The 72,089-nt window shown below is 41.5% G+C and overlaps 4 protein-coding genes and 1 pseudogene across 4 annotated transcripts in view; 3 read left to right on the top strand and 2 right to left on the bottom strand.

Annotated features, from left to right (window-relative positions):
• LOC139406505 (gastrula zinc finger protein XlCGF48.2-like) overlaps positions 1-5,739 on the top strand; it is an 8,101-nt gene extending 2,362 nt beyond the window's left edge. The window contains exon 2 of the mRNA XM_071149157.1: positions 3,901-5,739. Within this exon, the coding sequence (XP_071005258.1) occupies positions 3,901-4,922 (1,022 nt within the window). The 3' untranslated portion in view covers positions 4,923-5,739. The remainder of the gene's footprint in view (positions 1-3,900) is intronic.
• A 6,045-nt stretch (positions 5,740-11,784) lies between these two features.
• Positions 11,785-23,792, top strand: LOC139406501 (zinc finger protein ZFP2-like). Its single transcript, XM_071149152.1, has 2 exons — positions 11,785-12,042; positions 18,874-23,792. The coding sequence occupies exons 1-2, from the start codon at positions 11,871-11,873 to the stop codon at positions 20,136-20,138; spliced, it is 1,437 nt and encodes a 478-aa protein (XP_071005253.1). The 5' UTR covers positions 11,785-11,870; the 3' UTR covers positions 20,139-23,792.
• Positions 23,793-28,818: 5,026 nt separating this feature from the next.
• On the top strand, positions 28,819-30,771 carry LOC139407505 (gastrula zinc finger protein XlCGF48.2-like; annotated as a pseudogene).
• Positions 30,772-40,064: 9,293 nt separating this feature from the next.
• LOC139406502 (zinc finger protein 300-like) lies at positions 40,065-49,143 on the bottom strand. The gene is made up of 2 exons (XM_071149153.1): positions 48,889-49,143; positions 40,065-41,948 (listed from the first exon to the last, which is right to left on the bottom strand). Exons 1-2 carry the CDS (start codon positions 49,064-49,066, stop codon positions 40,708-40,710), a joined length of 1,419 nt encoding a protein of 472 aa, XP_071005254.1. The 5' UTR covers positions 49,067-49,143; the 3' UTR covers positions 40,065-40,707.
• Positions 49,144-64,027: 14,884 nt separating this feature from the next.
• The window catches only part of LOC139406503 (zinc finger protein ZFP2-like), a 19,417-nt gene continuing 11,355 nt past the window's right edge, over positions 64,028-72,089 (bottom strand). Inside the window, exon 2 of the mRNA XM_071149155.1 lies at positions 64,028-65,581. Coding sequence (XP_071005256.1) covers positions 64,455-65,581 — 1,127 coding nt within the window. The 3' untranslated portion in view covers positions 64,028-64,454. The remainder of the gene's footprint in view (positions 65,582-72,089) is intronic.

Below are 72,089 nucleotides of genomic sequence, written 5' to 3'. Positions count from 1 at the left end.
AGGGCAGAAATGTGTCAAACTGACTTGTTGGAAAGGTGGCATCCTATGATGGTGCCACGTTGAAAGTCACTGAACTCTTCAGTAAGACCATTCTACTGCCAAATATTTCTCTATGGAGATTGCATGGCTGTGTGCTCAATGTTATACACCTGTCAGCAACGGGTGTGACTGAAATAGCTGATTCCACTAAGTTGATGGGGTGTCCACATACTTTTGTGTGTTTATTTGTTTTTAATTATCAATGGAAATCAAATTTATCAAACCATGGAGATCTGGATTTGGAGTCACACTCAAAATTAAAGTGGAAAACCACACTACAGGCTGATCCAACTTTGATGTAATGTCCTTAAAAAAAGTCAAAATGCGGCTCAGTAGTGTGTGTGGCCTCCACGTGCCTGTATGACCTCCCTACAACGCATGGGCATGCTCCTGATGAGGTGGCGGATGGTCTCCTGAGGGATCTCCTCCCAGACCTGGACTAAAGCATCCGCCAACTCCTGGACAGTCTGTGGTGCAACGTGGCGTTGGAAGATGGAGCGAGACATGATGTCCCAGATGTGCTCAATTGGATTCAGGTCTGGGGAACAGGTGGGCCAGTCCATAGCATCAATGCCTTCTTCTTGCAGGAACTGGTGACACACTCCAGCCACGTGAGGTCTAGCATTGTCTTGCATTAGGAGGAACCCAGGGCCAACCGCACCAGCATATGATCTCACAAGGAGTCTGAGGATCTCATCTCGGTACCTAATGGCAGTCAGGCTACCTCTGGCGAGCACATGGAGAAATGCCACCCCACACCATGACTGATCCACCGCCAAACCGGTCATGCTGGAGGATGTTGCAGGCAGCAGAACGTTCTCCACGGCTTCTCCAGACTCTGTCACGTGCTCAGTGTGAACCTGCTTTCATCTGTGAAGAGCACATGGCGCCAGTGGTGAATTTGCCAATCTTGGTGTTCTCTGGCAAATGCCAAACGTCCTGCACGGTGTTGGGCTGTAAGCACAACCCCCACCTGTGGACGTCGGGCCCTCGTACCACCCTCATGGAGTCTGTTTCTGACCGTTTGAGCAGACACATGCATATTTGTGGCCTGCTGGAGGTAATTTTGCAGGGCTCTGGCAGTGCTCCTCCTGCTCCTTCTTGCACAAAGGCGGAGGTAGCAGTCCTGCTGCTGGGTTGTTGCCCTCCTACGGCCTCCTCCACGTCTCCTGATGTACTGGCCTGTCTCCTGGTAGCGCCTCCATGCTCTGCACACTACGCTGACAGACACAGCAAAACTTCTTGCCACATCTCGCTTTGGTGTTCCATCCTGGATGAGCTGCACTACCTGAGCCACTTGTGTGGGTTGTAGACTCCGTCTCATGCTACCACTAGAGTGAAAGCACCGGCAGCATTCAAAAGTGACCAAAAAATCAGCCAGGAAGCATAGGAACTGAGAAGTGGTCTGTGGTCCCCACCTGCAGAACCACTCCTTTATTGGGGGTGTCTTGCTAATTGCCTATAATTTCCACCTGTTGTCTATTCCATTTGCACAACAGCATGTGAAATTTATTGTCAATCAGTGTTGCTTCCTAAGTGGACAGTTTGATTTCACAGAAGTGTGATTGACTTGGAGTTACATTGTGTTGTTTAAATGTTCCCTTTATTTTTTTGAGCAGTGTACTTCCCTCTGTAGCGCCTTGCACTCAGATGCCAAGCAGTTGCCATACCAAGCAGTGATGCAGCCAGTCAAGAGCAGTCAATGGTACAACTGTAGAACATTGAGGATCTGAGGGCCTATGGCAAATCTTTTCAGCCTCCTGAGGGGGGGGAGGCATTGTCGTGCCTTCTTCACTTATGTGTTGGTGTGTGTGGACCATAATAATTCATTAGTGATGTGGACACCAAGGAACTTGAAGCTCTTGACCCACTCCACTACAGCCCCGTTGATGTGGATGATGGGCGTGCTCGGCCCTCCATTTTCTGTAGATCACGATCAGCTCCTTTGTCTTACTGACGTTGAGGGAGAGGATGTTTTCCTGGCGTCACTGACCTCCATATATGCAGTCTCGTCGTCCGTGATAAGGCCAATCACTGTCATGTCGTCAGCAGACTTAATGATGGTGTTGGAGTCGTGCGCAGCCAAGCAGTCGTGGGTGAACAGGGAATACAGGAGGGGATTAAGCACGCACCCCTGAGGGGCCCCCGTGTTAAGGTTCAGCATGGCGGACGTGTTGTTGCCTACCCTCACCACCTGAGGGCGGCCCGTCAGGAAGTCCAGGGTCTAGTTGCAGAGGGAGGTGTTCAGACCCAGGGCCATGAGCATGGAGGCACTATGGTTTTGACAATAGCTCAGAATTAAATGAACAGCATTCTCATTTAGGTGTTCCTCTTGTCCAGCAGTGTGGAGTGCAATAGAGATTGTGTCATCTGTGTATCTGTTGGGGTGGTATATACGAATTGGGTCTGATGGTGTTGATGTGAGCCATGACCAGCCTTTCAAAGCTTTTCATGGCTACAGATGAGTGCTATGGGGTGGTAGTCATTTAGACAGGTTAGCTTGGCGCTCTTGGGCACACAGACTATGGTGGTCTGCTTGAAATATGTAGGTATTACAGACTGGGTCAGGCTTGTGAATGTTGACCTGTTTAAAGGTCTTACTCACATCTGCTTTGGAGAGCATGATCACACAGTCGTTCGGAACAGCTGGTGCTCTCATGAATGGTTCAGTGTTGCTTCCCTCGAAGCCAGCATAGAAGGAATTTAGCTCATCTGGTAGGCTCGTGTCACTGGGCAGCTCGCTGCTGGGTTTCCCTTTGTAATCCGTGATAGTTTGCAAGCCCTGCCACATCCGACAAGTGTCAGAGCTGGCGTAGTATGATTCAATCTTAGTCCTGTATTGACGTTTTGACTGATGGTTCTTCTGAGGTCGTAGCAGGATTTCTTATAAGCGTCCAGATTAGTGTCCTGCTCCTTGAAAACGGCACCTCTAGCCTTTAGCTCAATGCGGATGTTGCCTGTAGTCCATGGCTTCTGGTTGGGATATTTATGCATGGTCACTCCGGGGACGACTTTGTCGATGCACTTATTCAGCTAGTTTATGCTAGCTGGCAACAACAGCAGCATGGCACTAGTTAAAACTTGTGATGTAAATTTCAATGGGTGAGGGAGAAATAACTTGTAGTATTGGTCAACATCTGGATGTCACCGTGACATGACAATTAGCTAACATAACGACAAGCCGGTGTGAATGACCAGTGCAACGGTGTTGTATCGAGTTGCTTGCCACTGTTGGTTCCCACTGGGCAGCAGTTGCTTCATCAGGCAGCTATATCACTACCCGCTAGCTAACGTAGCCAATTTGTTCCATCCCACTGATTTTATATTTTGAGTAGGATAGCTGCCTACATGAGAAATCATTAGTAATATTGCAAATCTTCTGGATGTCACCGTGATACAGTCTAACGCTCAGTGGGGAGAGTTTGAGCTGCAACCTGGCAACACAACAACACGCGGCACAGTGTGTCCTTCGCTCCTGCTTGCCGGCTGCTGTCCTGCAGTAAGGAGAGGGAAGTAGCTAGTGTAGCCAATATCAAGCCAGGGTGACAGCTAAAATACATTTTATTGTAGTGATTTTCAAAGAACATGTACAATTACTCTGGTAAAACCGGAATGATTCTGAACCATCCCAAGTCCCAACTTCGGCAGACGGGGCGGACACACGACTACGATGACTACTTCTACTACTACTACATTATTCAAAATACACACATACAGGAACTTCCAGTACAAAGCTCTCACCTGTTCAGGACTATGGGGTGCTTTTATACATTTCCCAAGTTGATCACTAATTAGGGTCCCACATGAAACACTGACCAATACTTTGATGTCGTTAAATTTTCCGTCTTATCCTTCTTCCAGACTTCCAGCAGCTCACTCTCTCTGTCTCTGAAGCGGAGATCCCCCCGGAGCAGCAGCACTATGAGCAGGAGTGGAGCCCCAATCTGGGGCAGGAGGACCCAGAAACCATACAATTTAAAGATGAAGAGGAGGAACTCCGGACCAGTCAGGAGGAAGAGCAGATTCAACGGATTGAGACTGTTACTAAAGATTACATATTCACTCCTGCCTGTGTAAAAAGTGACTGTGTGGAGTACCCAACTCGGCTCTCAAATATCTATCAAGCCCAAAAGGAAGGAAACAAAGAGAGAGACATTCTACCCAGTACTACAACGGAACAGATCAAAACAGAACCTGATGGAGAGGACTATAGGGAATCAGAACCAACCAGTGTCTCTCAGCCCCTCTCTACAGGAAATCCAGTCTGTTCTGCAGTTCAAATTGGTATGGAGAATAAAAGACTTCCATCAGGTTTTAAGCAAGTCAAATCAAAGAGAACAGAGATGGTAAAAGGACAAAGGTCCCGTATCAACACTAAGGGTAAGAAATCTACTCAGTTGTCCCTCCTGAAATCACCCAGTCAAGGTCATGCTACTCCTTGTTGTAAGGTGTGCGGTAAGTATTTTCATTACATGGGCTCATTGATGAAACATGTTCAAACTCATACAAAGGATAAAGAAACACTTTGTGGGGTGTGTGGAAAGCATATGGAGTCCACAGAAGGTATGAAAGAGCACCTCCAAACTCACATTGCAGCTAGGTTGTGTTGTCATGTTTGTGGTAAGTGGTTCAGCAAGAACAGTAAGCTGACAGTGCACATGAGGAGCCACACAGGGGAGAAACCTTTTTCCTGCCCTGTTTGTGGTACATGCTTCATGCAGACTGGAGATCTGAAAAGACACATGAGGACCCATACTGGGGAGAAACCATATCTCTGTCCTGATTGTGGAAAAGGATTCAGCGTTGCCAGTAATCTGTCAGTGCACATAAAGATTCACACAGGAGAGAAAGGAGAACCAGATTCAGCACTGGCACCAATCTGAAAGTGCACATGAGGACTCACAGGGGAGAGACCATACTAATGTCAAAGTAGAAAATGCATTTCCCAATCAGGTACATTAAATAACAATCAAATACATATCAAGGCACCACTGTATAGGTGCAATGATTGCAGGAGTTCTCAGAATGATAGAACTACAAAGTTACATAAACAATCATGACAAAGGAGAAAACATAATGTGCTGTTTGGGAAAGGTCTGGAGACAGAATACTGAGAGTCATGTTCTAACTTCCATGTGTGAGAGGAGATGTCTCTCAGAACACAACTCTTGGGTGAATAAGATATGACTGAATTACTGCTTAAACATACGAACTCTCCATCTCTATCTAACAGAGCAGCTAGTGGATTTTTGAGCAACAGCAGTTCCTGCTCATTACTTATAGGATGACACAGACATTTGAACCTATGTCCTCCATCTGTACATAAAACATGTTTTAGAGTTAAATGTGTTGTTAAATGTTGAAATCTGCTAATTTATATCTTGTTTGATGTTGTTAAAGTAGTTTTCACAATAACAGTTGATTTTTGTTAGTCTCAGGAGCTGAAGGAATCTTACCATTTTTGATATTACCGATGTTTGATGCCTATATCCACTCTTTGAAGGGAAAATATTTGTATCTATTTTGTTTTCCATGTTTTGACAATTAAGAAAATGTGTTGTAATATGTTCATGTAGACCCATTCATATGAATGAAGCTTGAGAAACGTGTTTTTCCAGAGATTGTACATTTTATCTGCCTTTTGTATAACAGAATAAATGTTGATAACACATGTATATCGTGATGTGTCTTTTACCTGCACATTTGTCTTTCCTCTGACTTCTCTTTCCTCCAGCCACCCTAGTCATACTGTTCTCTCTGCTACCGCACGGCAAGCAGTACTAGAGTGCCAAATCCTGGTCCAAGAGGCTTCTAAACAGCTTCTACCCCAAAGCCATAAGACTCCTGAACACCTAATCAAATGGCTACCCAGACTATTTCCATTGTCGTCGTCCCCAGAGAGTTGTACGGTTTGTAAAAATATATATATATATATATGTTTTTACATCAATGATTTTTGTTTGACACATTTTAACATGAAAATAATCTCACTTTAAAAAGAGTCTGTATAATTCCATTACCATGGAATTGCCCGAATACAAATACATCTTCAAAAGACAAACACTGTAAGGGAGGGCTCTTCCAATAAATCACTTGGACCTTGAAGCCAGCAAAGCCTCTCTAATGAAACCAACTGAAAACATATTTACATACTGTACACATTAAATATTGTCAAACATCAAACTCACTGCTGGCCAAACAACGCATACCTTTTCATAAACAATGGACCACACCCTAAACATTTATTCTCAAACAGTATCTCTGAGGAACGCACAGAGGAACTTCCAGTACCAAACTCTCACCGGAGAAGGACTATGGGCAAAGATGATCTATTACATTGACAATATAGTTGAGTGACCGCTCCAACAATATATGGACATGTCCTCAAAGATGGAAGGCAGGCGGGAGGAGGAGCCAAGATCAGGTGATACCATTCTAGCCAATGAGAGGTCAGATGCACGTGTGAACAGGCTCTGATGTAAGTTGCCAAAATGCTACATTTGTCTACTTATACTGTATCAGTGTTTTTGTAACATCCTAACCATTATGAAACTTCTATTCAATCAAATAACCTTTATTTTTTTCTATTTTTGTTTTTAGTCTGTATACATACAATAAGTACATAAATAGACAATGATAACATATGCTAGGGGGTACATCAAATTACAGATTATACAAAGACCTTAAAAGAAACGCACATATTGATTGTTTTAACAGCTTTCTTATTAGAATCATGTAGAATGGTCTTAATGTACTGCTCGAATTCCTTATAGAAAACAAAAGTCATCAGGAATATTAACAATTATAAAACTGTGAATATCTTTCCATAATTGTTTTACATATAGACAATGCCAAAATGAATGCAACATTTTCTGGATGTTTAACACAAAAAGTATAATCAATGTTAATGTATTTTTTGAGTTTCTTCAGGGTAGTACTTATGGATCATTCTGAAAGAGACCTTGACCGTGTTAACAAGTATTTGTGTGGTAATAACCAGACTTTTTTCCCAACAGATATTAGTGACCAATGTATTCCAGTAAGTTGTGACATAAGGAATGGATACAATATCCCTTTGAAATAAAGCATGTATAGATCTGTTGTTCTGAGGGAGCAAGGAGAAACATATTTACCCTATTGAAGAGTCAACTGGATTAATTGAGGGTAGGTCAAGAAGGTGAGGTCTGGCTACACCACTAAATAACATGAGAGTTTGAGATGGAATAGCATCAAAGACTATGGCGAACTCTCTAGGTGTTACAGGGATATTGTAACAAGATAAAAAATTCCTCATAATTGAGTAACAATCATTCTGCATTAAAAAGTTGACTCACCAGCAGGATATGATCATTGAACCAGTTCTTAAAAAAGAAAGACTTGTTTCTATACAAAATATTCCTTATTGTTCCAAATTAAATACCTATGCGAGGAAAAATTATGTTTATATATTAACGACCATGCTATGAATACTTGTTTATGAAAAGCAGATAATTTTGCAGGAGTCTTATCAATGTTACAGTTACAAAATGGGAGAAGATATAATGCGGGATGAAATTCCAAATTGAAGTTGGATTCTTTTAAAAATTCCCCAAAACCACATTTCTCAGGGGAGAGAAATAGAAACTCACGTTCCACTGTTTCGAAGGCTTTATAAAAGTCTATGAAGACAATAAAACTATCTTTGAAGATTAAATCAGAATAGTCAGTATGGTTTAACACCAGTCGGATATTATTAGATATATGTCTATTCCTCATGAAGCCAGATTGGGTCTCTTCTATAATTGAGTCCAATAGTGCCTTCATTCTTTTTGCAAATATAGAGGCTAATATTTTGTAGTCATTATTGAGCAGACAGATTGGACGCCAATTATCAAGTAGAAGGAAGTCTTTCTTGGGCTTAGGCATTAATGTAATCAGACCTTGAGTCAAACTGGGAGGGAGAGCATTATTTGTAATGCTTTCAGAAAAGACCTCCAACAGAAATGGGGCCAACTGTTGAAAAAAAGTTTTGTAAAACAGCAGATATACCATCAGTCCCAGGCGACTTCTTATTTTGAAGGTGTTCAATAGAATAAATGATCTCTTCAACTATAATAGGGTCATCACACTGTTCCCTCTCAGCCTCCCCAATTGTTTTCACATCCCCCAGAGAGTCAAAAAACGAGTTGAGGAAATCTCACAATACTTAGAACTATATAAATTCCTACAACTAAAGTTAGAGATTCATTTGAGATCATCTGTGATTTGACCATTAATATTTAATTGTTGAATTGTATTATTTTTAGAGTGGTATTTTCCTAACCTGAAAAAATAAGATGAATGTTGTTCACCCTACTCTAGCCACGTCTTCCTAGATCTGACAAAGGCTCCCTCTGCTTTCAGTTTATACATATCATCCAACCTGTGTTACAGCTCAAACAGAACAGACTTGTCCTCCTCTGAGAGACTTTCAACAGGCTTTTGAACAAGAAAGGTGATCTTTGTAATTACACTTTCTTTTTCAGCTCTCCTTGTCTTGGCAAGACAAGTCCCATATTTTCTTAAATATTTTCCAACCTCATATTTAAAAAGCTCCCAGTTATTACTGCGTGAACATTATTTCTTAACCCCCTAGCACAGAGTGAAACTATAAAATTTGATTTGATTTGATTTAGATAACGACAAAGTGGAATATAGAACAAAGTACTATGAGCTAAGCAACAATCACAAATCGATAAAGAATGAAAGGAAACCTAAATCAAATAACCCTCATGCAGTTGGGACACAAAATGACAGGTCACCACTGCTCTCACGTAGCAAATTAGCAATTACATTTTTTTGTTTGCAGAATTTCAACACTAATTGACCTCCGTAAAAAAATATGAAATTCGTGGTCAGATTTTGGGAGGAGTAAACCCTTGCACTGCTTCCTTTCTTTTTATTTGTTTTTTTAATCTATATTTTTTTATATTTTTATAATTTTGTTTTTAGTGTTAATTATTATTATATATTTTTTTATTATTGAACAGTAACATGCAAAACACAAAAAACAGAACAGCCAGAGGGATTACACAAAGAAATAAGGAAGAGAAAAAAATACAAATCCACACAATATCAAATCAAATCTTTAAATATTTTGTTTTGCATATGTTTTAATGATTCTAAATAGTTTTCCAAATCAGATGTTTTTAAATTCTTCTTAAATTTAGATTTGCGTATGAAACATTTTCCTAATAAAATAAAGATTTATGACATACTGACGTTCAATTGTGGAATCAGTGTAGTAAAATAATGTCCACATTTGATATTTCAATGGCTGTATGCATTTTGTTGCCAAGATATAGTTTCACAACAGTTCAGAACACCTCACTATGTAAACAATTACAAAACAGGTGTTCAATAGATTCCGTTTCTAGTTCACAAAAACTGAATTCACTGGTAACATCAGGTAAATATTTAGAAATAAAGCTATTACACAGTTAGAATCTATGGATAATCTTAAAGGAGATCTCCTTTACTTTATTGGTCACCATAAATGTGTGTGTAGTGAGCCAAGCACGGCGCCAGTCTACATAAATCGATGAAGCCCAAGAAAATATAGCAGAAAGAATAGAATTGCGGTTGCGGGCGGTGCAGTTGCCATACCAGGCAGTGATACAGCCCGACAGGATGCTCTCAATTGTGCATCTGTAAAGGGGTTGAGGAGGTGCTGTTGCACCTTCACCACACTGTCTGTGTGGGTGGACCATTTCAGTTTGTCAGTGATGTATACACTGAGGAACTTGAAGCGTTCCACCTTCTCCACTGCGGTCCCGTCGATGTGGATAGGGGGGGTGCTCCCTCTGCTGTTTCCGGAAGTCCACAATCATCTCCTTTGTTTTGTTGATGTTGAGGGAGAGGTTATTTTCCTGGCACTACACTCCCAGAGCCCTCACCTCCTCCCTGTAGGCTCTCTCGTCATTGTTGGTAATCAAGCCTACTACTGTTGTATCAACTGTTGTGACTCAGGACCAGACAGGAGGAAGAGCAGTTTAAGGGGATTGAGATTGATACTAAAGACTCCATTTTGAATCTGGTCTTTTTGGTCTGAAATTCTCCATGTTATACAGGACACCACAGGTATTACTGTTCAACCAGACTCATGTGATCTCCTTCTAGGTATTGTCCCTGTGGATACACTCCAATCCTTTCCACTTAAATGGATAGATTATCTTTTAGCAGCAGCAAGGAAATGTGTAACAAAATCCTGGAAAAATGAACATGCACCCTCAAAAGATATGTGGTGAGGTCTATGTGGGGAACTTGCTGACATGGAGAGAATTACATCAACCTTGCAACATAGACAGCATAGGTATGAAGGTGTCTGGTCGGCGTTCTTTTTTTGTTGTTTTTCTGAGGCTTTATCTGTGGCTTTATCTTATTCGGGCTCTTGAAATGCTCTATACAGCCAAAATGTACCCTTAACGTGTGAATGTAGTTTTGCTCCTTTGTAAAGACAGAAAATATATGTTGTGTATGTATGGTACATGTTCTTTATGTGCGCTTAAATAAAAATGTATAAAAAATGTTTGTTTTTTTAAAACTCAATTTTGACTTCTGCTTGTGTGAAAAGTGACTGATGAGGACCAAGCTCTCATATCTCCATCAAGCTCAAAAGGAAGGAAACAGAGAGAGAGAGAGAGATTATATCCAGTACTACAACTGAACAGATCACAACAGAACCTGATGGAGAGGACTATAGGGAATCAGAACCAACCAGTGTCTCTCAGCCCCTCTCTGCAGTCAACCCAGTCTGTTCTGCAGTTCAAAGTGGTATGGAGAATGGTTTAAAGCCAGTAAAATCAAAGAGAGAAGAGATCATAAAAGGACAAAGGTCACATATCAATGCTAAGGGTAAGAAATCACTAACTTTCACCTGTGAGAGGAGATGCACCTCAGGAAACAACTCTTGGGTGAATAAGATATGACTGTATTACTGCTTGAACATAAGATCTCCACATCACTGTCTAACAGAGAGCAGTTAGTGGATTTCTGAGCAACAGTAGTTCCTACTCATTAGTTATAGGATGACGCAACAGACATTTGAACCTATGTCCTCTATCTGTACATAAAACATGTTTTTTGTTTCGAGAGTCAAAATTCTCAATATGTTGAAATCTGCTACATTATATCTCTTGATGTTGTTAAAGTAGTGTTCACAATGCTGGTTATTTTGTGCTTATGTGCCCTCTGGTGTCCACAGGAGTTGAGAGAATCCTAAACACATTGTATTTGTCATATTTTCTAAGGGTTAGTTTTAAAATAAAATGGTCAGAGAAATTGTAAAAATTGGCGGGGTTTATGACTTTGTGGTGTGGAAGCTGGTGATGATAGTGATGATCTTTTGTCGCAGATGCCGCACATGATTAAAACAGAACAGCTAGATGGCTAATCAACGTGCATGATCTAAAAATGCCTAAAATAGAGTTGAGGAGTTATCAACAAAAGATGAACAGCTGCTGCTGAGGAGATATTTGGGGTCATTGAAAAAGCGATAGGAGAGTATCAGGAGGAAGTTGTCCGTCTACAGAGGCTGCTCGACATTGTTCTTCAACCTGAGATAAAGCTACACAGTGCATGTTTCTTACTCAACGTTAATATAACTTAACCAATCTTCATTTTGTAGGACAGAGAAATGCCATGTTGCACTCCAGTCCAGCAGGTGGCTATAGCGCAACAATGTAATAACTTGAACGTGCACTAACAGTGGAGTTTTTTTTTTAAGTAGAGCCCGGATTCTGTTGATGACGCACGGACAGGGATAACAACTAAAATAAAAACGCAGCTAGCTAATCAACTTGAATTATCAAAGAATGTCTCAAATACAGTTGTTGAGGGTTTTTCTGAACGATAGATTAACAGCTGCTGCTGAGGAGATATTCGGGGTCGTTGAAAAAACGGTAGCAGAGTATCAGGAGGAAGTTGTCCGTCTACAGAGGCTGCTCGACATTGTTCTTCAACCTGAGATAAACCTACACAGAGCAGGTAGGCTAACTCGGGGGTTCCCAAAACTTTTTTTGCGCCGGGTACCCCTTTTGTGGTAGAAAATTCATCAGGCACTTCCTTGAATATCAGAACACAACCCCTACTTCAGAGTGCGACGAAAATAGCATAAAAGTTGCAGTTTAACTGAGAGTCGTTCCATGTTTGAACAAGCCATGGCGATCTCTGATCGTTCTGAAGTCGTTTATGTAGTTAGAAACAGATACTATTAACATTCATACAACATGATTTTGTTTTACATTTTATTTGATCTCAGAAATTAAGCTAATGGATTGCACCCAAATTGGCCCTTTTCATTTATACAGGATTGACAAAATATCCATTAAACAGGGTTTGGGAGTAGTGAACTACACTGAACAAAAATATAAATACAACGTGAGCTGAAATAAAAGCTTCCAGAAATGTTCCATTCTTGCAAATTTTGTGCATACATTTGTTTACATCCATGTTTGTTGGCATTTCTCCATTGTCAAGATAATCCATCCAACTGACCGGTGTGGCATATCAAGAAGCTGATTAAACAGCATGGTCATTACACAGGTGCACCTTGTGCTGGGCACGATAAAAAGCCACTCTAAAATGTGCAGTTTTGTCACACAACACCACAAATGTTTTGAAGGAGTGCGCAATTGGCATGCTGACTGCAGGAATGTCCACCAGAGCTGTTTACAGAAAATGTAATGTTAATTTCTCTACCATAATCTGCCTCCAATGTTATTTTTGAGAATTTGGCAGTATGTCCAATCGGCCTCACAACTGCAGACCACATGTAAGGTGTCGTGTGGGCGAGCGGTTTGCTGATGTCAACGTTGTGAACAGAGTGCTCCGTGGTGGTGGAGTTGTGGTATGGGCAGGCATAAGCTACGAACAACAACACAATTGCATTTTATCGATGGCAATTTGAATGCAAAGAGATACCGTGATGAGATCCTGAGGCCCATTGTCGTGCCATTCATCCACCTCCATCACCTCATGTTTCAGCATGATAATGCACAGCCCCATGTCACAAGAATCTGTACACAATTCCTGGAAGCTGAAAATCTTCCAGTTCTTCCATGTCCTGCATACTCACCAGACATGTTACCCATTGAGCATGTTTGGAATGCTCTGAATCGACGTGTACGACAGCGTGTTCCAGTTCCCACCAATATCCAGGAACTTTGCACAGCCATTGAAGAGTAGTGGGATCAACATTACGCAGGCCACAATTAACAACCTGATCAACTGTATGTGAAGGAGATGTGTCACCCTGCCTGAGGCAAATGGTGGTCACATCAGATACTGACTGGTTTTCTGATCCACGCCCCTACCTTTTTAAAAAAAAAATTGGTGTTCCCAGTCATGTGAAGAAATCCATAGATTAGGGCCTAATGCATTTATTTAAATTGACTGATTTCCTTATATGACCTGTAACTCAGTAAAGTCTGAAATTGCTGCATGTTTTATATTTTGGTTCATTATAGAAGGACTGAGAAGCTCGGTTCTGGTGACTTTTTGAAAGGACATTCTACTCCAAAATGAATGGGGGGGGGGAAATGATGCTGACATCTAAAATATAATTTCCACTTCCAGAAGTGAGCCCAATAACATATTGATAAAATGATGTATTATTTTAACCTGTTGGACCATGCGTATAGCCTATGCATGGTCCATATTATCAGGTATGCTATTAGCTAGCATTCGAAAATTAGCCAGTTTTCAGCCATTAACTTCACCCACGACTGACTCATGCAAACTACAAGCCCGACGTATTTTAACATTTAAAACATGTCAATAATCATTGCTTGCAATACGGCTTTAAAAAAATGGCCTTTATCTTTAATCAGCGAGAAAGAATCTTAAATATATGTTTTAAAATGAGCACAGATTCATACAGCTGTGTGCTTCGATCTGACGAAGCTACACTACCCAAGTTACACTAACACACAGAATACTTCCAAAATGCTTCCAAAACCGTACCGAAGCAACGGGTGTTAATGTTCAGATTGGGTGTCAGGGCTATTAAAAAAACTCCCCCGTACAGAAGACACCTTCGTCCAATGACTCTTATGTGTAATGTAATGGAACTGATCATGACTCTCAATGGCTAGATACAGTGCCTTGCGAAAGTATTCGGCTCCCTTGAACTTTGCGAGCTTTTGCCACATTTCAGGCTTCAAACATAAAGATATAAAACTGTATTTTTTTGTGAAGAATCAATAACAAGTGGGACACAATCATGAAGTGGAACAACATTTATTGGATATTTCAAACTTTTTTAACAAATCAAAAACGGAAAAATTGGGCGTGCAAAATTATTCAGCCCCCTTAAGTTAATACTTTGTAGCGCCACCTTTTGCTGCGATTACAGCTGTAAGTCGCTTGGGGTATGTCTCTATCAGTTTTGCACATCGAGAGACTGACATTTTTTCCCATTCCTCCTTGCAAAACAGCTCGAGCTCAGTGAGGTTGGATGGAGAGCATTTGTGAACAGCAGTTTTCAGTTCTTTCCACAGATTCTCGATTGGATTCAGGTCTGGACTTTGACTTGGCCATTCTAACACCTGGATATGTTTATTTTTGAACCATTCCATTGTAGATTTTGCTTTATGTTTTGGATCATTGTCTTGTTGGAAGACAAATCTCCGTCCCAATCTCAGGTCTTTTGCAGACTCCATCAGGTTTTCTTCCAGAATGGTCCTGTATTTGGCTCCATCCATCTTCCCATCAATTTTAACCATCTTCCCTGTCCCTGCTGAAGAAAAGCAGGCCCAAACCATGATGCTGCCACCACCATGTTTGACAGTGGGGATGGTGTGTTCAGCTGTGTTGCTTTTACGCCAAACATAACATTTTGCATTGTTGCCAAAAAGTTCAATTTTGGTTTAATCTGACCAGAGCACCTTCTTCCACATGTTTGGTGTGTCTCCCAGGTGGCTTGTGGCAAACTTTAAACGACACTTTTTATGGATATCTTTAAGAAATGGCTTTCTTGCCACTCTTCCATAAAGGCCAGATTTGTGCAATATACGACTGATTGTTGTCCTATGGACAGAGTCTCCCACCTCAGCTGTAGATCTCTGCAGTTCATCCAGAGTGATCATGGGCCTCTTGGCTGCATCTCTGATCAGTCTTCTCCTTGTATGAGCTGAAAGTTTAGAGGGACGGCCAGGTCTTGGTAGATTTGCAGTAGTCTGATACTCCTTCCATTTCAATATTATTGCTTGCACAGTGCTCCTTGGGATGTTTAAAGCTTGGGAAATATTTTTGTATCCAAATCCGGCTTTAAACTTCTTCACAACAGTATCTCGGACCTGCCTGGTGTGTTCCTTGTTCTTCATGATGCTCTCTGCGCTTTTAACGGACCTCTGAGACTATCACAGTGCAGGTGCATTTATACGGAGACTTGATTATACACAGGTGGATTGTATTTATCATCATTAGTCATTTAGGTCAACATTGGATCATTCAGAGATCCTCACTTAACTTCTGGAGAGAGTTTGCTGCACTGAAAGTAAAGGGGCTGAATAATTTTGCACGCCCAATTTTTCAGTTTTTGATTTGTTAAAAAAGTTTGAAATATCCAATAAATGTCATTCCACTTCATGATTGTGTCCCACTTGTTGTTGATTCTTCACAAAAAATACAGTTTTATATCTTCATGTTTGAAGCCTGAAATGTGGCAAAAGGTCGCAAAGTTCAAGGGGGCCGAATACTTTCGCAAGGCACTGTATAAGCATCATCACCTGTAGCCGAACTGATGCAGAATATTGGCTATTAATAAATAGGCAATCCCATGTTTCAGCCTATCGCCATTTACCCTATTGCCTTCAAACTCAACTCTGGACCTCGAAGCCCGTTCCACTGCGTTTTTTCATTGTTCCCCTCTAAATCAGGGATTGATTTAGACCTGTGACACCAGGTGGGTGCAGTTAATTATCAGGTAGAAGAGAGAACCAGCAGGCTCCGGACCTCTTAGGGTAAGAGTTGAATACCCTGCCTTATTGGTCTAATCATTACCCAGATCCCAAATGGGATATTTTAACTAACTATTTAGCAGAAAACATGCATAAACACAGTGAATGGGGCAGCAGGTAGCCTAGTGGTTAGAGCGTTTCGGTTACTGGATCGAATTCCCGAGCTGACAAGGTAGAAATCTATCGTTCTGCCCCTGGCAGTTAGCAAGGCAGTTAACCCACTGTTCCCCGGGCACCGAAGACGTGGATGTCGATTTAAGGCAGCCCCCCGCACCTCTCTGTTTCAGAGGGGGTGGGTTAAATGCGGAAGACACATTTCAGTTGAATACATTGTTGGACAACTGACCTAGGTCCCCTTTCCCTGGAATATGTTAGGGTAACTTGGGTTAACCCGCCACCCGGGGTAACACTCCCCCTGACTTTACTTGTCACAGAAACTACTTGTCAGTTCCCCCCCCCCCCCCCCCAACACTGTCCCTGGTTGCCACTACTCTTGCTCAACTAAAAATGTAATGTTTCATCACAATTTTAAGTCACTCCCAAAAAACTATTTTGAGGTAGGGTGGTGTTTTACCCCAAGTTACCTTACAATTGACCCGTGTTAAATTCAGCGCCACTCTCCCATATGCACTCACAGGGAATTGCTGAGCAGTAACTTGCTTAATTAACCATGCCGCTGCTAGAAACTCTTGAGTTTAAAATGGTGCAGTCCGCACATATTTATCAGTTAAAAAATAAATAAAGTAGCAATGGAAAGCTGGGATCCCCCTTTTTTTAACAAAGGACATTAAAACTGCTGTTTTCCCCTACGATTGCAAGAATTGTTGAGCATTGTTTCCCTCCCTACTGCACTTGTAACTTGAGTGCACCTCGAGAGAAACATTTCTCTCGCATAGAACAACAAGCCGACTAGTTAAAAACAAACTATTCTGCTATGGGGTTGTCAGATTTTTCTAGTCATTAGTTGTTTTGTTTGCAAGGAAAAAGTAAACATGGACTGTTCTAGAATCTTCAAAGTGCATCTCGGCAGAAATATATTTTTTAATGTTCCATAGTTTTGGGACGGTGGCAACAATGATTTAGCTGTGGCGCAGTGCCAAGGCTAGATGACTGCAGCAAAAACACTGCTGTTAACATTTGACCCCAAATTGATCTCTTCTATGACATTTCAGATTTACATATGATAATGTTTTACAAAGTAGTTTGGATGTACTTTTAAGTAACTTTAGTAAACTATATTTTTGTTAAGGGTAGCTTTAGTGCTGCTTAACTTCTTCCAGTGTGAAGTATTTGGCAGGTTGGTAAACTATCTTTTCAGAGTAGCTTCCCAACACTGTCAATACATATAGTACGCAACATCTGATTTGGACCATAATTCTTCCCACCGTTAATTAATAAAATGGTCAAAAGTCACCCATGATCCCCCACACCAATCCCACTCCAACCACCAGTACAAAGTATCACTTCTCTATGTTTGACAAGTAGTGAATCAGATGTATATTTTCTTCCCCAGTTCAGAGAAAATAGTCATTGACGTTTCTTCCCGTATTTACAATAAATTGTGAAAGTACCAGGTTTTGCATCCTAGATGCTGCTGTTTTTGCTGTTGCCACACTCTTTTATAAGTGTTGTTGGTCTCTTGTGTTTATTACATTTATCATAACATTTTCTTTGCAACTTTGAGTAGAAAACCAGGAGCTTTTGCTCATGATGAAAATAACTTATGGTCATCCTCACAACAAGCCAAGCCTGTCCTTCATGAAAGTAATTCAGTTGGTCCTTCTCTAGGCCAGGGTTTCCCAAACTGAGTCAGCTGTGTAGTGCTAAGGCAAAAAATAAAATGTGCACCCAGGTGGGGCCCCAGGACCGAGTTTGGGAAACCCATCTCTAGGCAACCTAATGCTTAAACCTATCTCTCCTTGAATACTGCAACAAATGGCAGCTCTCGGAGGAAGAAACCATAGTCTAAGCCACAGCTCCATAATACTTGTGAGACACAGAGAACTGACAGTGTATAGCAGTTGTTGGGTTGAGACTGGCGTGGGGGTGTGAGGGATCCATTGGTGGCTTTTTTCTTCTTTTAAATGTTTTTTTACCCCCTTTTTCTCCCCAATTTAATGGTATCCAATTGTTAGCAGTTACTATCTTGTCTCATCGCTACAACTCCCGTACGGGCTCGGGAGAGACGAAGGTCGAAAGCCATGAGTCCTCCGAAACACAACCCAACCAAGCCGCACTTCTTCTTGACACAATGCCCATCCAACCCGGAAGCCAGCTGCACCAATGTGTCGGAGGAAACACCGTGCACCCGGCGACCTGGTCAGCGTGCACTGCGCCCGGCCCGCCGCAGGAGTCGCTAGTGCGCGATGAGACAAGGATATCCCTAGGCCAATTGTGCGTCGCCCCATGGACCTCCTGGTCGCGGCCGGCTGCGACAGAGCCTGGGCTCGGTCATTGGTGGCTTTTGATCATTTTATTGGATTCCTCATGTCTTACTCATTGTTAGATGGAACTATATTTATTGAAGAGTATATCAACACTATAAATTAAAAGGGCCAATTTGAGTACAATCAATTAGATCAAATTATACTTCAAAATAATGTTTTAGGAATGCAAATATATGTTTCAGTAACACTTTATTTGGATAGTCCATCAGTAAAATTCCATCTATCTACTAACCCTAACCTTAACCCTTAACCTAAACCTTATTCTAATCCTAACTGTTTAGGATTAAAAGTTTAGGATTACAGTTAATTTATATTTGACTAGTAGAAGTTAATTATTGCAGGCGTACCAGACAGGAGGTAGGTCTACATGTCATTGAGTTTTCTGTTTTATCCTTTCTCCTTTCCTCCAGACCTCCAGCAGCGTACTCTTTCTTTCTCTGAAGAGGAGGTTCCCCCTGAGCAGCAGCAGTGTGAGCAGGAGTGGAGCCCCAGTCTGGGACAGGAGGACCCAGAGCCCATACAGATTAAAGAAGAGCAGGAGGAACTCAGGACCAGTCAGGAGGAACCACAGCTTAAAGGGCTTGAGGCAGAGACCATAGAGTTCATATTCAATCCTGTCTGTGTGAAAAGTGATCGTGATGAAGACCCAACTCAGCCCTCACATCTCTATCAAGCCCAAAAGGAAGACAACGGAGAGAGAGACACTCTACCCAGTACTAAAACTGAAAAGATCAAAACAGAACCTGATGGAGACATCTATGTAGAATCAGAACCAACTAGTCTCTCTCAGCCTTTCTCTACAGTAAATTCAGACTGTTCTGCAGCTCAGAGTGAAAACAGTCAAAGTGTCAGTGGTATGGAGACTGGAGGACCTCCTTCAGGTTTTAACCCAGTCAAATCAAAGAGAACAAAGATGATGAAAGGACAAAGCTCCTGTGTCAAGAAATCTACACAGTTGTCCCTCCTGAAATCACCCAGTCAAAGTCATGATACTCCCTGTTGTTGTAAGGTGTGTGACAAGTCTTTTCATCACATGGGTTCATTACTTAAACATGTGAAAACTCATAGAAAGGATAAAGAAGGTATTTGTGGTGTGTGTGGAAAATGTATGGAGTTCACAGAAAGTATGAAAGATCACCTCCAAACCCACATCGCAGCTAGATTTTGTTGTGATGTTTGTAGTAAATGGTTCAGCACAAACAGTAAGCTGACAGTGCACATGAGGAGCCACACAGGGGAGAAACCTTTTTCCTGCCCTGTTTGTGGTACATGCTTCATGCAGAATGGAGGTCTGAAAATACACATGAGAATCCACACAGGGGAGAAGCCATATCGTTGTTATTGTTGTGGACAAGGATTCAGCACTGGCAGTGCTATGAAAAGGCACATTAGGATTCACACAGGGGAGAAGCCATTTTGCTGCCCTGATTGTGGCAAATCATTCACTCGTAAGGGACATCTAAAAATACACATGATGACCCACACAGGGGAGAAACCACATAGCTGTCCTGATTGTGGCAAAGGTTTCAGCATTGCCAGTAATCTGTCAGTGCATATGAGGAGGATTCACACAGGAGAGAAAAGTCAAAGGATTCAGCAGTGGCACCAATCTGAAAGTGCACACGGGGACTCACAGGGGAGAGACCATACTGATGTCCCTATAGTAGAAGATTAATTTTCCAATCGGGTACATTGAATAGCAATAGGCACCATCTATGGCCACCAGACTATATCCAGCTGATCTGTCAATAAACCATCAATACGCATTAAAATCACCCGCACAGCTGATCTCAATTGCAACCATTGTTGGCCACCGATTTACCGCTCCTTTAACGCAGATGTCGAGCTTCTTTTAGTTCTGATTGCAACCAACATTTTTCAAGATGATTTTGCCCAATGGTGGGTATTATCATAGTAAAAATATAATCCTGCAATTTTAAATTGACTAAGGGCCATTTATCTATTTGACTATTTCCGTACAACTGATTTCCTCGTTTACCAAGGCAAATATACAATGCAATGTAGCTTACATTTTATGAATTTAAAAATTATGGTGTAGGAGTATTTATTTGTTTCCAATTGATGTAATCAATTAATGGTTTTACTTGTCTTAATAGAATATGACTATTTATGACTAAGCGGGGAAAAATGTATTCTCCTTAAAGGGGACGTTTTTTATAACCAAATCTCTATTTTTGGTGTAAATGGCGTGTTATGAAAATTATTGCAACCAATAGAATGTTATATACAGTACCAGTCAAAAGTTTGGACACAGCTACTCATTCAAGGGTTTTTCTTCATTTTTTACATTGTAGAATAACATCCACATTGTAGAATAATAGTGAAGACATCAAAACTATGAAATAACACATATGGAATAATGTAGTAACCAAAAAAGTGTAAAAAATCTAAATATATTTTAGATTCTTGAAAGTAGCCACCCTTTGCATTGATGACAGCTTGGCACACTCTTTGCATTCTCTCAACCAGCTTCATGAGGAATGCTTTTCCAGTCTTGAAGGAGTTCCCACATGCTGGCTGCTTTTCCTTCGCTCTGCAGTCCAACTCATCCCAAACCATCTCAAGTTGATGTTGAGATGTCTGTTACTTGAACGTGAAACATTTATTTGGGCTGCCATTTCTGGGGCTGGTAACTCTAACTGATTTTCTGCAGCAGAGGTAACTCTGGGTCTTCCTTTCCTGTGGCGGTCCTCATGAGAGCCAGTTTCATCATAGCGCTTGATGGTTTTTGCGACTGCACTTGAAGAACCGTTCAAAGTTCTTGACATTTTCCGGATTGACTGACCTTCATGTCTAAAATGAATTATGGACTGTCGTTTCTCGTTGCTTATTTGAGCTGTTCTTGCCATAATATGGACTTGGTCTTTTACCAAATAGGGCCATCTTCTGTATACCACCCCTACCTTGTCACAACACAATTGATTGGCTCAACTGTTTCCACAAATGAACTTTTAACAAGGCACACCTGTTAATTGAAATGCATTCCAGGTGACTACCTCATGACGCTGGTTTAGGGAATGGCAAGAGTGTGCAAAGCTGTCATCAAGGCAAAGAGTGGCTACTTATATATCTCAAATCTAAAATATTTTGATATGTTTAACACTTTTTTTGGTTACTACATGATTCCATATGTGTTATTGCATAGTCTTGATGTCTTCACTGTTATTCTACAATGTAGAAAATAGTACAAATAAACAAAAACCCTGGAATGAGCATGTGTCCAAACTTTTGACTGATACTGTATATGGGGGGGGGGGGATACAACCATCCCAGTACTGCAGATTTTGCTGCGAAGAGACAGAATAATTTGATCACTTGTTTTGGTACTGCACATATGTATATAGCTTGTTTTTGCTCGCAGGTTCAGGAATGGCTGAAGAATTGCAACATTTACCTGGAGCTAACTGCAAAAACCACTGCTGGTTGACTTGAAAAGCCATAGTCAATTGATCAGTAATATAGTAGTACTTTTAGTAAAAATATTCATCTTTAATATACAATCTGTAGAAACTATGAGAATAGAAAGGTACGGGAACTTTTGTGAAACATTACAGCACAATTGAAAAATATGGCAATTAGAAATGAAAACTGTATGGTTTTCAGAGATTGATAGGAGGGGTTGAGGGTAACTGAAGGGCGGGGCTAAAAACTAACAAACAAAGATAACTAATGTAAAATATACCGTGTCATAAAATGTATATAGTATGTATAAGCTGTAAGTAGAAGCCTAAGTATTGTAGTCAATTATTTTACTCCAATTAGGGGAGGGGTGGTAGAATTAGGGTAAAATAATAAAGGCAAAAAAAAATATATATATATATATATATATGGGATTGGAAATTATGCAGACAATTACATTGATATAATCCACAATCTATCTGCAGTATTAAAGCTGATCTACCCCCCCAAAAAAAGAAATCAGATTTAGTCAACAAATACAATAGTCAGTTTAAAATAGGTTAAGGGTACAAGACTGTACATATGTCTGTTGGTAAAATCACAACATATCTCATCGAGCCAAGCAGGGAGAGGCTGCCCGTTGTCCCCTTTCCAAGACCAGTCAGAAATGTCAAAGTAACCCTACGCTAATGACGCAGGTGGATCTCAAAACTCAACTTGTATCCGTGGTGTCTTTCTTTCATGATTATATAACTAGCAAATGAGTTTTAAAGTTGAGGGTGAAGTATTTTTGGAGTTTTGCAATGAGGACATAAACAAGCATTGTTCAGCTAGTTTAGCCGGGTAAAACAAGCTAGGATCTAGCTATGCGCACTAGGCTAATTCAGGAGACCGATTTGTAGTTTGTATGCTCTATCAGGAGCTGGCTGTGGAAAGTTTGATTAAACAATTCAGAGACAAACGAATATGTCAGATGACAAATATTTAAGGAGAGCGAATCGATATACTATCCTGAAATCAGCTGTAGTTGTCAATAGTATAACAACGCTTAAAACTATGTTTGAGTGAACCCTGAATCCAGAAATGAATGATGGAGTCTTCCGGACACGGTACACGACGACTCCTCACCACGCTATTTTAAGACACTTTATGTTGGTGTTTCCTTTATTTTGGCTGTTACCTGTATGTCCTCCCTTATGTACATAAAACATGTTTTACGTGTAGATGTCTTGTCGATGTAAACATTTTCCACATTACATCTGTTTTGATGTTGCTAAAGGGAAATTACATGGTAACGGAATTATGCTGAGACACTTTTAAAATGTATACCAAACAAAAACCATTGATTCCAAAGTTTAATAAACCATTTTCTATTCACAATGACTACTTTTAACAATCTTCGCAAAGTTTTACAAAAACACATTTACAGGAAGAACTGTGCCGGTACAAAGTTTAATAACAATTCACCTGAGGGAGATTTTACCTTAATGTGTTACCAAACTTTGTTTTTACAGTAAATTCTATATTTTAAATTGTTCAAATCAGTCATTGTGCATAGAGTTGTACTGTTTGTTAAAATGTTTAATCAATGTCTCTTGTTTGGCATACATTTTAAAGTGAAATTCAGTCTCAGTGTAATTCTGTTACCGTGGAATTGTCCTACAGTAGTTTTCACAATATCAGTTACTCTGTGCTTATGTTTCCAGTTTCCACAGGATCTGAATAATTCTTATTGTGTTTGTTGTTACCTCTGAGCTTGATGCCAATATCCACTCTGAGGAATTATCATTTTTTTTATCTATCAAGTGTTCCCATTCATATAAATGAACCTTCTGAAACATGTTTGTTTAATCTAGGAATGTATATATTTAATCTGCCTTTGTATAACAGAATAAATGTTGATAACGCATGTTTATTGTGAGGTGCCTTTACCTGCACAATTATTTTTCCTCTGTGTTAATTGCACTTATTTCAGAATATTTAGGAAAGTTAGCTGGCTAACTCATTGATTCTGCTTTGTAGTATACCCCTCAAGCCGACTGTCCAAGTCCGACAGTAAACTAACTTAATAATGAAATACAAATGTCTAACACCTACAAATTCAGAGAGAGAGAGATTCTACAGCAGCAAAGTGCAGTGATAAAATGGGAAAAGTTATACTGTCACAAAATATGGAGAAATAAGTGTTCAGTATATTACATTATGTTTGTACATTTTACTCATTTAGTAGACACTCTTATCCAGAGCTATCAGCAAAGTCAGTGTTTTGTAGGAAAAGACAAGTGCAAAAAGGTGGTGTAACTGAGAAGTCTTTTTTAAGAAGAGGTAGGGTTTCAGATGTTTTCGGAAGATGGACCATGGTCAGCGGGTCGGACACCAGGAGCTCGGCACAGGAATATGTGCAAATAGCTTATTGCACAAAGAAGAAAGGAAGAATATAAATAGAAAGCCCTGAATGTGTTTTCATTAAAGGACTCACCCTGAAAGTAGTCTATGGAGCAGGAGAAACTGTAATCACTTATTCAGTTTTCTTTAAACAGCCATTGAACAACAGCTGACTTTAGCCACCGCTAGCTAAACATCTATGGAAGAGATGGGGCCATGTGAGCATGTTGTTTTTTTTAAATGGTAAAAATCACCTTTAAGTAACATGCTCACATGCCCCCATCACTTTCATTGATTGAGTTTGTTTTCAAAGAACAACAGAGCTAGATTGTTGACATGCAGTCAGCATGCAAGATTGGATGGATGTTTGGATATGGCCTGTAGTGGAGAAGGGTCTCTCAACACTACAAGTCATAGAAGGGGTGATGATGGCCCTTAGTAGTCTATTGATGTTATGGAAAATGTCAAGGTTGTAGCTATCCAAAACTTCAATATGGGATGGGAACCGTCGACACGGTTGGCTAGCTATGTTCCAGAGTGAACAACAGTAGAAGATGGGAAAGAGGAGACCCCTTTCGGACAATCTGAGCCATACAAGCTTGCCGCTGAAAGGCCAACAACCTTCCTAAGGAGGGCTGGTTCCGAAAGAGATAAACGGCGAACAAAGGCACTCACACGTAAATACATTCTTGATTTCTTATTCCAAACAGTAATCATATAGTAAAACTTAGTAGTCATATATCATATAGTAAAACCAAATGATTACTGTGAGAATAGTTTTGAAAATGTATCGGCGATAAGTGTCTTTTTCTCTTTTACCCTCTCGATGTCGTTGTGTAAAAGCCATATTGTCTCAGTCTGCTAGGGATCTTTGTCTCATGTAGTAAGTAGGTATGTTTATTCTGTGTTATTTAGTTAGCAAGTAAATAAATAATTAAACAAATTTGTGTAGTACTGAATCATGAGGAAGGCCAGGGTTTTTGCAGATTCAAGAAGGTTACCACTGTTCAAAATGACAAGAGGTAATGATTAATAAGGTGACTGTTTATTGATGTAATAGATGTATACCTTAGAGCATGGGTGTCAAACTCTGGCCCGTGGGCCAAATTTGGCCCGCGGGGTAATTATATTTGGCCCGCGAGACAATACCAAATTACTACTAGAGCTGGCCCGCCGGTATTATACAGCGCATTCACCACTAATACTACGAATCCCATAATGCTCTGCTGTTTTCGCGCGCCAATCAGGACAGGACCCAGAAACGCTCTCTCCTCTGTGACAGTAGTCATAGCAACATAGACGCTACAACTGTCAGCGAGCTAACCCTTCCCAAAAATGGCGAAAAGAAAGGCAGAAAACAGGAGCTTTCTGGACAAGTGGGAGGCAGAATATCTGTTTACATATGTAAAAGACAAACCTGTTTGTCTTGTTTGTGGAGTCAACGTGGCTGTAAGTAAGGAGTACAACATTAGACGACACTATGAAACGAAACACCACCATGACAAATACAAGGACCTGGACATGACTCAAAGGAGCCAGAAAGTAGAGGAGATGAAAAGAAGTTTGGTTTCACAACAGAATATGTTTAAAAAAGCCACATCACAAAGCGAGGCTGCTGTAAAGGCTAGTTATATAGTGGCAGCAGAGATCGCAAAATCAGCCCGGCCCTTTAATGAGGGAGAGTTCATGAAAAAGTGCATGATGAAGGTTTGTGACCTCGTATGCCCAGAGAAAAAACAAGCATTTTCAAACGTGAGCCTGAGCAGGAACACAGTAGCTGATCGCACATGTGATCTTGCCACCAATCTGTATGACCAGCTGATGGAAAAGGGAAAAGATTTTGTTGTGTTCTCCCTCGCTGTGGATGAGAGCTGCGACGCATCTGATACTGCTCAGCTGTCAGTCTTCATTTTTTTTTATTTTTTTTTATTTTACCTTTATTTAACCAGGCAAGTCAGTTAAGAACAAATTCTTATTTTCAATGACGGCCTGGGAACAGTGGGTTAACTGCCTGTTCAGGGGCAGAACGACAGATTTGTACCTTGTCAGCTCGGGGGTTTGAACTCGCAACCTTCCGGTTATTAGTCCAACGCTCTAACCACTAGGCTACCCTGCCGCCCCTGCCGTTCATCCGTGGAGTGGACTCAAATCTGTGTGTTACGGAGGAGCTATTAGGATTCAAATCAATGCATGGCACAACCACAGGAAAGGAAATCTTTGAGGAGGTTTCCAAATGTGTAACTGAAATAAAGCTGCCGTGGGATAAACTCGTTGGATTAACGACAGATGGTGCGCCAGCGATGTGCGGTAAAAAGAGTGGACTGGTGGGCATGGTTCGGGAGAAGATGCGGGAAGAGAACTGTGCAGGTGAGCTAACTGTTTACCACTGCATCATACATCAGGAAGCACTGTGTGCCAAAGCCCTAAAGATGGAACATGTTATGACCACAGTAACACAGGTAGTTAACTTTATAAGAGCCAAAGGTCTAAATCACCGCCAGTTTAAATCTTTTCTGGAGGAGTGTGGTTCGGAATACGCAGACGTGCCGTATCACACAGAGGTGAGATGGCTAAGCAGAGGAAAAGTACTGAACAGATGTTTCGAGCTGCGTGAGGAAATATGTCAATTCCTGGAAACCAAAGGGAAGGATACAGCAGAGCTCCGGGAGCAAAAGTTCCTGTGTGAGCTGGCCTTTCTCTGTGACATCTTGAGCCATCTCGATGCGCTGAACCTGCAGCTTCAGGGGCGGGGGCGCATCATCACAGACATGTACGCTGCAGTGAGGGCCTTCAAAACTAAACTGTGCCTGTGGGAGAATCAGATGCTGCAAGGAAACCCTTGCCATTTTCCCTGCTGCCAATTCATAAAAGCGCAGATCTCTACCGCCGTGTTCCCATGCGCACAGTTTGCTGAAAAACTCAGTGTTCTCGCCGCTGAGTTTAGCCGGCGATTTGCCGACTTCGATGCCCAGAAATGCAAGTTTGAACTGCTTAGTAATCCCTTCGCAGTTGATGTGGAAAATGCACCAACCAACATCCAAATGGAGCTGATTGAACTCCAGTGCAACGACACGCTGAAGTCAAAGTATGATGCTGTGGGCGCCGCACAGTTTCCACGGTTCATCCCTGACACAATGCCTCAGCTCCGCACCCAAGCTGCTCAGATGCTCTCCGTGTTCGGCAGCACTTATCTATGCGAGCAACTTTTCTCCTCGATGAAGATGACCAAAACAACTCACAGGAGACGTCTGACTGATGAACATCTTCGCTCGATACTGAGGATTTCTTCAGCTCAGAGCTTGAGCCCAGACATTGATGAACTAGCATCCAAGAAGAGATGCCAGGTATCTGGCTTGGGCACATCAGATTAGACCAGTGTGCAATAATTAAAGTTTTCTTTATGCACTTTTTCTTGCTACAAGGCATGGGCTTGAATGGTTGATTGATTTATTATCATTTTATTTGTAAAATTATTAGCCAGTGGAAAAAGTTTATTTTGGTATTTAAATCAGAAGGCTGCAAATAGAAAAGAGGCATACAATTTTTATTTAAATTTTATTTATTTAATAAATGAATGCCATTGATGTGTTTTTTCATTTGAAATTCGATTTTGCATGTCTCCACTATTAAATTATATATTGTATGGTAATAAGCGATGCTTGTTTCATATTCAATGTTAAAGCAAAACTTGTTTGGGTCCATATTAAAAGGTTAATTTGTTCAATGTTGGCCCGTGACTTTGTTCAGGTTTTACATTTTGGCCCACTGGGTATTTGAGTTTGACACCCCTGCCTTAGAGTTTAATTTGGGGGATGGTAACTCTTTAAAACTTCTTGTGGCTGGGGGCAGTATTGAGTAGCTTGGATGAATAAGGTGCCCAGAGTAAACTGCCTGCTACTCAGTCCCAGAAGTTAAGATATGCATATTATCAATATATTTGGATAGAAAACACTCTGAAGTTTCTAAAACTGTTTGAATGATATCTGTGAGTATAAGAGAACTCATATGGCAGGCAAAAACCTGAGAAAAAATCCAACCAGGAAGTGGGAAATCTGAGGTTTGTTGTTTTTCAACTCTTGGCCTATCAAATACACAGTGGGATATTGGTCATATTGTACTTCCTATGGCTTCCACTAGATGTTAACAGTCTTTGGAGCCTTGTTTGATGCTTCTACTGTGAAGTGGAGGCGATTGAGAGGGGAATGGGTCAGGGCTTTGGCAGAGTGCCATGAGTTGACCACGCTCGTTCACGTGAGAGCGAGCTCTGTTCCATTGCATTTCTACAGACAAAGGAATTCTCCGGTTTGAACATTATCGAAGATTTATGTTAAAAACATCCTAAAGATGGATTCTATACATCGTTTGACATGTTTCTACGGACTGTAACGGAACTTTTTGACTTTTTGTCTGCTCCTAATGAACGCGTGTCCTGAATTTTGATTTGTGAACTGAACGCGCTAACAAAAGGAGGTATTTGGACATAAATGATGTACATTATCGAACAAAACAAACATTTATTGTGGAACTGGGATTCCTGGGAGTGCATTCTGATGAAGATCATCACAGGTAAGTTAATATTTATAATGTCTGACTTTTACTGACACCACAACGTGGCGGGTATCTGTTTGGGTTGTTTTGGTCTCTGAGCGCCGTACTCAAATTATAGCATGGTGTGCTTCTTCCGTAAAGTTCTTTTGAAATCTGACACAGCGGTTGCATTAAGGAGAAGTGTATCTATAACTCTGTGCATAATAGTTGTATCTTTTATCAATGTTTATTAAGAGTATTTCTGTAAATTGATGTGGCTCTGCAAAATCACCGGATGTTTTGGAACTACTGAACGTAACGCGCCAATGTAAACAGATTTTTTTATATAAATATTAACTTTATCAAACAAAACATACATGTATTGTGTAACATGAAGTCCTATGAGTGTCATCTGATGAAGATCATCAAAGGTTAGTGATTAATTTCATCTATATTTCTGCTTTTTGTGACTCCTCTCTTTAGCTGGAAAAATGGCTGTGTTTTTCTGTGACTTGGCTCTGACCTAACATAATCGTTTGTTTTGCTTTCGCTGTAAAGCCTTTTTGAAATTTGGACACGGTGGTGGGATTAACAAGAAGTGTATTTTTAAAATGGTGTAAAATACTTATGTTTGAGGAATTTTAATTATGGGATTTCTGTAGTTTTGAATTTGGCGCCCTGCACTTTCACTGGCTGTTTTCATATCGATCCAGTTAGTGGGATCTCAGCCCAAAGAGGTTAACCAATTAGATCTCAGGAACCTCCTCCATTTTTCAAAATAAACAAATTCAAGTTATTATTTTAAATGTTTTAACTATATTTAAAGCCAGCCTGATTGGGTGGGCCAGTATTCAATCTGGCAGGGGCTGGTCCCAGCCAGGCCCTGCCATGGCTTCACCTCTGATTGGAGCAATGTCAAAGGTAGTTATTTTTTTGACAAAGTTTAGGATTACAGTTCATTTATATTTGACTAGTAGAAGTTAATTATTGCAGGTGTACCAGACATTGTAGGTCTACATGTCATTGAGTTTTCTGTTTCAGCTTTTTTATTTTCCTCCAGACCACCAGCAGCTCACTCTCTCTTTCTCTGAAGAGGAGGTTCCCCCTGAGCAGCAGAACCCAGAACCCATACAATTTAAAGATGAACAGGAGGAACTCAGGACCAGTCAGGAGGAAGAGCAGCTTCAAGGGATTGAGGCGTATACCATGGAGATCACATTTATTCCTGTCTGTGAAAAGTGACTGTGATGAGGACCCAACTCATCCCTCACATCTCTATCAAGCCCAAAAGGAAGGAAAAGGAGAGAGAGAAACACTCTACCCAGTACTAAAACTGAACAGATCACAACAGAACCTGATGGAGAGGACTATAGGGAATCAGAACCAACCAGTATCTCTCAGCCCCTCCCAGCAGTAAATCCAGACTGTTCGTCAGCTCAGAGTGAAAACAGTCAAAGTGTCAATGGTATGGAGACAGGAGGACCCCAATCAGGATTTAAGTCAGTCAAATCAAATATGATAAAAGGACAAAGGTCCCATATCAATAGTAAGGGTACGAAATCTACAGTTGACCCTCCTGAAATCACCCCGTCAAAGTAATGCTATTACCTGTTTTTGTAAGATGTGTTGTAAGTCTTTTCATCACCTGGGTTCATTAATTTAACACGTGTGAACTCATAGAAAGGATAAAGAAAGTATTTGTGGTGTGTGTGAAATGTTTTCAATCCACAGAAAGGAGGAAATATCACCTCCAAACTCACATTGCAGCTAGTCTTTGTTGTGATGTTTGTAGTAAAGGGTTCAGCAAGAACAGTAAGCTGATAGCGCACATGAGAAGCCACACTGGGGAGACTCCATTTCATTGTTGTCATTGTGGCAAAGGATTCGAACAGAATAGAAATCTAAAAACACACATTAGGACCCACACAGGGGAGAAATCACATACAGTGCCTTGCGAAAGTATTCGGCCCCCTTGAACTTTGCGACCTTTTGCCATATTTCAGGCTTCAAACATAAAGATATAAAACTGTATTTTTTTGTGAAGAATCAACAACAAGTGGGACACAATCATGAAGTGGAACGACATTTATTGGATATTTCAAACTTTTTTAACAAATCAAAAACTGAAAAATTGGGCGTGCAAAATTATTCAGCCCCTTTACTTTCAGTGCAGCAAACTCTCTCCAGAAGTTCAGTGAGGATCTCTGAATGATCCAATGTTGACCTAAATGACTAATGATGATAAATACAATCCACCTGTGTGTAATCAAGACTCCGTATAAATGCACCTGCACTGTGATAGTCTCAGAGGTCCGTTAAAAGCGCAGAGAGCATCATGAAGAACAAGGAACACACCAGGCAGGTCCGAGATACTGTTGTGAAGAAGTTTAAAGCCGGATTTGGATACAAAAAGATTTCCCAAGCTTTAAACATCCCAAGGAGCACTGTGCAAGCGATAATATTGAAATGGAAGGAGTATCAGACCACTGCAAATCTACCAAGACCTGGCCGTCCCTCTAAACTTTCAGCTCATACAAGGAGAAGACTGATCAGAGATGCAGCCAAGAGGCCCATGATCACTCTGGATGAACTGCAGAGATCTACAGCTGAGGTGGGAGACTCTGTCCATAGGACAACAATCAGTCGTATATTGCACAAATCTGGCCTTTATGGAAGAGTGGCAAGAAGAAAGCCATTTCTTAAAGATATCCATAAAAAGTGTCGTTTAAAGTTTGCCACAAGCCACCTGGGAGACACACCAAACATGTGGAAGAAGGTGCTCTGGTCAGATGAAACCAAAATTGAACTTTTTGGCAACAATGCAAAACGTTATGTTTGGCGTAAAAGCAACACAGCTGAACACACCATCCCCACTGTCAAACATGGTGGTGGCAGCATCATGGTTTGGGCCTGCTTTTCTTCAGCAGGGACAGGGAAGATGGTTAAAATTGATGGGAAGATGGATGGAGCCAAATACAGGACCATTTTGGAAGAAAACCTGATGGAGTCTGCAAAAGACCTGAGACTGGGACGGAGATTTGTCTTCCAACAAGACAATGATCCAAAACATAAAGCAAAATCTACAATGGAATGGTTCAAAAATAAACATATCCAGGTGTTAGAATGGCCAAGTCAAAGTCCAGACCTGAATCCAATCGAGAATCTGTGGAAAGAACTGAAAACTGCTGTTCACAAATGCTCTCCATCCAACCTCACTGAGCTCAAGCTGTTTTGCAAGGAGGAATGGGAAAAAATTTCAGTCTCTCGATGTGCAAAACTGATAGAGACATACCCCAAGCGACGTACAGCTGTAATCGCAGCAAAAGGTGGCGCTACAAAGTATTAACTTAAGGGGGCTGAATAATTTTGCACGCCCAATTTTTCAGTTTTTGATTTGTTAAAAAAGTTTGAAATATCCAATAAATGTTGTTCCACTTCATGATTGTGTCCCACTTGTTGTTGATTCTTCACAAAAAAATACAGTTTTATATCTTTATGTTTGAAGCCTGAAATGTGGCAAAAGGTTGCAAAGTTCAAGGGGGCCAAATACTTTCGCAAGGCACTGTAGCTGTCCTGACTGTGGTAAAGGGTTCAGCATTGCCACTAATCTGTCAGTGCACATGAAGACTCACACAGGAGAGAAAAGACAAAAGGATTCAGCACTGGCACCAATCTGAATGTGCACATGAGAACTCAGGGGAGAGACCATACTAATGTCCTCATAGTAGAAATGTATTTCCCAATCAGGTACATTAAATAACAATCAAAGACACACCAAGACATCACTGTATAGGTGCAATGATTGCAGTAGTTCTCAAAATGATAGAGCTCCAACAAAGTTACATGAATAACCGTCACAAGGGAGAAAATATGACAATGTGCTGTTTGGGATAAGGTCTAGAGACAGAATATTTAGAGTCACATTCTAACCTACACCTGTGAGAGGAGATGCCCATTAGGACACTATTTTATAAATGTTTTATTTTACCCTGTAAGTTGACTGAGAACACATTCTCATTTACAGCAACAGTGTGGGGAATAGTTACAGGGGAGAGGAAGGGGGATGAATGAGCCAATTGGAAGCTGGGGATGATTAGGTGGCCTTGGTGGTATGAGGGCCAGGCTTGGGTGAAAAGAATATGACTGAATTACTGCTTAAACATAATAACTCCCCATCACTGTTTTATAGAGAGCCGTTTGTGGATTTCTGAGCATTAGTTATAGGATGACACAAATACATTTTAAACTATGTCCTCCCTTTCTACATAAAACATGTTTTTGTTTTTAGAGTGAAAGTGTTTTGTTAAAAGTATTGAATCGTGCTATATTATCTGTTTTATAGTTAACAGTTTTCACAATATCAATTACTTTGCACTTATGTTTCTTCAAGTGTCCACAGGAGTTGAAAGATTCCTACCATTTTTGTTATTACCTCTGAGCTTGATGCCAATATCCACTCTGAGGGGAAATACATTTTTATTTTGTTTCCATGTTTTGACAAGCATTAAGAAAATTGTTGTGCTATGCTCAAGTGGACCCATTCATATACAGTGGAGCAAAAACATATTTTGTCAGCCACCAATTGTGCAAGTTCTCCAACTTAAAAAGGTAGGTACACTGCAACTATGACAGACAAAATGAGAAAAAAAAATCCAGAAAATCACATTGTAGGAATTTTTATTTCTTTATTTGCAAATTATGGTGGAAAATAAGTATTTGGTCACCTACAAACAAGATTTCTGTCTCTCACAGACCTGTAACTTCTTCTTTAAGAGGCTCCTCTGTCCTCCACTCGTTACCTGTATTAATGGCACCTGTTTGAACTTGTTATCAGTATAAAAGACACCTGTCCACAACCTCAAACAGTCACACTCCAAACTCCACTATGGCCAAGACCAAAGAGCTGTCAAAGGACACCAGAAACAAAATTGTAGACCTGCACCAGGCTGGGAAGACTGAATCTGCAATAGGTAAGCAGCTTGGTTTGAAGAAATCAACTGTGGGAGCAATTATTAGGAAATGGAAGACATACAAGACCACTGATAATCTCCCTCGATCTGGGGCTCCACACAAGATCTCACCCCGTGGGGTCAAAATGATCACAAGAACGGTGAGCAAAAATCCCAGAACCACACGGGGGGACCTAGTAAATGACCTGCAGAGAGCTTGGACCAAAGTAACAAAGCCTACCATCAGTAACACACTACGCCGCCAGGGACTCAAATCCTGCAGTGCCAGACGTGTCCCCCTGCTTAAGCCAGTACATGTCCAGGCCCATCTGAAGTTTGCTAGAGAGCATTTGGATGATCCAGAAGAAGATTGGGAGAATGTCATATGGTCAGATGAAACCAAAATATAACTTTATGGTAAAAACTCAACTCGTCGTGTTTGGAGGACAAAGAATGCTGAGTTGCATCCAAAGAACACCATACTTACTGTGAAGCATGTTGGTGGAAACATCATGCTTTGGGGCTGTTTTTCTGCAAAGGGACCAGGACGACTGATCCGTGTAAAGGAAAGAATGAATGGGGCCATGTATCGTGAGATTTTGAGTGAAAACCTCCTTCCATCAGCAAGGGCATTGAAGATGAAACGTGGCTGGGTCTTTCAGCATGACAATGATCTCAAACACACCGCCCGGGCAACGAAGGAGTGGCTTCGTAAGAAGCATTTCAAGGTCCTGGAGTGGCCTAGCCAGTCTCCAGATCTCAACCCCATAGAAAATCTTTGGAGGGAGTTGAAAGTCCGTGTTGCCCAGCAACAGCCCCAAAACATCACTGCTCTAGAGGAGATCTTCATGGAGGAATGGGCCAAAATACCAGCAACAGTGTGTGAAAACCTTGTGAAGACTTACAGAAAACGTTTGACCTCTGTCATTGCCAACAAAGGGTATATAACAAAGTATTGAGATAAACTTTTGTTATTGACCAAATACTTTTTTCCCACCATAATTTGCAAATAAATTAATATAAAATCCCACAATGTGATTTTCTGGATTTTTTTCCTCATTTTGTCTGTCATAGATGAAGTGTACCTATGATGAAAATTACAGGCCTCTCTCATCTTTTTAAATGGGAGAACTTGCACAATTGGTGGCTGACTAAATACTTTTTTGCCCCACTGTAAATGAACCTTCTCAAACATGCTTTTTTTCATCTCAAAATATATTTATGCATATTTTATCAAACTTTGTTTTACAGAATAAATGTTAACATGTTTATTGTGAAGTGTCTTTACCTGCACACTTCTCTTTCCTCTGTTCATGAAATGTTTGACAGTTATCTAGTCACCAATCCATGCAATGTTTTATGCTCGATAAAGGCCTATCAAGTTGCATTTAGCAAAGGCTCGTAATATGATTGACTGTAATTGTATTTTATTTGCCCTGAATATACTATTGTTTACTGCATATGTTTCTTAAAATCTCTCAAGGATCGGACCCTTTTTTACATTTTCGCCTAAAATGACATACCCAAATCTAACTGCCTGTAGCTTAGGCGCTGTAACAAGGATATGCATATTCTTGATACCATTTGAAAGGATACACTTGGAAGTGTGGAAATGTGAAATTAATGTATGAGAATACAACACATTAGATCTGGTAAAAGATACTACAAAAAAAACATGCATTTTTTTCCCATCTTTGAAATGCAAGAGAGGCCACAATTTATTATTCCAGTTTAGGCGCAATGTTGATTTTGGCCACTAGATGGGAGCAGTATATTTGAAACGTTTTAGACTGATCCAATGAACCATTGCATTTCTGTTCAGAATGTATCAAGTCTGCCAAATGTTCCTAATTGGTTTATTAATACATTTTCAAGTTCATAACTGTGCACTCTCAAAAAATTATTTCACTGTAATAGCTACTGTAAATTGGACAATACCGTTAGATTTACAAGAATTTAAGCTTTTTGCCCACATATGTCTATGTCCTGAGAAATGTACTTGTTAATTACAACCTCATGCTAATCGCATTAGCGCACGTTAGCTCAACCGTCCCACGGGGGGACTCAAGGTTGGTGGGTTTTGCCAGTATGCTATTTCAACTAATGCCCTCTCTTCTAAGCCGAACTGACCTTGTCGCACTCCACTCCAGCAGGTGGCGATAAAGCAAAATGGGTGTATTCGTGCACAACCGAGAGAGCCACATTTTTTAGGGACAGCCTAAAACCACGCAATTTTGATACACTCCGACTTGGAATTTGAACCTGATTGTGGCCTTCAGTGAGTTTATTGATGTTTGACAATATTTAATGTGTAAGTTAAGTTTTAAGTTCGTTTCATGTGTTTGGAAAGGCTTTGCTGGCTTTGAGGTCCATGTGGTTTATTGGAAGAGAAATCCCTTACCATGATTGTTTTTTGTAAATGTATTTGTATTTGGGCAATTCCACAGTAATGGAATTATGCTGAGACTCTAAAGTTACATTTTTCACTTTGAAATGTATGCCAAACAAAAACCACTGATTTCAAAGTTTAACAAACCATACAACTCTATGCACAATGACTACTTTGAAATATTTACACAGCAGAAAAAAATACATTTAGTGTGCAAATGCAAAGTTTGTTAACAGAATTAAATTGAAATATCCCTCAGTTTTTTCACAGTTCTTCCTGTAAATGTGTTTCTGTAAAATGTTCTGTTAAACGTAGTCCTTGTGGATAAACTTTGGAAATCAATGGTTTTTGTTTGTTGCTCACTTTAAAATGTATACCAATGTCGAGCAGCCTCTGTAAATGGACAACTTCCTGTGTAGTACAGATCAGGGACCCATGATGTAATTCCTTTAGCGGATGGAAATCCACTTCACCTATTGTAGTTCAATAACCAAAATATATATTTTTCAAACTCAATGTGTCATGTCAATGATACATTAAGCCTCCACCGATGCGTCAATCTAAGTAACATAATAAAACAATTCCCCATTAAAATCCGTCAGTGTAAACTAGAGATGTATATTTTTGCATGAGCTGTGTTTCAATCCACCACATCCTCCTATGGCGGCCTTCCACCTCTGTGGTAGGTGGCCGAGTTACAGCGGTATTTGTCATGAAAACGTCTGTAGCGTCCTCGTGGGTCACGGGACAAGTGTCATGGGACTCGCCTAAAAGTAAATGGTAAAAAAAAAAAATGGACGTAGTTTTGTGCCTACCCAAACAATGAGTAAAATTAGTGTAAAAAAGCAACAGCACATATTTCCTGAGCTTTCTTAAATCTCTTAGATATTGGACAGACACTTCTGTCCCCTTAGAGGGGTTAAGATTAATTAACTAAATATGTTGCTTTGGATAAGATCGTCTGCTAAATGACTAAAATGGAAATGTACGTTTTTTGGAAAACGTGGTTGCATTAAAAAACAAAGGGATATTTTACCGCAATTCTGTTGCCAAACTTTGCATCTGCGAAGTTCTCCCAGTACGTGTTTTTGTGAAATTTGCTGTGTAAAGATGACTACTTTGAACAATTTACGTTTAACCCATTTTCTCTTGAGATTAAAGTCTTTAATCAAATAAAACGTGTCACTTGCTTTGTAAACAACAGGTGTAGACTAACAGTGAATACAATGCCTTTAGAAAGTATTCACACTCATTTACTTGCACATTCTGTTGTGTTACATACAGCCTGAATTTAAAATGGATTTAATTGAGATTGTTTGTCACTGTTCTACACACAATACCCCATAATGTCAAAATGGAATGATGTTTTTGCTAATTAATAAAAAATGAAAGCTGAAATGTCTTGGGTCAATAATTATTCAACCACCTTGTTATGACAAGTCTAAATAAGTTTAGGAGTAAAAATGTGCTTAACAAGTCACATAATAAGTTGCATGGACTCACTCTGTGTGAAATAATAGTTTAACATGATTTTTTAAATGACTACCTCATCTCTGTTCCCCACACATACAATTATCTGTAAGGTCCCTCAGTCGAGCAGTGAATTTCAAAGACAGATTCAACCACAAAGAACAGAGGATTTACAATGCCTCGCAAAGAAGGGCACCTATTGGTAGATAGGTAAAAATAAAACATTTACATCCCTTTGAGCATTATGGTTATTAATTACACTTTGAATGGGGTATGAATACACCCAGCCACTACAAAGATACAGGCATCCTACCTAACTCAGTTGCTGAAGACGAAGGAAACCACTCAGGGAGTTCACCAGGAGGCCAATGATGACTTTAAAACAGTTATAGAGTTTAATGACTGTGATAGGAGAAAACTGAGGATGGATCAACAACATTGTAGTTACTCTACAATACTATCCTAAATAACAGATTGAAAAGAAGGAAGCCCTTTACAGAAAATTCAGCTTTCTCGAGAACGGGCCCAAATCCCCGTCATTTGCGTGAAGGAAATACGGAGAAAAAGGGGGCGAATGTCAGGCTGCCTTCTGAGAATTCGTAGGCGAGTGAGTAAACCTCCACTACCATCCGTTCTATTGGCCAACGTGCAATCATTGGAAAATAAAATGGTAATCTACGATTAAGACTATCCTACCAACGGGACATTAAAAACTGTAATATACACTGCTCAAAAAAATAAAGGGAACACTTATACAACACAATGTAACTCCAAGTCAATCACACTTCTGTGAAATCAAACTGTCCACTTAGGAAGCAACACTGATTGACAATAAATTGCACATGCTTTTGTGCAAATGGAATAGACAACAGGTGGAAATTATAGGCAATTAGCGGTTCTGCAGACCACTTCTCAGTTCCTTCTCAGTTCCACTTCTCAGTTCCTATGCTTCCTGGCTGATGTTTTGGTCACTTTTGAATGCTGGCGGTGCTTTCACTCTAGTGGTAGCATGAGACGGAGTCTACAACTCAAACAAGTGGCTCAGGTAGTGCAGCTCATCCAGGATGGCACATCAATGCGAGCTGTGGCAAGAAGATTTGCTGTGTCTGTCAGCGTAGTGTCCAGAGCATGGAGGCGTCTCCTGGAGGCGCTACCAGGAGACAGGCCAGTACATCAGGAGACATGGAGGAGGCCGTAGGAGGGCAACAACCCAGCAGCAGGACCGCTACCTCCGCCTTTGTGCAAGGAGGAGCACTGCCAGAGCCCTGCAAAATGACCTCCAGCAAGCCACAAATGTGCATGTGTCTGCTCAAACGGTCAGAAACAGACTCCATGAGGGTGGTATGAGGTCCCGACGTCCACAGGTGGGGGTTGTGCTTACAGCTCAACACTGTGCAGGACGTTTGGCATTTGCCAGAGAACACTAAGATTGGCAAATTTGCCACTGTGCTCTTCACAGATGAAAGCAGGTTCACACTGAGCACGTGACAGACGTGACAGAGTCTGGAGACGCCGTGGAGAACGTTCTGCTGCCTGCAAAATCCTCCAGCATGACAGGTTTGGCGGTGGGTCAGTCATGGTGTGGGGTGGCATTTCTTTGGGGGGCCGCACAGCCCTCCATGTGCTCGCCAGAGGTAGCCTGACTGCCATTAGGTACCGAGATGAGATCCTCAGACCCCTTGTGAGACCATATGCTGGTGCGGTTGGCCCTGTGTTCCTCCTAATGCAAGACAATGCTAGACCTCATGTGGCTGGAGTGTGTCAGCAGTTCCTACAAGAGGAAGGCATTGATGCTATGGACTGGCCCGCCCGTTCCCCAGACCTGAATCCAATTGAGCACATCTGGGACATCATGTCTCGCTCCATCCGCCAACTGTCCAGGAGTTGGCGGATGCTTTAGTCCAGGTCTGGGAGATCCCTCAGGAGACCGCCACCTCATCAGGAGCATGCCCAGGCGTTGTAGGGAGGTCAAACAGGAACGTGGAGGCCACACACACTACTGAGCCTCATGTTGACTTGTTTTAAGGACATTACATCAAAGTTGGATCAGCCTGTAGTGTGGTTTTCCACTTTAATTTTGAGTGTGACTCTAAATCCAGACCTCCATGGGTTGATAAATTTGATTTCCATTGATCATTTTTGTGTGATTTTGTTGTCAGCACATTCAACTATGTAAAGAAAGAAGTATTTAATAATAATATTTCATTCATTCAGATCTAGGATGTGTTATTTTAGTGTTCCCTTTATTTTTTAGCAGTGTATTATGTTTCACCGAGTTGTGACTGAACAACGACACATAATATAGAGTTGGCTGGGTTTTCTCTGCATCGCCAGGACAGAGAAACTACGTGTGTCACGAGAATTATGTTCTCAATATTCAAAACCCAATTCAATTAAACTACTCAGTCTGCAACCCAGAATTTGTAAGATACTGGTTGAATGAAACAGACGGAGGCCCAGCTATGATTGTAAAAATGTTTATTCACGAGAGCGCTACTCCGTCAAAGCATAGAGTATACAAAACATCTACACTGAAGTGGATTTAACAAGTGATATCAATAAGGCACCAAAGCGTTCACCTTGGTTTTACCTGGTCAGTCTATTTAATGGAAAGAGCAGGTGTTCCTAATGTTTTGTACACTCAGTGTACATAATGTATAAGATTTCAAAAACAAAAATGTTTTAAGTACAAAGGGAGGAGTTTCCCAAATGACTTGTCATCCTATAACTAACAACTGCTCTCTGTTAGATAGTGATGGAGTTCTTACATTCAAGCAGTAATTCCGTCATATCTTATTCACCCACGAGTAGTGTTCTGAGACATCGACTCTCAATCTTCAGTCTCCAGACCTTTCCCCAAACAGCACACCGTTAAGTTCTCCCTTGTGTCTGATTGTTATTTAACGTACCTGATTGGGGAAATAATTTTCTAAATTGAGGGTATCTATTCTCTCCTCTGAGTCTTTAAGGGCTCTTTCAGATTGGTGCCAGTGCAGAATCCTTTACCACAGTCACTATGGATACTGTTTCTCTCCAGTATGAATCCAAATGTTTTTAATCTCACAAGGGCACTAGTGCTGAATCCTTTGCCACAAATGGCAATATTATTTATTCCCTGTGTGGGTCCTCATGTGTAATTTTACATGTCCACTCCGATTAAATGTTTTTCCACAATCAGGACAGCAAAAAGGCTTCTCCCCTGTGTGAATCATAATGTGTCTTTTCAGAGCGCTGCCAGTGCTGAAGCCTTGGTCACAATCATGACAGCGATAAGGTTTCTCTCTTGTGTGGGTCCTCATGTGTGTTTTTAGATTTCCCTTCTGGTTGAATCCTTGGCCACAATGACAACAGCTATATGGTTTTTCCCCTGTGTGAATCCTCATGTGTATTTTTAGATCTCCATTCTGACTGAAACATGTGCAACAAATAGGGCATGAAAAAGGTTTCTCCCCGGTGTGAATTCTCATGTGTATTTTTAGACTTCCATTCTGTTTGAATCCTTTGCTACAATGACAACATCGAAATGGAGTCTCCCCAGTGTGGCTTCTCATGTGCACTATCAGCTTACTGTTCTTGCTGAACCCTTTACTACAGACATCACAACAAAAACTAGCTGTAATGTGAGTTTGGAAGTGACCTTCCATACTTTCTGTGGACTGAAAACATTTACCACAAACACCACAAATACCTTCTTTATCTTCATGAGTTTGCACGTGTTTAATTAATGAACCCATTTGATGAAAAGACTTGCCACACAACTTACAACAGGGAGTAGAATTACTTTGGCTGGATGATTTCAGGAGGGACAACTGTGTAGATCTCTTATCCTTACTATTGATATAGGACATTTGTCCTTTTACCATCTTTGTTATTTTTGATTTGACTGACTTAAAACCTGAAGGAGGTCCTCCAGTCTCCCTACTACTGACACTTTGCCTGTTTTCACTCTGAACTATAGAGAAAGGCTGAGAGACACTGGTCGGTTCTGATTCTATGTAGTCCTCTCCATCAGGTTCTGTTTTGATATTTTCAGTTGTAGTACTGGGTAGAGTGTCTCTCTCTCCATTTCCCTCCTTTTGGGCTTGATAGAGATGTGAGGGCTGAGTTGGGTCTTCATCACGATCACTTTTCACACAGACAGGATTGAATATGAATTCTATGGCATCTGCCTCAAGCCCTTGAATCTGCTCTTCCTCCTGACTGGTCCTGAGTTCCTCCTGCTCTTCTTTAATCTGTGTGGGCTCTGGGTCCTCCTGTCCCAGACTGGGGCTCCACTCCTGCTCACACTGATGCTGCTCAGGGGGAACCTCTTCTTCAGAGACAGAGAGATTGAGCTGCTGGACATCTGGAAGAAAGGATGAAATAGAAAAGTCAATGACATTGCAGAACTACCTCCTGTCAGGTACGCCTGCAATAATTCACTTTTGCTAGTAAAGTATAAAGAAATGGGTCTTTCCATGAGTTCAAATCACCTTTTTGACTGCACCTCTTTTGATTTTAACAAAAAAACATTCCATACATTTTTGCCAAAACAAAGTTAACCCATTTTGCATTCCCCAACCCTATCATGGGACAACCATATATTTCTTCATCACTGAAAAATATAAGCTGAAAGTTTACAAACAGGGTTGCAAAACTATTTTAAAAATGTCTTTAGAAAATGTTCAAATAATTATTTTTTTGAAATAGTTGCACATTTATTAAATCTAAAAACAGAAATATCACACAACTATTCAGACCCTTTACTCAGTACTTGGTTAAAAACACCTTTGGCAGCGATTAGAGCCTCAGGTCTTCTTGGGTATGATGCTGCAAGCTTGGCACACCTGTATTTGGGGAGTTTCTCCCATTCTTCTCTGCAGATCCTCAAGGTCTGTCCGGTTGGATGGGGAGTGTCGCTGCACAGCTATTTTCAGGTCTCTCCAGAGATGTTGGATCGGGTTCAAGTCCGTCCTCTGGCTAGGCCACTCAAGGACATTCAGAGACTTGTCCCAAAGCCACTCCTGCGTTGTCTTTGCTGTGTGCTTAGGGTTGTTTTCCTGTTGGAAGGTGAATATTCTCCCCAGTCTGAGGTCCTGAGCAGGTTTATCATCAAGGAACTCTGCTCCATTCATCTTTCCCTCAATCCTGACTAGTCTCCCAGTCCCTGCCGCTGAAAAACATCCCCACAGCTTGATTCTGCCACCACCACGCTTCACCGTAGGGATGGTGCCAGGTTTTCTCCAGGTGTGATGCTTGGCATTCAGGCCAAAGAGTTCAATGTTGGTTTCATCAGACCAGAGAATCTTGTTTCTCATGGTCTGCGTGTCTTTAGCTGTCTTTTGGCAAACTCCAAGCGGGCAGTCATGTACCTTTTATTGAGGAGTGGCTTCCATCTGGCCACTACCATAAAGGTCTGATTGGTGGTGTGCTGCAGATATGGTTGTCTTTCTGGAAGGTTCTCCCATCTCCATGAAGGAACTCTGGAACTCTGTCAGAGTACCCATCGGGTTCTTGGTTACCTCCCTGGCCAAGGCCGTTCTCCACCGATTGCTCAGTTTGGTCGGGCGGCCAGCTCGAGGAAGAGTCTTGGTGGTTCCAAGCTTCTTCCATTTAAGAATGAGGCCACTGTGTTCTTAGGGACCTTCAATGCTGCAGACATTTTTTGGGAACCTTCCCACGATGTGTGCCTCGACACTATCCTGTCGCGAAGCTCTACGGACAATACCTTTGACCTCATGGCTTGGTTTTAGCTCTGACATGCACTGTCAACGGTGGGACCTTATATAGACAAGTGTGCGTCTTCCCAAATCATGTCCAATCAATATAATTTACCCCATGTGGACGCCAATAAAGTTGTAGAAACATCAAGGATGATCAATGGAAACAGGATGCACCCGAGCTCAATTTCCAGTCTCATAGCAAAGGGTCTGAATACTTATGTAAATAAGGTATTTCAGTTTATTTTTAATACATTTTCAAAAAAACGGTTTACTTTATCATTATGGGGTATTGTGTGTAAATTGATGAGGGAAAAACATGTATTTATTCAATTTTAGAATAAGGCTAACGTAACAAAATGTGGAAAAAGGGGTCCGAATACTTTCCGGATGCACTGTACATCCAGAAAGTAGAAACCATATAAATGAATGCAAAAAAACCTGCATCTCCTCCTTTCCTGTGCTTTTGGTAGTGGTAATCGAGCGAGGATTGTAGTAGTTTTCCTTCATTTGTAGCTAGTCCAGTAATAGCAACACAGTGCAGTAATACCCACAAGGATGGAGTTACGTCTCATTTGTGGTGCAAAAACATCAAGCTAGCTTTGATGTATGTACAAGATGGCGCCGACAGAGGACCGCCTCGCTTCTAGTCCTTAGGAAACTTTGCAGTATTTTGTTTTTTTCTGTATTATTTCTTACATTGTTAGCCCACAAAACTTTACGTGTTATTGGATATCAGAGCGACGTCAACTTACCAGCATTACGACGAGGAATACGACTTTCCCGAAGCGGATCCTTTGTCCAAACCACCCAGGGCATCTGAACAGATTCCAGAGGCTGACCCAAAACAATGTCGCCACAGAAGAGGTAGGCGGAGCGGCCTTCTGGTCAGACTTCGGAGGCGCGCACACCACTCACCCCTTCAGAGTATATTACTTGCTAATGTCCAGTCTCTAGATAACAAGGTAGACGAAGTTAGGGTAAGGGTTGCTTTCCAGAGAGACATCGGGATTGTAACATACTCTGTTTCATGGAAACATGGCTCTCTCGGGATATGCTGTCGGAGTCGGTACAGCCAACGGGAATCTTTGTGCGCCTCGCCGACAGAAATAAACATCCCTCGGGGAAAAATAAGGGTGGGGTTGTATGATGCCGGGCAGTTGTCATACCAGGCGGTGATGCAACCGGTCAGAATGCTGTCAATGGTGCAGCTGTAGAACTTTGAGGATCTGGGGACCCATGCCAAATATTTCCAGTCTCCTGAGGGGGAAAAGGTTTTGTTGTGCCCTCTTCACAACTGTCTTGGGTGTGTTTGGACCATGATAGTTCGTTGGTGATGTGGACACCAAGGAACTTGAAACTCTCAAACTGCTCCACTACAGGCCTGTTGATGTTAATGGACTGAATTTTCCTGTAGTCCACGATCAGCTCTTTTGTCTTGCTCACATTGAGGGAGAGGTTGTTGTCCTCTGACGTCCTCCCTATAGGCTGTCTCATCGTGTCGTCAGTGAACTTAATGATAGTGTTGGAGTCGTGTTTGGCCATGCAGTCGTGGGTGAACAGGGAGTAAAGGAGGGGACTAAGTACCCCTGAGGGACCCCAGTGTTGAGGATCAGCGTGGCAGATGTGTTGTTGCCTACACTTACAACCTGGGGGAGGCCCGTCAGGAAGTCCAGGATACAGTTGCAGAGGGAGGTGTTTAGTCCAGGTTCCTTAGCTTAGTGATGAGCTTCGTGGGCAATATGGTGTTGAACGCTGAGCTGTAGCCAATGAACAGCATTCTCACATAGGTGTTCCTTTTGTCCAGGTAGGAAATGGCAGTGTGTAGAGTGATTGAGATTGTGTCATCTGTGGCTCTGTTGGGGCGGTTTGCGAATTAGAGTGGGTCTAGGGTATCTGGGAGGATGCTGTTGATGTGAGCCATGACCAGCCTTTCAAAGCACTTCATGGCTACCAACGTGAGTGCTACGGGGTGGTAATCATTTAGGCAGGTTACCTTCGCTTCCTTAGGCACAGGGACCACGGAAGACATCGATGGCTTAGTATAACAAGTGGAAGGCAGGTTTGGAATGAGACTGACTGAAACCAGGTGCTGTGCAGTGCGTGAATGTGAAGCCTGCAATCTCTGTATCCTACCGGTACATCGCTGTGTCAGCAGTAATAAACCAGATAAACCGGGTAAATTCAATGTGGACTAACCTCACTATATGAAATGGCCTCTCCGTGGCTCTTCTTTGACTTTGGTAGCTAACTCTGCCGTCAAATCTTAGTCTCCGCTCTCGCTACTTTATTTCTGCTGGCTTTTATGTTGTTGTGTTCTGTGGGTTCCTGCGTGTGCTAGACTAGTTGTTCTCTGGCTTACTACTCAACCATGTCAACTGTGATGGTTGATTAGCTATGTTATTTAGCTGGCTAGGCTAACTTTAGCTGGCTGACATACCTCCATATACAGGTAACATTGGTTCGATGGCATTATGTTTTTCCAAAACTTTGGTTTACTTTAATGTAGCTGTAAGGCTGATAGGGCTAACATTAGCAGGCTAGTTGACTAGCAACACCACAAGCTGATTTGTGACAAATTCATAAAGTATTTGCTTTTGAGTAGGCAGAAGGTTTTACTGAAACCAGTATTCATAAGCGCAAACAATTGTGTTTAATTGTAAGTTAAACATTTGAGTTTACATTATAGGGAGTATTACGGCACACGGCGCAAATGTTTTTTCCAGCATGACCCTGGCATTCTTCTGAATTCTGATCAGTTTTATGTAAGTGAGGTGTAACTTTCCATTGGTAATATTGATGCGGATTCTAATTCTTGGATGCGTATTCAAAATACAGGTTACATGTGGTTATGTTTATGCAACCTAACCTCCTCCCAGCTGCCCACTGCACTGAGGCTAGGAAACACTGTCACCACCGATAAATCTACAATAATCGAGAATTTCAATAAGCATTTTTCTACGGCTGGCCATGCTTTCCACCTGGCTACCCCAGTCAACAGCTCTGCACCCCCTACAGCAACTAGGCCAAGCCTCCACATTTCTCCTTCACCCAAATCCAGATAGCTGATGTTCTGAAAGAGCTGCAAAATCTGGACCCCTACAAATCAGCTGGGCGAGACAATCTGGACCCTCTCATGCTAAAATTATCTGCCACAATTGTTGCAACCACCATTACTAGCCTGTTCAACCTCTTTCGTAACACCTGAGATCCCTAAAGGATTGGAAAGCGGTCACGGTCATCCCCCTCTTCAAAGGGGGAGACATTCTAGACCCAAACTGTTACAGACCTATATCTATCCTACCCTGCCTTTCTAAAAAGTCTTCGAAAGCCATGTTAACAAAACAGACCACCGACCATTTCGAATCCCACCATACCTTCTCCGCTATGCAATCTGGTTTCCGAGCGGGTCATGGGTGCACCTCAGCCATGCTCAAGGTCCTAAACGATATAACCGCCATCGATAAAAGACAATATTGTGCAGCAGTCTTCATCGAACCGGCCAAGGCTTTCGACTCTGTCAATCACTGCATTCTTATTGGCAGACTCAACAGCCTTGGTTTCTCAAATGACTGCCTCACCTGGTTCACCAACTACTTCTCAGATAAGAGTTCAGTGTGTCAAATCGGAGGGCCTGTTGTTCAGACCTTTGGCAGTCTCTATGGGGGTGCCACAGGGTTCAATTCTCGTACCGACTTTTTTCTCTGCATTCATCAATGATGTCGCTCTTGCTGCTGGTGATTCTCTGATCCACCTCTTCGCAGACACCATTCTGTATACTTCTGGCCCTTCTTTGGACACTGTGTTAACAAACCTCCAGACGAGCTTCAATGCCATACAGCAATCCTTCCGTGGCCTCCAACTGCTCTTAAATGCAAGTAAAACTAAATGCATGCTCTTCAACCGATCGCTGCCCGCACCCGCCCCCCTAGCATCACTACTCTGGACGGTTCTGACTTGTAAACTCTCCTTCTAGACTCACCTTACGCAGCTCCAATCCAAAATTAAATCTAGAAACGGCATCCTATTTCGCAACAAAGCATCCTTCACTCATGCTGTCAAACAATATCCTACCGATCCTTGACTTCGACGATGTCATTTACAAAATAGCCTCCAACACTCTACTCAGCAAATTGGATGTAGTCTATCACAGTGCCATCCGTTTTGTCACCAAAGCACCATATACTACCCACCACTGCGACCTGTATGCGCTTGTTGGCTGGCCCTCGCTTCATATTCGTAGCCAAACCCACTGACTCCAGGTCATCTATAGGTTTTTGCTAGGTAAAGCCCTGCCTTATCTCAGCTTACTGGTCACCATTGCAGCACCCACCCCTAGCACGTGCTCCAGCAGGTATATTTCACTGGTCATCTCCAAAGCCATTTCCTTCCAGTTCTCTGCTGCCAATGACTGGAACGAATTGCTAAATAAATAAATAATAATCATTTTAAAAAAATATATTTAAAAAAAAAAATCACTGAAGCTGGAGTCATATCTCCTTCACTAACTTTAAGCATCAGCACTCAGAGCAGCCTCAGAGCAGCCTACCATCATTGCACCTGTACACAGCCCATCTGTACATAGCCCACCCAACTACCTCATCCCCATATTGTTATTATAATTTTTTGATCCTTTGCACCCCAGTATTTCTACTTTCATCTTCTGCACATTCTGCACATCTATCACTCGAGTTGAATTGCTACATTGTAATTATTTTTCCATTATGTCCTATTTACTGCCTTACCTCCCTAATCTTACTACATTTGCACACACTGTATATAGATTTTTCTATTGTGTTATTGACTGTATGTTTGTTTATCCCATGTGTTGTTTGTGTCGCACTGCTTTGCTTTATCTTGGCCAGGTCGCAGTTGTAAATGAGAACTTGTTCTCAACTGGCCTACCTGGTTAAATAAAGGTGAAATAAAAAAATTGCCAAATTGATTAGTCACAGGAATCCGGACTAATAAAGCCAATGCAACTGCCTGTTTTACTAAAGGTAGGCCCACTACATGGATGGACATATATCAATTTCCATCTCTATCTTTGGTTCAGATTTGGTGCAGCAATTATATATTTTCAACATTCATTCAAAACCGAAAATGAACCCGATTTCAACTTCCGGAAAATAGATGTTCAACGTCCAGAAAATATGCATTTTAAACGTCCAGAAAATATGCATTTTAAACGCCCAGAAAATGTATTTTCACATTTCATCAAGTAATTTAAATTAACTTCAAAGTCTCTAGACAACACTTCCCTATTGTCATTTGCGGGGTTGTAGGAGGGCAACAATTTTTTTCTCGCCTAAGACGGCAGAACGGCCAGGACTGCGCCTGTCAATACAATCTTTGCCTTTACCTTCCGAATGGTTGATAATTCTGATCCAAAATTCACAGTCTGACCATTTTACCATGGACAAACATGTAGCTAACTTAGTTTCGTTCAAATTAAAAAAAGGTGCGGCCAAAAAAGTCCCCTTTTTGATTGACTAATCCTAAACTTCATCTACAAAATAACCACCTTTGCAGCCAAAGTCCTATAAAATTAAGGTTGAGTTTGACAAACGTAATGGGTTGGCCTACCTGCTCTGTGTAGGTTTATCTCAGGTTGAAGAACAATGTTAATGTCGAGCAGACTCTGTAGACGGAACACCTCCTCCTCATACTCTGCAATAGTTTTTTCAACAACCCCTAATATCTCCTCAGCAGCAGCTGTTAATCTCTCGTTGAGGAAAACCCTCAATAACTTTATTTTAGACATTTGTAGAAAATGCAAGTTAAGTAGCTAGTTTGCCAGACAGATAGCGCGTTGAATTCACCACGTCCGGCATCAGCGACAAAAGCATCCGGTTGCGAAAGGTCGTCACTAGCTACTACAGCCACAAAGTCTTCATTATGGCTAAATCCCGCCTATTTCTACAATTCCCCTTCTTAAAGTACCTCCCCTCGACCTAATTTCCCTTCAAAGAGAGGAAATGTATGGCGGACCAAATCTACTGTAATTTAAAATAAATAAATAAATGCACACATAAATATATACACATCTAACACATCATTGGTTGATCAATGCCAAAGCGCGCTGCTCGATAGCATTTGCCAAGGGATGTTAGGCTATATAAGTTATCCTGAATTAGCTTTTGTGCCAAATACATGCTTATGGGCATGTGGCAGCAGTGTGTCGGAGAGAGGGTCCTGAAAAAGTAGAGAAAGATGGGTCAAGGGGGAGGGATCCTGAGAGGAGTGGTGTGAGTAATAGATACTATATGTTTTCATTTCAGTCTCCTCCATTTCCACTAATTGAAGTTCATTGTAAGGATTGTTTTATATTAATAGTGTAAATTGAACAGCTATACAGAAAGACTCATGTGAAGGCCTAAATACAAAGGAGGAACCTCTAGATGCAATTTCTGTATTTGTATTTCTGACCGATCCTCATTAGCTGCTGCATTGACAGCAGCTGCTCTTCCTGGGGTCCAGCAAAATTAAGGCAGTTTATACAATTTTAAAAACATTACAATACATTCACAGATTTCACAACACACTGTGTGCCCTCAGGCCCCTATTCCACCACTATCACATACAGTGGCAATAAAAAGTATGTGTACCCTTGGAATTACCTGGATTTCTGCATAAATTGGTCATACAATTTTATATGATCTTCATCTAAGTCACAACAATAGACAAACACAGTCTGCTTAAACTAATAACACACAAACAATTACATGATAATATCTTTATTGAACACACCGTGTAAAAATTCACAGTGTAGGGTGGAAAAAGTATGTGAACCCTTGGATTTAATAACCGGTTGACCCTCCTTTGGCAGCAATAACCTCAACCAAACGTTTTATGTTGTTGCGGATCAAGAATATTGCTGAACTGAAACAGTTTTATAAAGTGGAATGGTCCAAAATTCCTCCGGACCATTGTGCAGGTCTGATCCGCAACTACAGAAAACATTTGGTTGTCGTAGCAGTTGGACGTGTGTTTGTTTTGTCCCATGTAAATAGTCGGTTTCATCGTTTTTTTCCATATATTTTAATCTCACATTTCATCGATGATCTAAATATACTTTCCTGCAACCCGCCTCACCCAATGTGGTATGGATCTGCGATTTGTATACGTTATAACTGGAACCTCCATCAGAAGCAAGCCAGCCAACTAGCTACTAGCTAGTAGACACCAGCTAGCATTAGTTCGGGCAATACCTGCCAGTCTGCACAGCGCGATATCAACCCAGAGCATATCGGACTGCTTTTCTCTACCACATCACCGGATTCCTGCCGCAAGCTCTGGGCCATTACACTGGATCATTCCAGCTAGCTAGCTGCAACCGAGTGGCTACCGCTGGCTAACGCCTCTGTCCCGAAGCAAGCATCAGTTAGCCTTGAGCGAGCCTCGAGCTAGGCCCATCTCCCGACTATCCGAAGAGGTATACCCGCTAATTCGTGGGCTACAATACCTCTTTTGCCAATTGGCCTGGACCCTTTATTGCCGACACGGAGCACTGCCGATCCATCACGACTGGTCTGCCGACGTAATCGTCAGATGCGGTTTCAACAGGCTATTCCGTTGCGATGTCACCGAAGACCCATCCGCTATCCCCGGCCTGCTAGCTTTCTGAACGCCGTGCCTCCCGATCGCCGAGCATAGTAGCGACTACCGAATGGCTCCCAGACTAACCTATTGCTGCTCACTGGACACTATGATCACTCGGCTACATATGCCTCTCTCAAATGTCAAAATGCCTTGTCTTCTGCTGTTTTGGTTAGTTATTGTTTTATTTCACTTTAGAGCTGGTAGTCCAGTTCAACATGCCTTAGATAGTTCTTTTGTCACACACATCACACATGGGAGACCTCACCTGGCTTAGCTGGTGTCTCCAGAGATGCAAGCTCTCTCATCATCACTCAATGCATAGGTTTACCCCCACTGTACTCACATCCTACCATACCCTTGTCTGTACATTATGCCCTGAATCTATTCTACCATGCCCAGAAATCTGCCCCTTTAATTCTCTGTTCCCAACGCACTAGACGACCAGTTCTTATAGCCTTTAGCCGTACCCTTATCCTACTCCTCCTCTGTTCCTCTGGTGATGTAGAGGTTAACCCAGGCCCAGTAGCCCCCAGCATCACACATATTCCCCAGGTGCTCTCATTTGTTGTCTTCTGTAACCGTAAAAGCCTTGGTTTCATGCATGTTAACATCAGAAGCCTCCTCCCTAAATTTGATTTATTCACTGCTTTAGCACACTCCGCCAACCCTGATGCCCTAACCGTGTCTGAATCCTGGCTTAGGAAGGCCACCGAAAATTTTTAAATTTCCATCCCCAACTACAACATTTTCCTTCAAGATAGAACTGCCAAAGGGTGCAGAGTTGCAATCTACTGCAGATAGCCTGCAGAGTTCTGTCATACTATCCAGGTTTGTGCCAAAACAGTTTGAGCTTCTACTTTAAAAAATCCACACTTCCAGAAATAAGTCTCTCACTGTTGCCACTTGTTATAGACGCCCCTCAACCCCCAGCTGTGCACTGGACACCATATGTGAATTGATTTCCCACCATCTATCTTTAGAGTTCATACTGTTAGGTGAACTAAACTGGGGTATGTTTAGCACCCTGGCCGTCCTACAATCTAAGCTAGATGCCCTCAATCTCACACAAACAATCAAGGAACCTACCCGGTACAACCCTGAATCCGTAACCATGGGCACCCTCATAGATATCATCCTGACCAACTTGCCCTCTAAATACACCTCTGCTGTCTTCAGGATCTCAGTGATCACTGCCTCATTGCCTGCGTCTGTAATGGGCCCGCGGTCATTCGACCACCCCTTATCACTGTCAAACACTCCCTAAAACACTTCAGCGAGCTGGCCTTTCTAATTGACCTGGCCCGGGTTTCCTGGAAGGATATCGACCTCTTCCTGTCAGTAGAGGATGCCTGGTTGTTCTTTAAAAGTGTTTCCCTCACCATCTTAAATAAGCATGCCCCGTTCAAAAAAGGTAGAACTAAGAACAGATATAGCCCTTGGTTCACTCCAGACTTGACTGCCCTTGACCAGCACAAAAAAATCCTGTGGTGTACTGCATTAGCATCGAATAGTCCCCACGATATGCAACTTTTCAGAAAAGTCAGGAACCAATATACACAGTAAGTTAGGAAAGCTAAGGCTAGCTTTTTCAAACAGAACTTTGCATCCTGTAGCACTAATTCCAAAATGTTTTTGTCCATGGAGAATAAGAGCACCTCCTCCCAGCTGCCCACTGCACTGAGGCTAGGAAATACTGTCACCACCGATAAATCTAGACGACTCTGGACGATTCTGACTTAGAATATGTGGACAACTACAAATACCTAGGTGTCTGGTTAGACTGCAAACTCTCCTTCCAGACTCACATTAAGCATCTCCAATCCAAAATTAAATCTAGAATCGGCTTCCTGTATGCTCTCGTTGGCTGGCACTCGCTATATATTCGTCGCCAAACCCACTGGTTCCAGGTCATCTATAAGTCTTTGCTAGGTAAAGCCCTGCCTTATCTCAGCTCACTGGTCACAATAGCAACACAGTAGCACGCGCTCCAGCAGGTATATTTCAATGGTCATCCCCAAAGCCAACTCCTCCTTTGGCCGCCTTCCCTTCCAGTTCTCTGCTGCCAATGACTGGAACGAATTGCAAAAATCACTGAAGCTGGAAACGTATTTCTCCCTTACTAACTGTAAGCATCAGCTGTCAGAGCAGCTTCCCGATCACTGAACCTGTTTTTGCTCCTTTGCACCCCAGTATCTCTACTTGCACATCATCATCTGCACATCTATCACTCCAGTGTTAATGCTAAATTGTAATTATTTTGCCACTATGGCCTATTTATTGCCCTACCTCCCTAACCTTACTACATTTGCACACACTGTACATATATTTTTCTATTGTGTTATTGACTGTACGTTTGTTTATCCCATGTGTAACTGTGTTGTTGTTTGTGTCGCACTGCTTTGCTTTATCTTGGCCAGGTCGCAGTTGTAATTGAGAACTTGTTCTCAACTGATCTACCTGGTAAATAAAGGTGAAATAAATCAATAACATTTTTAAAAACTAGGGCCTGTAGGACCTGCCTTGTTGATAGTGTTGTTAAGAAGTCAGAGCAGCGCTTTATTTTGGACATACTTCTCCCCATCTTAACTACTATTGTATCAATATGTTTTGACCATCCAGGGTTACTCCAAGCAGTTTAATCATCTCAACTTGCTCAATTTCCACATGATTTATTACAAGATTTAGTTGAGGTTTAGGGTTTAGGGGGTTTAGTGAATGTTTTGTCCCAAATGCAATGCTTTTAGTTAAAAAAAGATTTATGGCTAATTTATTCCTTGCCATCCACTCTAAAACTAACTGCAACTCTTAGTTGAATGTTGCAATAATTTCAGTCGCTGTAGTAGCTGACGTGTATAGTGTTGAGTGATCTGCATATATATACACTCTGGCTTTATTCAAAGTCAGTGGCATGTCTTAGTAACAAAAAATGTAAAAAGGAAGGGGCCTAAAGAGCTAACATGGGGAATTCCTGATTCTACCTGGATTATGTTTGAGAGGTTTCCATTAAAGAACACCCTCTGTGTTCTGTTAGACAAGTAACTCTTTATCCACTTTTAGCAGTGGGTGTAAAGCCATAACACATACATTTGTCCAGCAGCAGACTATGATCGATAATGTCAAATGCTACACTGAAGTCTAACAAGACAGCCCCCACAATCATTTTATTATCAATTTCTCTCAGCCAATCATCAGTCATTTGTGCAAGTGCTGTGCTTGTTGAGTGTCCTTGTCCTCTTTAAGCATGCTGAAAGTCTGTTTGTCAATTTGTTTACTGTGAAATAGCATCAAACACAATTTTTTTCCAGAAGTTTACTAAGGGTTGGTAACAGGCTGATTGGTCAGCTATTTGAGCCAGTAAAGGGGGCTTTACTATTCTTGGGTAGCGGAATGACTTTAGGCCTGAGGGCACAAGTAGGCTTAAATTGAAGATGTGGCAAATAGGAGTGGCAATATCGTCTGCTATTATCCTCAGAAATTTTGCATCCAGATTGTCAGACCCTGGTGGCTTGTCAATGTTGATAGACAACAACACTTTTTTCACCTCTTCCACACTGACTTTACAGAATTCAAAAGTACAATTATTGTTTTTCATAACTTGGTCCAATATACTTGGATGTGTAGTGCCAACATTTGTTGCTGGCATGTCATCCTTAAGTTTGCTTATCTTGCCAGTGAAAAAAGTCATTAAAATAGTTGACAATATCAGTGGGCTTTGTGATGATTGAGTCATCTGATTCAGTGAATGATGGAGCCGAGCTGGCTTTTTTCCCCAAAATGTAATCTTATGGTGCCCCAAAGCTTTTTACTATCATTCTTAAATTAAAGCCTTCAAGTCTGGGACAATTCCAGGGCTGGATGGCATACCAATTAAGGTACTGTATATAAAAAAAAAAAAAATGTACTCAAAGGTCCATTATTAACATGTTTTAACCACTTCTATAAAAATGTAAGACTGTCAGATACTCAACAGAAAGGTCTGATTTCACTATTACTGAAACAGGACCCAGATGGTAAATATAAAGATCCAGTCCACCTAAAAAACTGGAGACCCCTTACACTTCAGTGTTGTGATGCCAAAATCCTAGAAAAATGCATAGCACATATAATTAAAAGGGTGTTGTTGTATGTTATTCATCCTAATCAGAGATAATATAAGAGAAGTACTGGAAACAATAGAACACTATGAAACATCTGGGAAACCAGGCCTGGTATTCATAGCTGACTTTGAAAAGGCCTTTGTTAAAGTACGATATATACAGTGCCTTCAGAGAGTATTCAGACCCCTTGACTTTTTCCATATTTTGTTACATTACAACCTTATTCTAAAATGGATACAAAATGCAAAAATCTGCAGCAATCTACACAAAATACCCGATAAAGAAAAATCCCAAAATGTTCTTAGATTTGTTTTGCTAGTTTATCAAAAATAAAAAACAGAACTCTCTTATTTACATAAGTATTCAGACCCTTTGCTACGAGACTATCCGAGCATAAACCAAGCCATGAGGTCAAAGAAATTGTCCGTAGAGCTCAGAGACAGGACTGTGTCGAGGCACAGATCTGGGGAAGGGTACCAAATAATGTCTGCAGCATTAAAGGTGCCCAAGAACACAGTGGCCTCCATCATTCTTAAATGGAAGAAGTTTGGAAAAACCAAGCCTCTTCAAAGAGCTGGCTGCCCGGCCAAACGGAGAAATCGGGGGAGAAGGGGCTTGGTCAGGGAGGTAACCAAGAACCCGATGGTCACTCTGAAAGAGCTCCAGAGTTCCTCTGTGGAGATGGGAGAACTTTCCAGGAAGGACAACCATCTCTGCAGCACTCCACCAATCAGGCCTTTATTGTAGTGGCCAGACGGAAGCCACTCCTCAGTAAAAGGCACATGACTGCCCGCTTGGAGTTTGCCAAAAGGCACTCAGACCATGAGAAACAAGATTCTCTGGTCTGATGAAACAAAGATTGAACTCTTTGGCCTGAATTCCAAATGTCACATCTGGAGGAAACCTGGCACCATCCCTACGGTGAAGCATGGTGGTGGCAGCATCATGCTGCGGGGATATTTTTCAGTGGCAGAGATTGGGAAACTAGTCAGGATCGAGGGAAAGATGAATGAAGTACAGGGAGATCCTTGATGAAAACCTGCTCCAGAGCGCACACAACCTCTGACTGAGGCAAAGGTTCACCTTCCAACAGGACAACGACCCTGAGCAAACAGCCAAGACAATGCTGAATGTCCTTGAGTGGCCCAGCCAGAGCCCGGACTTGAACCCGATAGAACTGCTCTGGAGAGACCTGAAAATGGCTGTGCAGTGATGCTCCCCATCCAACCTGACAGAGCTTGAGAGGATCTGCAGAGAAGATTGGGAGAAATTCCCCAAATACAGGTGTGCCAAGCTTGTAGCGTCATACCCAAGAAGACTCAATGCTAAAATCGCTGCCAAAGGTGCTTCAACAAAGTACTGAGTAAAGGGTGTGAATACTTATGTAAATGTGACATTTCAGTTTTTGCTTTGTTATTATGGGGTGTTGTGTGTAGATTGATGACGGGAAAAAAATTATTTAATCAATTTTAGAATAAGTATGTAAGGTAACAAAATGTGGGGAAAAAATTCAAATCACCCAGTAAAACAGTTACATTCCTCCACAAATAAGTCCCCAATCAAAACTTTAAATTGCCCGAACGGCACCAGAACATGAAGATGAAATGTACAGTGTATTCGTTAAAGTATTCAGACCCCTTAACTTTTTCCACATTTTGTTAAAATCAAATCAAATGTTTTTGGTCACATACACATATTTAGCAGATGTTATTGCGGGTGTAGTGACGTGCTTGTGTTCCTCCAATAGTGCAGTATTACAGTTGAAGTCGGATGTTTACATACACTTAGGTTAGTCATTAAAACTTGGTTTTCAACCACTCCACACATTTCTTGTTAACAAACTATAGTTTTGGCAAGTCAGTTAGGACATCTATTTTGTGCATGACACAAGTCATTTTTCCAACAATTGTTTACAGACAGATTATTTCACTTATAATTCACTGCATCACAATTCCAGTGGGTCAGAAGATTACATACACTAAGTTGACTGTGCCTTTAAACAGCTTGGAAAATTCCAGAAATGATGTCATGGCTTTAGAAGCTTCTGATACGCTAATTGACATCATTTAAGTCAATTGGAGGTGTACCTGTGGATGTATTTCAAGGCCTACCTTCAAACTCAGTGCCTCTTTGCTTGATATCATGGGAAAATCAGAAGAAATCAGCCAAGGCCTCAGAAAACAAATTGTAGACCTCCACAAGTCTGGTTCATCCTTGGGAACAACTTCCAAATGCCTGAAGGTACCAAGATCATCTGTGAAACTATAGTACGCAAGTATAAACACCATGGGACCACACAGCCATCATAACGCTCAGAAAGGAGACGCATTCTGTCTCCTAGAGATGAACGTATACTTTGGTGCGAAAAGTGCAAATCAATCCCAGAACAACAGCAAAGGACCTTGTGAAGACACTGGAGGAAAAACGTACAAAAGTATCTATATCCACGGTAAAAATGAGTCCTATATCGACATAACCTGAAAGGCCGCTCAGCAAGGAAGAAGCCACTGCTCCAAAATCGCCATAAAAAAGCTATACTACAGTTTGCAACTGCACATGAGGACAAAGATTGTACTTTTTGGAGAAATGTCCTCTGGTCTGATGTAACAAAAATATAAATGTTTGATCATAATTGACCATCGTTTGGAGGAAAAATGGGGCGGCTTGCAAGCCGAAGAACACCATCCCAACTGTGAAGCACGGGGGTGACAGCATGTTATGGGGGTGCTTTGCTGTAGGAGGGACTGGTGCACTTCACAAAATAGATGGCATCATAAGTAGGAAAATTATGTGGATATATTGAAGCAACATCTCAAGACATCAGTCAGGAAGTTAAAGCTTGGTAGCAAATGGATCTTCCAAAATGACAATGACCCCAAACATACTTCCAAAGTTGTGGCAAAACGGCTTAAGGACAACAAAGTCAAGGTATTGGAGTGGCCATCACAAAGCCCTGACCTCAATCGTACAGAAAATTTGTGGGCGGAACTGAAAATGCGTGTGCAACCAAGGAGGCCAACAAACCTAACTCAATTACACCAGCTCTGTCAGGAGAAATGGGCCAAAATTCACCCAATTTATTGTGGAAGGCTACCCGAAATGTTTGACCCAAGTTAAACAATTTAAAGATAATGCTACCAAATACTAATTGAGTGTATGTAAACTTCTAACCCACTGGGAATGTGATGAAATAAATAAAAGCTGAAATAAATCATTCTCTCCAGTATTATTCTCACATTTCATATTCTTAAAATAAAGTGGTGATCCTAACTGGGAATATTTAAGAGAATTAAATATCAGGAATTGGGAAAAAACTGAGTTAACATATATTTGGCTAAGGTCAATGTAAACTTCCGACTTCAACTGTAAGTATTCAGACCCTTTACTCAGCACTTACAGCCTCGGGTCTTCTTGGGTATGACACTACAAACTTTGCACACATGTACTTGGGAGTTTCTCCCATTCTTCTCTGGATCCTCTCAAGCTCTGTCAGGTTGGATGGACAGCGTCGCTGCACAGCTATTTTCAGATCTCGCCAAAGATATTAGATCGGGTTCAAGTCCGGGCTCTGCCACTCAAGGACATTCAGAGACTTGTTCCGAAGTCACTCCTGCATTGTTAGGCTGTGTGCTTAGGGACATTGTCCTGTTGGAAGGTGAACCTTCGCCCCAGACTGAGGTCTCAAGCGCTCTGGAGCAGGTTTCATCAAGGATCTCGCTGAACTTTGCTCCGTTCATCTTCCCTCAATCCTCATTAATCTCCCAGTCCCTGCAGCTGAAAAACACCCCTACAGCGTGATGCTACCACCACCACGCTTCACCTTAGGGATGGTGCCAGGTTTCCTCCAGATGTGACACTTAGCATTCAGGCCAAAGTTCAATGGTTTCATCAGACCAGAGAATCTTGTTTCTCATGGTCTGAGAGTCCTTTAGGTGCCTTTAGGCAAACTCCAAGTGGGCTGTCATGTGCCATTTACTGAGGTGTGGCTTCCGTCTAGCCACTCTACCATAAAAGCCTTATTGGTGGAATGCTGCAGAGATGGTTGTCCTTCTGTAAGTTTCTCCCATCTCCACAGAGGAACTCTGGAGCTCTGTCAGAGTGACCATCGGGTTCTTGGTCACCTCCCTGACTAAGACCCTTCTCCCCCGATTTCTCAGTTTGGCCGAGCGGCCAGCTCTATGAAGAGTCTTGGTGGTTCCTAACTTCTTCCATTTAAGAATGATGGAGGTCACTGTGTTCTTGGGGACCTTCAATGCTGCAGACATTTTTTCGTACCCTTCCCCAGATCTGTGCCTCGACACAATCTTGTCTCGCAGCTCTACAGACAATTCCTTCGACCTAATTGCTTGGTTTTTGCTCTGACGTGCATTGTCAATTGTGGGACCTTATATAGACAGGTGTGTGCCTTTCCAAATCATGTCCAATCAATTGAATTTACCACAGGTGGACTCCAATCAAGTTGTAGAAACATCTCAAGGATGATCAATGGAAACATGATGCACCTGATCTCAATTTTGAATCTCGTAGCAAAGGGTCTGAATACTTAAGTAAATAAGGTATTTCTGTTTTGTTTTTTATAAATGTGAAACATTTTCTAGAAACCTGTTTTCGCTTTGTCATTATGGGGTATTGTGTTTAGATTGATAAGGAAATTGTTTAATTTAATCAATTTTAGAATAAGGCTGTAACGTAACAAAATATGTAAAAAGTCAAGGGGTCTGAATACTTTCTGAACTGTAACTGTCAAACATTTCAATGGTTCCAATGTTTCATAAAAGTGCAATGAACAGTCAGAGGAAAGAAAAATGTGCAGGTAAAGACACCTCACAATTAACATGTGTTATCAACATTTATTCTGTTATACAAAGGCAGATAAAATGTACAATCCCTAGAATATAAAAAAAAAAACACGTTTCAGAAGGTTCATTTACAGTATATGAATGGGTCCACTTGAGCATAGCACAACAATTTTCTTAATGCTTGTCAAAACATGGAAACAAAATAAAAATGTATTTCCCCTCAGAGTGGATATTGGCATCAAGCTCAGAGGTAATAATAATGGTAGGATTATTTCAGCTCCTAACTGATATACAAAGTAATTGATATTGCGAAAACTACTTTATAGGGCAATCCATGGTAACGGAATTCTGCTGAGTTCTGATTTTTTTCATTTAAAAATGTGTGCCAAACCAAAACCATTGATTTCCTAAGTTTAACAAACCATACAACTATATACACAATGACTACTTTTAACAATTTACACAGTAAATAAAATAAAAACACATTTACTGGAAAAACTGTGCAGATGCCAAGTTTGGTAACAGAATTACAGTATAAAACTCAGTTTTATTCTGTTACCACACTTTGGATCTGCACAGTTCTCTCTGTAAATGTGTTTTTGTAAAATCCTCTGTGGAAATTGTTAAAAGGTGGTCCTTGTGCATAGAGTTACCATGGAATTGCCCTTTAACAACTTCATAACAGATGTAATGTGGCAAATTTCAACATATTGACAAAAACATATTTTATGTAGAGATGGAGGACATAGTTTCAAATTCTGTCATCCTATAACTAATGACCAGGGACTACTGTTGTTCAGAAATACAGACTGCTCTCTGTTAGACAGTGGTGGCTGCTTCGGGTGATGTATTGTTCTTATGTTGAAGTTGTAATTCATTCATATTTTATTCACCTAAGAGTGGAATATACAATGCCTTCAGAAAGTATTCATACCCCTTGACTTATACCACATTGTGTTGTGTTACAGCCTGAATTCAAATTTGATTAAATAAATCATTCTCACACAATACCCTCTTACAACAAAGTGAAAACATGTTTTTAGAAAAACATTTTTTTTTTACTGAAAATGAAACACCCATAACTAATTTACAAAAGTATTCACACCTCTTTGCTATGACATTCAAAATTGAGCTCAGGTGCATCCAATTTCCTTTGATCATCTTTGAGATGTCGCTACAACTTGATTGGAGTCCACCTGTGGCCAATTCAATTGTTTGGAGATGATTTAGAAAGAAACAGACCTGTCTATATAAGGTCCTACAGTTGACAGTACATGTCAGAGCAGAAACTATACAATGAAGTCCAAGGAATTGTCCGTAGAGCTCCACTGTGATGAGACATATCTGGGGAAGGGTATAAAACAATTTATAGTGTGAATGTTTGATTGAGCACAGTGGTCTCAATCATTGGGAAATTGAAAAAATATGGAACTACCCTGACTTTGGCTAGAGCTGGCCGTCCGACCAAACTGAGCAACCGGGCAAGAAGGACCTTGATCAGGCAGGAGACCAAGAACCCAATGACCACTCCGACAGAACTACGGAGTTCCTTGGCTGAGATGGGAGAACCTGCAAGAAGGATAACAGTCTCTATGGCACCTCACCAATCTGGGCTTTATGGGAGAGTGACCAGATGGAAATGCAAGGGAATTCTGCCCTATGTTCATACAAGAGACCACGGGAAACTTCCTTGATCAGAGGTTAGTTTGTTTAATAAGGATTGCAAGCCGGATTCCAACCTGGAGTATACACTTACAGTAATTTGCAAGTAACACACTTAGTTCAAAAGATGGTGTTTTCCTTTTTTATCCCCAACTGAGGTTCATCTCACCCAGGGTGATGTCCCTTAACTTTAATACCATATACAGTGCCTTGCGAAAGTATTCGGCCCCCTTGAACTTTGCAACCTTTTGCCACATTTCAGGCTTCAAACATAAAGATATAAAACTGTATTTTTTTGTGAAGAATCAACAACATGTGGGACACAATCATGAAGTGGAACGACATTTATTGGATATTTCAAACTTTTTTAACAAATCAAAAACTGAAAAATTGGGCGTGCAAAATTATTCAGCCCCTTTACTTTCAGTGCAGCAAACTCTCTCCAGAAGTTCAGTGAGGATCTCTGAATGATCCAATGTTGACCTAAATGACTAATGATGATAAATACAATCCACCTGTGTGTAATCAAGTCTCCGTATAAATGCACCTGCACTGTGATAGTCTCAGAGGTCCGTTAAAAGCGCAGAGAGCATCATGAAGAACAAGGAACACACCAGGCAGGTCCGAGATACTGTTGTGAAGAAGTTTAAAGCCGGATTTGGATACAAAAAGATTTCCCAAGCTTTAAACATCCCAAGGAGCACTGTGCAAGCGATAATATTGAAATGGAAGGAGTATCAGACCACTGCAAATCTACCAAGACCTGGCCGTCCCTCTAAACTTTCAGCTCATACAAGGAGAAGACTGATCAGAGATGCAGCCAAGAGGCCCATGATCACTCTGGATGAACTGCAGAGATCTACAGCTGAGGTGGGAGACTCTGTCCATAGGACAACAATCAGTCGTATATTGCACAAATCTGGCCTTTATGGAAGAGTGGCAAGAAGAAAGCCATTTCTTAAAGATATCCATAAAAAGTGTTGTTTAAAGTTTGCCACAAGCCACCTGGGAGACACACCAAACATGTGGAAGAAGGTGCTCTGGTCAGATGAAACCAAAATTGAACTTTTTGGCAACAATGCAAAACGTTATGTTTGGCGTAAAAGCAACACAGCTGAACACACCATCCCCACTGTCAAACATGGTGGTGGCAGCATCATGGTTTGGGCCTGCTTTTCTTCAGCAGGGACAGGGAAGATGGTTAAAATTGATGGGAAGATGGATGGAGCCAAATACGGGACCATTCTGGAAGAAAACCTGATGGAGTCTGCAAAAGACCTGAGACTGGGACCGAGATTTGTCTTCCAACAAGACAATGATCCAAAACATAAAGCAAAATCTACAATGGAATGGTTCAAAAATAAACATATCCAGGTGTTAGAATGGCCAAGTCAAAGTCCAGACCTGAATCCAACCGAGAATCTGTGGAAAGAACTGAAAACTGCTGTTCACAAATGCTCTCCATCCAACCTCACTGAGCTCGAGCTGTTTTGCAAGGAGGAATGGGAAAAAATTTCAGTCTCTCGATGTGCAAAACTGATAGAGACATACCCCAAGCGACTTACAGCTGTAATCGCAGCAAAAGGTGGCGCTACAAAGTATTAACTTAAGGGGGCTGAATAATTTTGCACGCCCAATTTTTCAGTTTTTGATGTGTTAAAGTTTGAAATATCCAATAAATGTCGTTCCACTTCATGATTGTGTCCCACTTGTTGTTGATTCTTCACAAAAAAATACAGTTTTATATCTTTATGTTTGAAGCCTGAAATGTGGCAAACACGCATATGACTTTTGTAGAGTTGACCTCTTCATGCACTTACAGTGTCTACCACTGATTCTTAATCTCAAGTTAAAGCAAAACATTAATCATTGTACTTTTGTAATTACAGGTGGTCCTATAATGTACAGATGTTATAAAATCCCTTTCAGAAGCCACTCCTGGGGAAAAAGGCACCTGACAGCAAGCAGGGAGTTTTCAAAAAGGCACGTGAAAGACTGAGCATAAGGCAAAAGATTCTGTGATCTGATGAGCCAAAAAGTTTACTCTTTAGCCTGAATGCAAAGTGCTATGTCTGGAGAAAACCTGACAGAGCTCATCACCTGTCTAACACCATCCCTACCGTGAAGCATGGTGGCGGCAGCATCATGCTATGGGGATGCTTTTCAGCGGCAGGGACAGGGAGACTGGTAAGGATAGATGGAACAATGAATGGAGCCAAATACAGGCAAATCCTTGATGACAACCTGCTTCAGAGTGCAAATGACCTTAGACTGGGGCAAAGGTTTACTTTCCAACAGGACAATGACCCCAAGCATACAGCCAAAGTAATACTGGAATGGCTTCAGAACAAGAATATGAAAGTCATTGAGTGGCCCAGCCAATGCCCAGACTTGAATCCCATTTCAAATCTGTGGAAAGACTTGCTGTTCACCACTACTCCCCATCTAACTTAAGCGCTTGAGAAAATATGCAAGGAAGAATGGGAGAAAATCCCCATATCAAGATGTGCAAAGCAGATACATACAGACAAAGGTGCTTCTACAAAGTATTGACTCGGGTGTGAATACTTATGTAAATGAGATTTAATTCTAAAAAAAAATATGCTTTCACTTTATCATTATGGGGCATTGTGTTTAGATGTGTGAGGGGATTTTTTTACATTTATTTAAGTCATTATAAATTCAGGCTATAACACAACAAAATGTTGAATAAGTCAAGGGGTATGAATACTTTTTAAAGGCACTGTACAATGTGCCTCTCAATCTTCTGTCTCCAGACCTCTCCCCAAACAGCACACTGTCATGTTTTCTCCTCTTGTGATTGTTCTTCATGTTACTTTATCAGAGTTCTATCATTTAGAAAAATACTGCCAGTATCACACATTTAAAGTGCTTCCATGGTGTGTCTGTTATTTAATGTACCTGATTGGGAAATACATTTCTACTATGAGGACATCAGTATGGTCTCTCCCCTGAGTTCTCATGTGCACTTTCAGATTGGTGCCAGTGCTGAATCCTTTTGTCTTTTCTCTCCTGTGTGAATCTTCATGTGCACTGACAGATTACTGGCAATGCTGAATCCTTTGCCACAATCAGGGCAGCTATGTGGTTTCTCCCCTGTGTGGGTTCTCATGTGTATTTTTAGATGTCCACTCTGAGTGAATGATTTGCCACAATCAGGGCAGCAAAATGGCTTCTCCCCTGTGTGGATCCTAATGTGTCTATTCAGAGTGCTGCCAGTGCTGAATCCTTGGCCACAATAATGACAGCCATATGGTTTCTCTCTTGTGTGGCTCCTCATGTGTCTTTTTAGATTACTGTTTAAGGTGAAACCTTTACCACAAACATGACAACAAAACCTATCTGCAATGTGAGTTTGGAAGTGATCTTTCATACTTTCTGTAGACTGAAAACATTTTCCACACACACCACAAATACCTTCTTCATCCTTTGTATGAATTTGCACGTGTTTAATTAATGTACCCATGTGATGAAAAGACTTGCCACACACCTTACAACAACAAGGTGTAGCAAGACTTTGACTGGGTGATTTCAGGAGGGACAACTGTGTAGATTTCCTACCCTTAGTTTTGATGTGGGAGCTTTGTCCTTTTATCATCTTTATTTTTGATATGACTGACTTAAAACCTGAAGGAGGTTCTCCAGACTCCCTACCACTGACACTTTGACTGTTTTCACTCTGAGCTGCAGAACAGTCTGGATTTACACTAAAGAAAGGCTGAGAGACACTGGTTGGTTCTGATTCCCTATAGTCCTCTCCATCAGGTTCTTTTTTGATATTTTCAGTTGTAGTACTGGGTAGAGTGTCTCTCTCTCCGTTTCCCTCGTTTTGGGCTTGATAGAGATGTGAGGGATGAGTTGGGTCTTCAGCACGATCACTTTTCACACAGACAGGATTGAATATGAATTCTATGGTATCTGCCTCAATCCCTTGAATCTGCTCTTCCCCCTGACGGCTCCGGAGTTCCTCCTGCTCTTCTTTAATCTGTGTGGGCTCTGGGTCCTCCTGTCCCAGACTGGGGCTCCACTCCTGCTCACACTGCTGCTGCTCAGGGGGAACCTCCTCTTCAGAGAAAGAAAGAGTACGCTGCTGGAGGTCTGGAGGAAAGGAGAAAGGATAAAACAGAGAACTCAATGACATGTAGACCTACCTCCTGTCTGGTACGCCTGCAATAATCTACTAATCTAAAATAAATTAACTTTAATCCTGAACTTTGTCCCAAAAATAACTACCTTTGACATCCAATGTCTTAAAAAATGAAGATTGAGCTAGACAAACTTAACGAGTTAGCCGGGGGTTCCCAAAGTGGGTCCGACACTGCAGGGAGTCCGCAACCAGATCTCAAAATATAAATAGAATTGTATTTTTTATGAATATCGCTAGCAACAACAGATTACATGAATATTGGAGAAGGGATCAGTGGAAAAAGTTGAGGGCGCAATACAATACAATACAAAACAATATCATTCATCCACAATTTATGTTCTTAACCTTTAGATGCACAACATGGGCCTGGGTAGCCCAATAATAAACTAAAGGAGCCTAACGTTACTCCTTATAGTCCAAGAACCTTATATGTTCTTCTTAGAGGCGAATTGGCTCAGGCCGCCAAAACAGCCAAATATTCCATCTAAATGTGAAAATACATGGTTGTGACGATGACTGAAGAGAATTCTCTCGAGAGATAATGCGGTCGGCATTTGATGGTGAGGCATTCCAGATAGGGAGAACAAACAAAATTCAGTTCTTGTACGTTAACCATAAACACACAATGAGTAGTTAATCATGAAACATACACCTCCAGCTTTCTTTTTCCGTGCAATGTATGGAGACCCCCCCTGGCAGTAAGGATGTGGACAGTATATCCGGAGAGAGCCATGATTTCATGAAACAGAGAATGTTAACAAAGTCCTCAGAGCATGCGCAGACCTGATGGCTGAAGTGTTTACAAACATATTCAATCTTTCCCTATCCCAGTCTGTTGTCCCCACTTGCTTCAAGAGGTCCACCCATTGTTCCTGTACCCAAGAAAGCGAAGGTAACTGAACTAAATGACTATTGCCCCGTAGCACTCACTTCTGTCATCATGAAGTGCTTTGAGAGGCTAGTTAAGGATCATATCCCCTCCACCTTACCCGACACCCTAGACCCACTACAATTTGCATACCGTCCCAACAGATTATCGGACGACACAATCGCCATCACACTGCCCTATCCCATCTGGACAAGAGGAATACCTATGGTAGAATTCTGTTCAACGACTACAGCTCAGCCTTCAACACCATAGTGCCCTCCAAGCTCATTACTATGCTCGGGGGCCCTGGGTTTGAACCCCACCATGTGCAACTGGACTTCCTAAAGGGCCGATCCTAGGTGGTGTTAGGCAACAGCACCTCTGCTACGCTGATCCTCAACATGGGGGCCCCACAATGGTGCGTGCTCAGCCCCCTCCTGTACTCCCATGACTGTATGGCCACGCATGTCTCCAACTCAATCATCAAGCATGCAGATTACCAATAACGACAAGACAGCCAACATGGAGGAGGTGAGGGCCCTGGTGGAGTGGTGCCAGGAAAATAACGTCTCCCTCAACGTCAACAAAATGAAGGAGCTGATCAGGGACTACAGGAGACAGCAGAGAGAGCACACCCCCATCCACATCGGCGGAGATGCAGTGGAGACAGTCAAAAGCTTCAAGTTCCTCTGCATGCACATCACTGACAACCTGAAATGGTCCCTTCAAACAGACAGTGTGGCGAACAAGGTGCAACAGTGCCTCAAACATCAGAAGGCTTAAAGAAATTCAGCTTGGCCCCTAAGAACCTTATGAACTTCTACAGATGTACCATTGAGAGCATCCTGTCAGGCTGTATCACCGCTTGGTACAGCAACTGCACCATCCTCAACAGCAGGGCTCTCCAGTGGGTCGTGCGGTCAACCCAACGCAGCACACTGCCTGCCCTCCAGGACATCTACAACACCCGGTGTCACAGGAAGGCCAAGAAGATCATCAAGAACCTTACCCACCCGAGCCACGGCATGTTCACCCTGCTACCATCTAGAAGGAGCAGACAGTACGTACAGGTGCATCAAAGCTGGGACCAAGACATTGAAAAACAGCTTCTATCTTCAGGCCATCTGACTGTTAAATAGTCACTTCTAGCCAGCCTCCACCCAGTCACTGTTACTAGCTGGCTACCACCCGGTACTCCACCCTGCACCGTAGAGACTGCTGCCCTATGTACAGTGCCTTGCGAAAGTATTCGGCCCCGTTGAACTTTGCGACCTTTTGCCACATTTCAGGCTTCAAACATAAAGATATAAAACTGTATTTTTTTGTGAAGAATCAACAACAAGTGGGACACAATCATGAAGTGGAACGACATTTATTGGATATTTCAAACTTTTTTAACAAATCAAAAACTGAAAAATTGGGCGTGCAAAATTATTCAGCCCCCTTAAGTTAATACTTTGTAGCGCCACCTTTTGCTGCGATTACAGCTGTAAGTCGCTTGGGGTATGTCTCTATCAGTTTTGCACATCGAGAGACTGAAATTTTTTCCCATTCCTCCTTGCAAAACAGCTCGAGCTCAGTGAGGTTGGATGGAGAGCATTTGTGAACAGCAGTTTTCAGTTCTTTCCACAGATTCTCGATTGGATTCAGGTCTGGACTTTGACTTGGCCATTCTAACACCTGGATATGTTTATTTTTGAACCATTCCATTGTAGATTTTGCTTTATGTTTTGGATCATTGTCTTGTTGGAAGACAAATCTCGGTCCCAGTCTCAGGTCTTTTGCAGACTCCATCAGGTTTTCTTCCAGAATGGTCCTGTATTTGGCTCCATCCATCTTCCCATCAATTTTAACCATCTTCCCTGTCCCTGCTGAAGAAAAGCAGGCCCAAACCATGATGCTGCCACCACCATGTTTGACAGTGGGGATGGTGTGTTCAGCTGTGTTGCTTTTACGCCAAACATAACGTTTTGCATTGTTGCAAAAAGTTCAATTTTGGTTTCATCTGACCAGAGCACCTTCTTCCACATGTTTGGTGTGCCTCCCAGGTGGCTTGTGGCAAACTTTAAATGACACTTTTTATGGATATCTTTAAGAAATGGCTTTCTTCTTGCCACTCTTCCATAAAGGCCAGATTTGTGCAATATACGACTGATTGTTGTCCTATGGACAGAGTCTCCCACCTCAGCTGTAGATCTCTGCAGTTCATCCAGAGTGATCATGGGCCTCTTGGCTGCATCTCTGATCAGTCTTCTCCTTGTATGAGCTGAAAGTTTAGAGGGACGGCCAGGTCTTGGTAGATTTGCAGTGGTCTGATACTCCTTCCATTTCAATATTATCGCTTGCACAGTGCTCCTTGGGATGTTTAAAGCTTGGGAAATCTTTTTGTATCCAAATCCGGCTTTAAACTTCTTCACAACAGTATCTCGGACCTGCCTGGTGTGTTCCTTGTTCTTCATGATGCTCTCTGCGCTTTTAACGGACCTCTGAGACTATCACAGTGCAGGTGCATTTATACGGAGACTTGATTACACACAGGTGGATTGTATTTATCATCATTAGTCATTTAGGTCAACATTGGATCATTCAGAGATCTTCACTGAACTTCTGGAGAGAGTTTGCTGCACTGAAAGTAAAGGGGCTGAATAATTTTGCACGCCCAATTTTTCAGTTTTTGATTTGTTAAAAAAGTTTGAAATATCCAATAAATGTCGTTCCACTTCATGATTGTGTCCCACTTGTTGTTGATTCTTCACAAAAAAATACAGTTTTATATCTTTATGTTTGAAGCCTGAAATGTGGCAAAAGGTCGCAAAGTTCAAGGGGGCCGAATACTTTCGCAAGGCACTGTACATAGCCAGTTTAATAATGTATGCATACTGTTTTACCCACTTCATATGTATATACTGTATTATATTCAAGGCTCATCCTATATAACTACTGCTGTAGACACATTTTCTATTCATGTCCATAATGTCTATACACAAAATTATATACATGTATATTCATATTCCGGACTATGACATTACTCGTCCTGATATTTCTTAATTTCTTTATTTACATTTGTTTGATTTGTGTGTATTGTTTTGTATTGTTAGGTATTACTGCACTCTTGGTGTTAGAAACATAAACATTTCTCTGCCACCTGCAATAACATCTGCAATATATGTACATGCGACCAATCAAATTTGATTTGATTCTTAATTGTGGTATAGTTCTAGAAACATAAAGCCCCCTACCTTCATATCACATCAAAATAATTTCACATATCCAAAATATACTGAGACTGTACACTGTTTTAACCGGATTTAACACCGTTTCAGCCAACAGTATTTTTCAGTGACAAGACTTTTGTGGTGGAGTGGTGTCTAGTGGTGTCTAGTGGTGTCTAGTGGTGTCTGGTGGTGTCTGTCTTCCATTTACACACAGGTGTTTGGACTTACAGATATAAATTTAGTACAGGTACACCTCTCTATTCTGTCTGTTTTCTGTAAACAAGCGCTGTAACATCTCTATAGACAAACATCGGCAGTAGAATGGCCTTACTGAAGAGCTCAGTGACTTTCAACATGGCTTCCAACAAGTCAGCTCGTCAAATTTCTGCACTGCTAGAGCTTTCCCGGTCAACTCTAAGTGCTATTATTAAGAAGTGGAGCAACAATGGCTCAGCCACACAAGCTCACAGAACGGAACCGGCGAGTGCTGACGCATGTAGCGTGCAAAAATTGTCTTGTCCTCGGGTTGCAACACTTACTACCAAGTTCGAACTGCCTCTGGAACTGTTCGTCTGGAGCTTCATGAAAGGGGTTTCCATAGCTGAGCAGACTCACACAAGCCTAAGATGCAATGCCAAGCGTCGGCTGGAATGGTGTAAAGTGTGACGAATCACGCTTCACTGGCAGTCCGACTGGGTTTGGCGGATGCCCCTAAGTTCCAGTGCTTCCAACTTTGTGTCAAAAGTTTGGGGAAGGCCCTTTCCTATTTCAGCATGAAAGTCCCCCGTGCACAAAGCAAGGTCCATACAAAAGTGATTTGTAGAGATTGGTGTGGAAGAACTTGACTGGCCTGCACAGAGCCCTGACCTCAACCCCATCGAACATCTTTGGGATGAATTGGAATGCCAACTGAGAGCCAGGCCTAATCATCAGTGCCCGCCCTCACTAATGTTCTTGTGGCTGAATGGAAGCAAGTCCCCGCAGCAATGTTCACTTTTTTTTTCACCTTTATTTAACTAGGGAAGTCAGTTAAGAATATATTCTAATATACAATGACAGCCTACCCCGGCCAAACCTGGATGACACTGGGCCAATTGTGTGCCGCCCTATGGGACTCCCAATCACCGCCGGATGTGATGAAGCCTGGATTCGAACCAGGGACTACAGTGACACTTTTTGCAATGAGATGCAGTGCCTTAGACCGCTGCGCCACTTGGGAGCCAAACATCTAGTGGAAAGCCTTCCCAGAAGAGTGGAGGCTGTTATATCAGCAAAGGGGGGGGGGGGGTCCAACTCCATATTAATGCCCATGATTTTGGAATGAGATGTTCAATGAGCAGTTGTCCACATACTTTTGGTCATGTAGTTTGTGTACATGTACGTAGGGATAAAAATGACGAGGCAATCAATATAGATAAACAAAGTAAAAGCAGTGTATGTGAAGAATGTGAAAGTGTGTCTGTGTGTATGTAGTGTGTGAGTGTGCGTTCGATGTGTCAGTTTAGTATATGTGAGTGGGAAATAGTCAGCGGAACAACAAAGGTAGTCAATACAAATAGTCTGGGTATTTGTTTAGGAGCCTTTTGGTCCCAGACTTGGCACTCCGGTACGGCTTGCAATGCGGTAGCAGAGAGAACAGTCCACGACTTGGGTGGCTGGAGTCTTTGAACATGTTTAGGGCCTTCCTCTGACACCTCCTAGTATATACAGTTGAAGTCGGAAGTTTACATACACTTAGGTTGGAGTCATTAAAACTTGTTTTTCAACCACTCCACACATTTCTTGTTAACAAACTATAGTTTTGGCAAGTCAGTTAGGACATCTACTTTGTGCATGACACAAGTAATTTTCCCAACAATTTATTATTTCATTTATAATTCACTGTATCACAATTCCAGTGGGTCAGATGTTTACATACACTAAGTTGACTGTGCCTTTAAATAGCTTGGAAAATTCCAGAAAATGATGTAATGGCTTTAAAAGCTTCTGATAGGCTAATTGACATAATTTGAGTCAATTGGAGGTGTACCTGTGGATGTATTTCAAGGCCTACCTTCATTACTCAGTGCCTCTTTGCTTGACATCATGGGAAAATCTAAAGAAATCAGCCAAGACCCCAGAAAAAAAATTGTAGACCTCCACAAGTCTGGTTCATCCTTGGGAGTAATTTCCAAATGCCTGAAGGTACCAAGTTCATCTGTACAAACAATAGTACGCAAGTATAAACACCATGGGACCACACAGCCGTCATACCGCTCAGGATGGAGATGCCTTCTGTCGCCTAGAGATGAACATACTTTGGTGCGAAAAGTGCAAATCAATCCCAGAACCTTGTGGACCTTGTGAAGACACTGGAGGAAACAGATACAAAAGTAT

The sequence above is a fragment of the Oncorhynchus clarkii genome, chromosome 4 (genome assembly GCF_045791955.1).
Source record: "Oncorhynchus clarkii lewisi isolate Uvic-CL-2024 chromosome 4, UVic_Ocla_1.0, whole genome shotgun sequence".
In the NCBI taxonomy this organism is placed as follows: domain Eukaryota; kingdom Metazoa; phylum Chordata; class Actinopteri; order Salmoniformes; family Salmonidae; genus Oncorhynchus; species Oncorhynchus clarkii.
Note: the sequence above shows the minus strand (reverse complement) of the source record. Positions and strands in the feature narration are given on the sequence as shown.

Bases quoted from the DNA above. Each gene is read 5' to 3' on its own strand.
- LOC139406502 (XM_071149153.1), bottom strand. From the start codon at position 49,066: ATGTCTAAAATAAAGTTATTGAGGGTTTTCCTCAACGAGAGATTAACA. The intron at 41,949-48,888 runs GTAGGCCAACCC...CCTTTCTTCCAG, and splicing joins GATAAACCTACACAGAGCAG to ATGTCCAGCAGCTCAATCTC.
- LOC139406501 (XM_071149152.1), top strand. From the start codon at position 11,871: ATGTCTCAAATACAGTTGTTGAGGGTTTTTCTGAACGATAGATTAACA. The intron at 12,043-18,873 runs GTAGGCTAACTC...CCTTTCCTCCAG, and splicing joins GATAAACCTACACAGAGCAG to ACCTCCAGCAGCGTACTCTT.